This window comes from Blennius ocellaris (assembly GCF_963422515.1).
Source record: "Blennius ocellaris genome assembly, chromosome: 21".
Taxonomy (NCBI): domain Eukaryota; kingdom Metazoa; phylum Chordata; class Actinopteri; order Blenniiformes; family Blenniidae; genus Blennius; species Blennius ocellaris.
Genome location: NC_137670.1, coordinates 6665534 through 6733474, shown reverse-complemented (window position 1 = coordinate 6733474; position 67941 = coordinate 6665534). Strand labels below are relative to the sequence as shown.

At 44.1% G+C, this 67941-nt stretch overlaps 5 protein-coding genes across 6 annotated transcripts; 1 reads left to right on the top strand and 4 right to left on the bottom strand.

The window, feature by feature from the left end:
• Positions 1-12756: 12756 nt before the first annotated feature.
• Positions 12757-16123, bottom strand: LOC308145311 (charged multivesicular body protein 6-like). Its single transcript, XM_080516699.1, has 8 exons — positions 15938-16123; positions 14977-15086; positions 14793-14880; positions 14629-14715; positions 14480-14545; positions 14292-14372; positions 14129-14201; positions 12757-13605 (listed from the first exon to the last, which is right to left on the bottom strand). The coding sequence occupies exons 1-8, from the start codon at positions 15998-16000 to the stop codon at positions 13556-13558; spliced, it is 618 nt and encodes a 205-aa protein (XP_080372825.1). The 5' UTR covers positions 16001-16123; the 3' UTR covers positions 12757-13555.
• Positions 16124-16693: 570 nt separating this feature from the next.
• abca5 (ATP-binding cassette, sub-family A (ABC1), member 5) lies at positions 16694-37060 on the bottom strand. The gene is made up of 38 exons (XM_080516603.1): positions 36926-37060; positions 35498-35667; positions 34399-34585; positions 33988-34161; positions 33804-33901; positions 33486-33712; positions 32631-32772; positions 32361-32549; positions 32018-32165; positions 31648-31825; positions 31155-31213; positions 30315-30601; positions 29529-29648; positions 29316-29454; positions 28990-29080; positions 28722-28861; positions 28369-28488; positions 27700-27901; positions 26562-26728; positions 25922-26049; positions 25647-25784; positions 25406-25519; positions 24323-24493; positions 24118-24231; positions 23904-24041; positions 23743-23811; positions 23562-23653; positions 22648-22771; positions 22454-22571; positions 21658-21749; positions 21305-21480; positions 21091-21166; positions 20867-20961; positions 20515-20634; positions 20283-20435; positions 20125-20204; positions 19985-20040; positions 16694-19526 (listed from the first exon to the last, which is right to left on the bottom strand). The coding sequence occupies exons 1-38, from the start codon at positions 36936-36938 to the stop codon at positions 19383-19385; spliced, it is 5049 nt and encodes a 1682-aa protein (XP_080372729.1). The 5' UTR covers positions 36939-37060; the 3' UTR covers positions 16694-19382.
• A 219-nt stretch (positions 37061-37279) lies between these two features.
• Positions 37280-42701, bottom strand: asb3 (ankyrin repeat and SOCS box containing 3). The gene is made up of 10 exons (XM_080517519.1): positions 42647-42701; positions 42259-42466; positions 41227-41394; positions 41002-41114; positions 40338-40470; positions 40031-40208; positions 39206-39424; positions 38679-38981; positions 38188-38321; positions 37280-38011 (listed from the first exon to the last, which is right to left on the bottom strand). Exons 2-10 carry the CDS (start codon positions 42458-42460, stop codon positions 37788-37790), a joined length of 1674 nt encoding a protein of 557 aa, XP_080373645.1. The 5' UTR covers positions 42461-42466; positions 42647-42701; the 3' UTR covers positions 37280-37787.
• A 63-nt stretch (positions 42702-42764) lies between these two features.
• On the top strand, positions 42765-50729 carry cUnh10orf88 (chromosome Un C10orf88 homolog). The gene is made up of 9 exons (XM_080517520.1): positions 42765-42908; positions 43738-43876; positions 44238-44435; positions 45248-45317; positions 45613-45804; positions 45889-45999; positions 46103-46190; positions 46948-47131; positions 50054-50729. Exons 2-9 carry the CDS (start codon positions 43749-43751, stop codon positions 50262-50264), a joined length of 1182 nt encoding a protein of 393 aa, XP_080373646.1. The 5' UTR covers positions 42765-42908; positions 43738-43748; the 3' UTR covers positions 50265-50729.
• Positions 50730-52067: 1338 nt separating this feature from the next.
• Positions 52068-67062, bottom strand: htra1b (HtrA serine peptidase 1b). Of its 2 annotated transcripts, XM_080516676.1 has the most exons (10): positions 66481-67062; positions 61704-61803; positions 61469-61583; positions 61235-61324; positions 56098-56292; positions 55981-56013; positions 55462-55576; positions 55012-55069; positions 53568-53663; positions 52068-52482 (listed from the first exon to the last, which is right to left on the bottom strand). In XM_080516676.1, exons 1-10 carry the CDS (start codon positions 66935-66937, stop codon positions 52314-52316), a joined length of 1428 nt encoding a protein of 475 aa, XP_080372802.1. In that variant the 5' UTR covers positions 66938-67062; the 3' UTR covers positions 52068-52313. The 2 variants fall into 2 exon arrangements, with proteins under 2 accessions (XP_080372802.1, XP_080372801.1); XM_080516675.1 differs by having other exon boundaries at positions 55981-56292.
• Positions 67063-67941: the final 879 nt, after the last annotated feature.

Sequence of the window (67941 nt, the reverse complement as noted above, 5' to 3'; positions counted from 1 at the left end):
ACATCCAGATTATAGAAAATTTTTTTAGTCAACTTTAATCACAATAACTTAATAACTAAATCTATAAGTCATTAAAAGGTTATTGCTTGAGGTCAAAGGTCAGTAGTGGCTGCCTCCATATACGACATAGTTTTGTAGTATTTCACCAGTTCACCCACACATGACCTCTTCCATCTGATGAATGACGTGTTGGCTTGTCGGACTCTGTCGTGTTTCTTTCTCAAGCCTGTTCTGTGCCAAAGGAAGCAGCAAAATAATCAATCAATGGACGGCTTTGTAATTCTTCCTCACCTGGCCCTCGCGCCCAGCGAGCAGCCCGAGCGTGTGGCGCTGTGGGGATTACCACGTTCGGCTGAATGCACTCCTGAACAAACACGCAGATGGTGTTTGTTCAGAAACCACAACAACCTGGGGACACACACTTTGTACACACGCACACACACACACAGTCAGTGGGGAGCCCGCACACGTCGCCCTGCAGCATCCAAACACTCACCAACTACCACAGGGGAGGTTTTTTTTTTTTTTTCCCCCCACCTGTCGGTCAAAAAGTGCTTCTTTCTGATTTGAGTCTGCGCTCATGCAGACGTGCAGCCGGTCATCACTGACAAACAAGCTGAACGCACAGTCGTGAGACACCACTGCCTACACACACACACACACACACACACTCACACACACACACATACACATGCACATGCACACACACGCACGCTTCCACTTGTGTGAGTCATCTGAAAAATTACATTGAGCTTCTCTTGTTTCACCAGCAGGTTACAGCTTCGGTCCGCCCACTGGTTTCACTCTGCCAGCGAACTGTCAAAGAAACACTCCCCCCCCCCCCCCTCCCAAAAAAAAAAAAACTAACGCGAGCACAACACAGTCGTCATGAATTCACATTTACATTCCTCCTCCGAGGCCCGAGCAGAGAAACAGGAGATGATAATGTCAAACTACAGGAATAGGTTCAGGGCATAAAATTTGAGCAATACCGTGTTAGGACTTTTGGTGGCAGTAATGAGTCACATGACAATGTTTTCAAGTGAGATCCGAAAATTGTCATTGTACTTCGGGCATCCGTTCACACAGAAACGGTGCTCAGAGCCACTGAAAAAACAACTTTTTGAAAACGGCCACCAAGATGAAGCAGAAAATCTGGGAAATGAATGAGAGCAACCCTCATTCTGCTGCTCATACCGCAAAGGGTTAAAAATCTGGTTTTCTCTGCATCATTGGACAACGCCGCTGTAGCTGCCATTGGTTCAAGGTTATCGTCTGCTCAAAAGATGACAGGCCTGATATTCTCAGACAGGTTTCTGTGCATATCTATACACGACTTAAGACGAAGCATGACGTGGATCAACACTTAATGCAGATTACAGATGGAAATCAAATTTTTTTTTTTTTGTTTGCAATAAAGCAAGGTCAAAATGTCGCATATGGGCTGAGCCGCCTCGCGCAGCACTCCGCGTTTGACACTTTATTGCGATATTATGTTTTGCAATTGATGTTCCTAATGTTCCCATCTCAATGCTGATGATTTAAGCTGCTGACATTTATCGTGGCTGCCTGGTCGCCTCAGTGGAGCAGCAGAGTGTTATCTAATGGGAGCTGGCACCTCCAGGTCTTTTCATCTTCCACGCTTTTAATGAATTAATAAAGACCTGTTAGTTTCTCTAAACACCGCACACACACAGATGCAGACACACACGCAGACACACATTCACATGCACTCACATTGGGGGTCCTGCAGCTCTGCTGAGGACAGGAAGCAATCCCGGTGCTGCATTTTTAAAACACAACCCCCAAGCAAAGGGCCTCCTCACTTCAGCTTAGCTCCAGAATAATCGTTCATATGCCACTATTTGTTCAAAAACACCAAAATACCGATAGATATTCAACAGCAGTAGCATGGTTCATAAGTTCATAGCCTAAAGCAAAAAAAAAAAAAAAACTGTATTGAGAAATACTGACCACCAGCAATGATTTTTATCAAGAAATTGTAAGCAGTGGCTAAAAATGACCTCATTATGAAATGAATCCACTAATTTTCCACCATGAAACATCGTCCAAATAGATGTTTTTGCCAAATCAGTGCTGTTCAAGTTTAAAATGTGGATCTGGAAACAGGAAAACTTTCATGTGCTTTTGATTTTGCCCATGAACTGAAACACTTCAATCCTTTATTTGTTTCAGTCTTTGTAATTTTAACTTCGAAGTCATGACAGTAGAATTTTAATAATGAATGAAACTTTGACACGTGTGTGTTTTGAAAGTAGAAATGATGAAACATTTGGGCTTTCCAGTGATTTTCAACTGTTTGGAGAAGCAGACTTTAATTGTACCTCTTAAATTTGACTTTGATCATTTAAAAAGGTACATTTTCCAACATTCTTCTCAAAACATTCATTAATTTTAATACATTTTTGTTTCTTCGTTGTGAATTTGGACTATTAACCTTGTTAAAAAGGAATTACGTATATATTTTCAGATGGATTTGCTCTCTTAAGAGTGTTTTTAATCCAGCAATTTTAAATCCTACAAAAGGGATACATTTTAATTCAAATCAGGTCCATCACAGAATAGAGCACCACCCACATCTTCACCTCCCTCCCTCCCTCCTCCTCCTCCTCCTCCTCCTCCTCCTCCAATCAGGATGAGCAGTTACAAGTTTCCTCACATAAAGAAAAGCTGAAATTGCTGAAATCAACCTCGCCTGGAGAGCAGTGAAACTCAAGAGTAACACCTTTATACACACCCCTCCCTGCCTCCCTCCGCTGAGGAGGAGCTTTTGTTTGTGGACGTAACAAAAGCAGGATCCGAGTGTTTGTCACTTTACGGCTCTCGCGTTTCAGTTGCAGGATGGTCCCAGGTTGATCGGCAACACCTTTACAGAGTTCTCACATGAACTGACTTTATGACAATTGAGCTGCAAGCATTGGAAGTCAAGAACCTCGACTTTTCATTTTTACCCACTTTAGCAGTTCAAGAGGGATAAACAGAACTTCAGGGGCCAAAAAGTAAAATTAAATAGCTACATTTGAAGGATAAACTTTTTTTTTTTTTTTAAATCACATTTTTTAAATAATTTGTACTTTTCAGTGGTTTTTAACTGGAAGCTTTCAGGCCAAACACTGAACCGAAGAGCTTTAGAATCACTGATCTTGAGAAGAGGTGTCAAACATCAGGCCAGTGGGACAAAACCGGCCAGAGAGAGGCTCCAATCCAGCCAAACCACCGAGCAAAATGTAAAAATGTCAAAGCAGAAAAGGGTGTATCTGGACTCTATTCATTGGAATAAGCAGATAAAGCTTCCCCAACAAAACAACTGCCCAAACTGAAAGCACCAAAGCGATGGGTGGATGTGTTTCCCAAGCAGTACGTTCAGATGTTTGCTCTCCTCCTCAGAGTCTCTTGCTGATGGCTTCAGTCAGCCGGGTGATGTCTGGATCCACTGCCACCCCCCCCACCCCCCACCCCCCCTGGCTGGACTCACCCTGCCGCTGACAGCTCCTGCTCAGAGAGGCGTTGAACTGAACAGCCCCGGGGGCGAACTGTCAGCTCGCAGGTTTGCACTGGAACTCACTCTATGGACTCACTTGTGAAGAAGTAAAACTGACAAAAGGTGGGGGGGGGGGAGTCCAGGGCATTTTAAACCACAGCATTTTAAACACTTTTAGTGATTCGTTTAGATATTTTATACACAAATTTAATCGTACAATACGTTTTCCTGTTCCTTCCAAACGAATCACAATACAAACCAAACACTGAGATTGGAGAATCTAACTTCCTCATGAAGGAAACTTCAAGAAAACTTCAAAAAAGTCGGTTTACCTTCTGGAAGAAGTTCGATACGGAGCAAACTTGATGACCGACACTCTTCACTGTTGATGTGTTTGGCTCTCTTGGCGCCTCGACCCGATCAGTGGAAATATCAAACACCATGCCTCAGCATACACCCAGTAGGCCACACCACGCACTTCACTCAGCAGAAGATGCAGTATATAGTAGGCAAGGAGTATCGTCCCAGAAATTCAGTGAGATTTATGTAAACGTAGAGAAGTGGGTGCTGCTCCAACACAAGGGAAATGAACCAGTCGCTTAAATCGGGTGTTTCGGAGGTGTTTTCCAACAGATTTTACATAAAAATGGCATAATTGTTTTACACTTTACATGAAATGTCTAAATAACTTTTCATCAGTGTGACTTTTTAAAGGTTTATTTTTAAGTTTAACGCCATAAACCTCAGTCAATTGTACTCTGGTACGTTTTGTGTGCAAATGATACATGGTAAAGTAACACAAATATTCTTAATTATGGACATTTGAATATAAATTTCAAGCCCAAAACATCTAATCAACTGAAATTTTTAATATCCAAGTATCTCTATGAGAGTATTGTAACTATTCCGAACTTGGTTTTTCAATTGACAAATATGTCTCCTTAAAGCCATAATGGGGTACTTTTTCATTATTATAGATATAGGAGGGCAGAGATGCTCATAAACGTGTCTAATGAGAAATTTATCAAATTTTTTCCCATCTTCTAGACGTATGCATTTGCTTGTTTTGGAGTTATCTTTACACTATGAAATGTTCAACATCTATAGTTTTAGTACATTCAATCTGTTTTCACGCTTTCCACTTCAGAATATGGGTAAAAGATGGAAAATGAGATGAGAAATGCCTTCAGTGAGCCATGGTCGAGATGCGTTCTTGATACAGTTTGGTTGAAATCAGGCAGAACGTCTGTAATGTAAAGAGTTCTTAGAGCCAGAAGAAACTAGAAGAAGGTACAAATCTGTTTTTGGTCAGTTGGACACATCACACGGTTTATTTTCCACATCTATACATGTCTATATTTCTTCACTCTCTGGATTGAAATAGTCATGTTAAGGTGATTTTTTTGTTTGTTTGTTTGTTTCGGACCTGTGAAGAATCCGATTTAATTAGTTGTAATTAATGTTTCCTGGATGAGTCGGATGACTGGAGGTGATGGTAAACTTCCCCCGTGCTCTCCCCTCCGGTCCCCCGGCCTCTGATCAACCCGTCCCCCGGTGCAGCAGCAGGTGTCTCCCCCCCCACCCCCTTTGCGCCGCTGCGCTGCGTCTTGACGCGCGCTCTGCGGCTGGGACTCGAACTACAGACCCGTGCCCCCGGCGGATCCTCTTACCTTGTAGACATTCTCCGTTATACGGTGCACCTCGTCGGTCCGGGACATCCTTGCAGCGGCGTCAGTCAGAACCATAGACCGCGGGGAGGAGGAGGAGGATGATGGAAGGGGGGTTTCCTTCCTGGTTGCGGAGCGCGAGACGATGCGTCCGGACGCGGCGTGCTGAAAGTGTCGTGTCCGCCGCGCGCCGTGGGAACGGCAGCTTTTATAGGAGTCCTCCGCTGCCCACACCGGCTCCCCCGCGCGGACCGCCTCCGTCCGCCTCTGAAGGAGCGCAGAGGCGGACTCGCCGGAGAGGGGGGCGGTGCCGCGCCGCCCGCTCTGCGCGCTGCCGCCGAGAAACAGCACCGCCCGCGTCGGGACTCGGGAGCCGCGCAGAACGGCGAGGAGGAGACGCGCGATCCAGGCGTCAGTGCCCCGCTGTGTGCGGCTGAATCGACCCTATGAAGTATATAGAATATCAACCGTTTGACAGAAATCACTGACTCCAGAGGCACAGCGAGTCTTCGCTGGAGAATCAGGGTCTACAGGGAGAACAGGGAAACTCTCAAACACAGAAAAGTCCCAAATGATGAATGGATGGATGGATGGATGGATAGATAGATAGATAGATAGACGAACAGATGGATGAATTAATAGACTGGAGAAAATAGACACACAGACAAACTGACTTTTGAACGGATGGAGAGAAGAGAAAGATGGAGAGAAAGACTGGATGGAACTGTGAATTTCATCCCTCTGGCTCGTCATGGCAGCTGCCTGTTTTCCCCCCAACTCATGTTTTCATTCTCCACTTGTCTCCCTAAATTGAAGCTTTCAGTCCGTTTATGTGAACATCTCCGTTTCCCACTGCTGGATATTTGAAAAACAAAGAGAAAGTGTTGGGTCACACATTGCGCATCATGAAGCCAGTTCTCTTTCTTTTGTTTTTCCATTTTGTTTGTTTGTCTTCTTTTTGGACGGAGAGAGCTTCTATTGGCGTGAGATACTCAGACTTGTGTTCAAACATCAGTTCTGCTTCGTGTTCCTCAACCGGCCAATATTTTTTGATTATTATTATTATTGTTCTGAGAAACTAACACTGAGTAATCCCAACTAACAGCATGCGAGAGAGTGTGATGCTGGTGTACCTCGGTGCTTCGCACTGAGCCCAGAGATGCGACATTTAAAGAAGCCATGCGGCCTCTGGTCCAGTAATTCAAGAGTCTCCACACAAAGACTGAAGCTGCTGATACAGTCTGATTGTATGAAACCAAACTCCTCATCACCTTCATCTTTTCAATGACTTTTAAAAGGTTTAGTCTGGTTTATTTGAAGCTTTTAAATAGAGTTGAGAGACAGTGATTTGTTGTTTAGTTGAAGTTAAAGTTTAGTGGGATGAAGATATGACGATATAATCTGGATGTTAGTGGGTTGAAGATGTGACATAATCTGGATGTTAACAGAAGGAAGATGCGATATAATCTGGATGTTAGTGGGATGTGATATAATCTGGATGTTAACAGAAGGAAGATGCGATATAATCTGGATGTTAGTGGGATGAAGATGCGATATAATCTGGATGTTAGTGGGAGGAAGATGCTCTATAATCTGGATACTAGTGGGAGGAAGATGCGATATAATCTGGACGTTAATGGGAGGAAGATACTCTATAATCTGGATGTTAATGGGAGAAAGATGCGATATAATCTGGATGTTAGTGGGATGAAGATGCGATATAATCTGAAGGTTAGTTGAAGTTAGGCTGTTGACGTTATATCAGCTTTTCTTGAAGGAAACAGATTCATGAACTATTGGCGGCAGGAAAGAACAAAACGAGGCTCTCCTCTTCTTCCTCTTCCTCGTATTCCAGCAAACGGGAATGTAAAGAGTTAATAACTAAATTCTCTACAGTCATCCGTTAGCGGCTCATCGTTGCTGCTAAAAGTGGAGCGATGACAATAGGTTATTATAGAAGACTGTTGTCCACATATGTGCGCCGGCGCTATATTTGGGAGCCTTCTGGCTGAGTGGGCTCTGCTCCGTATGAGTGGGACGGCGGCCTGCTGGATTTCTAAGCCTTCGTGTAGTGGGAGAGGGAATCCCACTCATCTTAGCGCCTCACGACGTGAAGGGGATCCATGACGAGGAGCGCAGCGTGGTGAAAGAGCACGGTTACAATCCGTTTTCTCCTCCTGACGGAGATGGAACCAGATCTTTCGGGTGGCTCGGGAAGGCGAAGCGACACCTGATTGTGTTTTAAAACGTCACGTGTGATTAAAGTGAGAGCTGAGGAGGAGGAGGAGGTCTGTGACAATTGATCGGGTTTGTTTAGACTTCACACTTCCACCGATTGATTCCCTCCCATGTGAGGGTTGAATCCCCACCATCGGCTTCAGGAATCGAAGGTGAGCGTTCAGCCTGTTTGCTTTCTGCCCAGCCCCTATTCAAGAATAATTATACACGAATGAATGAAGGTATTGATTATCTATCATGGATAGGGACATGAGCTATTATATGACTTTATTCATGTCTGAATACAAAAATTGTGAGCACTGCAACATGGAAGATATCCCACTGGAAGTAGCATTCGCATTAGCCTGCATCCATAGTGGCAGTGATTAGCATTGGCATGCTAAAATAGATGGCGTTGACAGTTTCTGAAGCGCTAATGCCCACATTATAGAGCATGTTCCTCTCACTAACTGATGTAACTTTACATTACATCCAGATTATAGAGCATTAAAGATGTCATCTACATATTCAAGGACATCTGGTCAGACGTCGTTTCAGGTTTTAACTGTGGGAACAGAAATTACATACATTTCTATATACTTTCCATTACAACACTTTTTTACATTACATTACAGGTTGACTAGAGAGAAATTCAAACATATTTGACTTCTATTGTTCTCCTTTGCGTGAAGACAAAAGAGAAACGTTTGAGATTTTTTGACATTTGTTGGTATATTGTGCTTCTGTGTTACTGGTTTGTCCTTTTTGTGATGAAACCTGTGATCATCAGGCAATGATTGGCTTCACGTGTTGCTCTGGTAAACCAGAGGGGTAGAAAAAGGGGCTGTCGTGTTTCTTTGGGGGCTTCTGGAGTAAAATAGTTTGGATAAAAACCCTCATTGAAGACTTATAAAAAGAAAAGAAAATGGGTGTTCATGCAGTGGGGGTGTAGACTGGTGGGCAGGACTCTGAAGAAAAGGCTCAGGGTGGGCCGTGCACGCGCGCGCACACACACACACACACACACACACACACACACACACACACACACACACACACACACACACACACACACACACACACACACACACACACACACACACACACACACACACACGCACACACATACCTGAAGCATCTACTCAGCAGCATTTGATCTCCTTTATGTGGAGCCTACTCACAATCGTCCGCTCCGGCTCAGATCCACGTCTGTGATTCATCGGCGTGGCGCCCACTCCCACACACACACACACACACACATAGACACACACACACACACACACACACACACACACACACACACACACACACACACACACACACACACACACACACAGAGTGTTGTAGTGCAGTCAGCAGCAGTCCATTCAGAAGCAGGGCACTGCTGTGAAGTGGATTTAAGTAACTCCACAAAGACAATTCAGGCTATTTCAGGTTTGTCAAAAGCGCCGGAAACCAACGGCGATACACAGTTTCTGTTCGGGGAAAGTAATAAGTAATTCAAGGTTTTATATATATATAGGGGCACTTCACCTCCTCCTGTTGCTCCCGTCGTCTTCTTTGGACCGAGCGTTGAAAACAACCTTGGAACGGCCACATGTCAACAACAAGCCATGATGGTTTGGTATTCCTGTCTGATACATAAACACACAAAACATAAATCTATAAATATACGACAACGGTGAATTTAAAAATAACGAAAGCACAAGATCTTTAAGGGCCTGCAGTTTGAGCTTCCATTGAAATTCAGCAACTTAACCAATTAGCCTCCGTCCACTTTTCTCCCGCAGTACCAGTCTGGGCTGCAAGGTGGTGTATTGAGTCAATCAAAGAAACAGAAAAAAAAGTTACAAAAATACTGTTGGAGATTTCAGAGTTCACTATACTGATCGAAAAAGACAAACCTTTTATATTTTGTGGAATCGCAACTAACCTTTTGCTTATTTTTTTCCAACTTTTCTGTCAATATTTGCACATTTTTAATATTTGTCACGTTCTGTATCAAATGTTTTCCAGTGGATGGAACAAGAACAGTAAAAATGACGTTGAGCCCGTGTTGAATGTGATGGTGCGACTGGGAGAAGAGCGGAGCAGGCAGCATCGATTCTTGTTTTATCCAATTGCACGAAAAGCCGCAGAATAAAAACATAAAACAACAGAAAGTAATGTCTATCTTAGTAGGAGCTATTTTATTGTGCTTTTTCACTTAATAAGAGTAATCACACATGAATCAAAATAGCGATTATCAGCAATGATTAGTTTGACAAATAAAAGAAAGGAGACTCAGGAAAGGAAGTCGAGCAAATAATTACTTTAATTAGGAATGAATACAAAGAAAATACCGTAATCAAGTCACCTGTGCACGTCAATATAATTTCATATCATTATGTCATTAAATACTTGTTTTAAGTTTCTCGGGTTTCCTTAATTACTTGTCACTTTTATTAGAAGGTCCCTTTTTCTTGCCTTACTCTTTCCTTTTTTTTGCTTACATAAGCATCTTTATTGATTGGTTCTCTTGTTTTTTCCACCTCCTTTACTGTTACTCCAAGCATGTCCATGTTCTCCACCACTAAATCTGCTCCAAGGTCTTCTTCCATCTCCTTCATCCACTCTTCTCTGCCTCCCGTCTTTTAGTCTTCAGATCATCTTCTGAAATCTTCACCTCCTCCATCTGCTTTGCACTAAATGATTGAACTCTTTCACTTTCTCTATGGACTTTCACTTCTCCAGGTTCTCGTCTACCTTCTTTAGATGTTTTTGTCTTTTAATCTTTTTTTTTTTTTTTATAAAGCTTGTGTATACATGTTCGTGCTCGGCAGTGAAATATAAGGCCTGGGCTGAATATATTCGATATAATGACGACCAAGTGACCGAACTCACCGATTCAGCTTCAGCCTACCTGAGAGGGATAAACAGAACTTCAGGGGCCCGAAACTTGATCCCTGTAGGATGCCATAAAATTAAACTACTCCATTTGAAGCACAATAAGCATCTTTCAAAACACATTTTTGACATAATGTGTACTTTTCAGTGGCTCAAACCCTGAATCAAAAAAGCTTGGGAACCATTGATCTGAACCAGGGGTGGCAAACGTACGACCAGCGGGTCGAGACCAGTCCGCGAGAGGCTCCAATCCGGCCAGTCCACCAAGAAAATGGTCAAATATGTCAACAAAACAATGAGACCCAAGCTGAGACATCAGTGATGCTGCAATAAAAGCCAGCATGCTAACATTAGGCTCAAAGTTTGTAAAATCAGGCAGAATGCAAGTTTTTCTGGAGGGATATTTCACTATTTTGTGCCAGAAGGTTTCATTAAAGTTGTCTTTATGTTAAGATTATTGAGTTTTGTGAACTTATAGATTTGTGAACATCTATAATCTGAACCACAAGAAAGAGAAGTTTAAATTTAGGTCTATTTTACCATTCCGGCCCATTCAAGGTGAAATTCGGCTGTTTGTGGTCCGTAAACTAAAATGTGTTTGACACTGGTGTGTTGGGAGTCACTTTCAGCACGGCAGTTTTGTTTGGATATTTTCTTTCAGTATTTCAAGCGTAGGCTTCAGTTTATGAAGTCCGTCCATCTTTATTCATCTGAATTCTTTTTCACCGGCTTTCTATTCTTTCCTCTCCCTGACTGAAGAGCCGCAGCGGCAGACATGCCGCTGATTGTCACCTCACCATGAACCACGCGCCCACTCGCACTGAGTCACCTCCTCCTCCTCCTCCTCCTCCTCCTCCTCCTCATCCTCCTCATCTTCCTCATCCTCCTCCACTTCCTCCCCCAGAGGCCTGCTGCCACCTTGTGGTCACAAACGGCTCAACACCCGGAGAAACAGAAAACACTTTCATTTTTTGTGTGGTATTTGTAGAAACAATTTGTGGAGTCTGTGAGCAACCGGGTGGATGAAAACGACGTCTGCAGCTTCCAAAGTTGTCTGTGTGCGGAGATTAACCGACTTACAGATTAGATGGAGGGATCGTCACACGTACAGCAGCACTAAGCTCCATGGATATAGGCCACAGATGGAAAAACTCCACAAAGGTGACGACCCTCTCACAGGAGGCGGGTTTGAGAGTACTGCCTTGAAGAGATTAACGTTTCGGACGAGGCGGAGATGCCCACGTATGATGTGATTAGCCCTTTGTCCAATGACACCGCTCTGATCCACAGGGGGAATACAGAATTAGGTCAGTCCGTCTCAGAGATAATGAATATTGTGCGAAACGAGAAGTTTTAGGATCCGGAAGATGTTCCAGAGTCAAGCTGAGGCCTGAAGATGTAGGTTCATCCAAAAATTCAAGAAAATGACCGTTTGGCAATTAAAGTGCAGTTGTTGTTGTCGTTTTTTTCTCCTGGAAACTTTTCAGGGTTGAGAAAGTCCAAAGGTTAAACCTGGAAAAAGATCTGGCAGAAACCACAACTTTTACCTATAGTTTTAATCTAAATTGAATATGTGGGATTATAATGCACCAAAGTTATAGAGCCAGAGCCAGATCGCCCAAATAAACAAAAAAACAGATCTAATTGGGAATGCCGTTCAAGACGTTGCCCAGCGTTCCAGTTGTCCTCGGAATATTTGGAGTCAATAAGGTCGAGCACCTGAAAACTTTTTAATGTTTTTACAGCCTTGGGACATTCATTCTCACCATTTCGAAGACTGTTAGACGCAGTAAATCTCTCGCATTTTGTTGAATGACTGTGTTGTGATCATCTGGAACGCTCCAACTGGTAGTTTTTGTCATTCCAAGTTACAGAAGAAAAGTCAGTTCATCACATCTTTGGGAAAAGCAGTTTTTGAGGCATTGTCAGTAGATTCAGAATGTTCCTGTTGTTCACACAAGTTGGAATTTTGAGTGTTTCCCCCCTCCAATTAAAGCTCTAAAAGGTCAATTCCATGTTTTTTACCATCAACCGATTCCAGTTTACAACGTGACTGCTACAGTAACACGGTATCACAAAAAGCGCGAGCAGCTTCCATGTTGTTTATCTTACAACACAAACAATACAAAAGAGACTTCGTGGTCATTTTAAAGGCTCCGTTCACTCTTTGTAAGATAGTTTAACGTTCTTGTTCAATGTGATCCAGTTGGAAGTCGGAATTAGGAGAGGAAGTCCTTGATGCCCCCTAATGGCTTTATTAAGGGATGACCATATTTGGTCATTTGCATTAGCTGTTTTTTGTTGTTTTTTTTAAATGAAGGAAGGAAGTGGGGAAAAGGGTCCTATGTGGACATTTTGCTTCCATCATTTTACACGTGAAATACAAAAGAGTGAAAGTTCAAGTTCTTTTTAAATAAAAAAAAAAAAGTCTGGGTAGAAAGTTTTACGCTAACTGATGTATTCTGATGATGTACCACGAGGGGGCAATTTAATCAAACGTTTTAATTTTCACTTTATGCTTTGGGATGAAAACAAACAAACAAAAAAAAACTTCATAAAAAGCAGAAAAAACAGACTTCGGTTCAGTTTTCATCACGTGACGTTTCTGAGCAGTGGTTTTCAAAGTGTGGAGTGGGGAGGCCTCGGGGGGGCGCCACAGCGCCGGTTCAAGGAGGGGGGAGTTTTCAGAGGCAAAATCTTGGATAATAAGATTAAGACTAAGATTAATTACGGAAACTGAGAAGCTTTAATGCGCAGTTAGTCATGGCAGAGACTGACTGGAAAAAAAGATGTGTTTTATTGCCGACTGAGCCAAAACACACGTCTATTATAATGTGACGAATACTGAGAGGCTGCGGGGGTCGTGGTGGTGGTGGTGGGGGGGGGGGTTGGTAGTGTTCCCACACTTTGAAAACCGTTCCTTAAAATGTTGACATTCAGACATACATTTCTGAAAATCCCATCACAAGGCATAAGTGTGCAATATAAGCCCAGTAGTTTGGTTTAATCTGACCGAGTTCATGAAGCAAAGATAATCTCATTGATTAAAATGAGTTACGTATACAAGCACTTTATGTGTGTGTGTGTGTGTGTGTGTGTGTGTGTGTGTGTGTGTGTGTGTGTGTGTGTGTGTGTGTGTGTGTGTGTGTGTGTGTGTATGTGTGTGTAAGTGTGTGTGTGTAAGTGTGAGAAACGGCTGGAGTGACAGACAAAACTAGTTTCAGGCACGGTGATCTGATCCCACGGATCAGAGTTTCAGGTCCGGACGGCCGCCGGGCGTTGGTCAGGCCGCCAGCATCTGAGGCTCCGCCTTCTTCCTGGGACGCTCGCGCTCTGAAACCGACAGCAATGAAGTGAATAGCTCGTTGGCTTTGAAGACTCGTTTCGACACTTCCAGCAACTGGGTTTTCCAGATTCCGAACATTCCCATTTCCCAGTTGAAGACAGCAGGAATTTCCACTTGTCTGTGGGAAGGCTCCATGAAGCCGACAGGCGTGACACCAGATTGGGAAAGTTTCAAACTGAGAAGTGAGAAACTTTGAATTGTATGTGACTAATTTTTTTTTCTCTGTTGATAGACGTGAGGATGATGATGATGATGATGATGATGTCTGCACAAAACAAATTTGCTGCTAAATGACAAAAAAAAAAACAGGGAAATGGGACTTTTCCAACTGGAAACTTACCAGTTCCATGAAGGCATTATATTTGAAGGATTTCAGGATACATATATGAAACAAACCTGAAGATACACATTCATATAAAAATCCCCCAAATGCGTGACTCCTTCCAAGTGGGATTAATCGTTTGGATTAACTAGTTAATCTCATCCGAAGAAGTTTCCCGACTCGATTACCTGGTTTCTCCTCGGTGGCTGGTGGGACTTCGGGCAGCTCGTCTGAAGGAACCTCGGGAAGCTCCACGTCTCCCTGCAAGAGTCAGAGAGTCCGGATGAGGACGAGGAGCAGAGAGCTGCTGCCACGTCCGCCTGGATTACAGCGGATTAGGAGTCCACCGACCTGAGTTATGGCCTCCAGCTCAGCCAGCACCGCATCTTCATCCTCCTGAGACAAGGAGCCGGCCAACATCTCGTCGATTTGCTGAAGGGAAACGACATTAAAGAGTAAATCGCTGCGTCGGGTTTTGAAAGTGGAGAAAATAATATCGTTATTACTCAGATGTTAATCTGAGCTGTTCATGAACGAACCCTTTGGTACTCGATGGCGTCCTGCGTTTCATCCATGATCCGCTCCACCTCCTCGATGGACATGACCTGCAGAGAGAAACAGTCAGTCGGCGCTGGAGACGCTGCGTCGGGCAGCACGGACAGAAGACACGCGTGTCCAAGCCTCTAACCTCGTGCATCTTCTTCAGACAATCGTTTCCAACTTTCAGCCCGTCGATGACTTTCTTCTCGATCTGCGCGAACTCCAGGTCTTGAACCTGAAAGCAGATCATCGATGAGGGTTTGTGTTTTCTACTTGGAGGCGTTCTTCCTCGGAGGGTCTCCACTGGCTCACCAGACGCTCCAGATTACTGATCTGGTTCTCCGTCTTGTCCAGGAGCTGATCCTGGTAGCGCTTCTTCTTCAGCAGGAGCAGAGCTTTCCTGTTCACACACCGGATAAAAAAACACACACACTGTGATCAATCAGTCATGGTGGAAGAGCTGTGACACACACACACACAGAGTTGTGATACACACTCTTTCTTGCCATCCTTCAGCAGCTGTTTGGCTAAGCGTCGCTCCTTCTCCAGCTGCAGGTTGATCCTCTTCTGATACTGTCGCAGTTTATCTCGCTGCTGCTTCAGTTGCTGCAAACACGCACACACACACACACACATTATTTATACTGTAGTCAATCATAAACTCTTTGTTTTAACCATTGTATGTTACATTACATAGTCAAATTCCCTCTATAAGATATCTACATTTAAAAAATCATTAACAAGACAAAAAGAAAGTACGTTGTTACATACCTAATAAAATACAAGAGATGAACAATATTACTTTATCGCAGTCATGTGACTGCTACGATCATTCCCTTTTTAAAAAATAGGGCAGCTTCTGCTTTTCAGTATAAATACAGATAAATATGTAATAAACTTTCACCTGAATGAAAGTATAAACCCCTGATATATAAATACCTGAATGAAAGTATAAAATATAATTACAATGATATGTTTGTAATTAGTTTCTTCCTCCCTTCTTATGATTTCAAAACTAAAGTACAATATATAATAATCCTTTGTCAGAATGAGTACTTGTACACCCACACTTCGCATACTGCAACTTCATAATGACGCGCAAAATACTTTGAATTACTGCTCAAGTACAGTATTTTGAAGTGTTGTAGTTAGTTACTTCCGATCTGGTATTCACTGTGACAAAGAAGTTAACTTTGGCCAAAACTGTCAGATTTAGCTCCACGGATATTATATGTTTACAGAGTTTTGTTTTTGTTACCTTGGCTTCATTATCAAAAACAAAGATGCCGATTTAAAGGTCAGCCCATGTAATGTAACAGTAGATAAAATTATGTTGTATAAAATATGTGTGATGGTTTTTCGGGCCTCTTAAGTGTTAAATGATGAGATTTCCCGGAGGAGTCCGGCACAGAGCAGTTAGCATGCTACCGCTAGCTTCCGGGCGAGGCTCTTCCTACCAGAACGGCTTTGTCTTGTTCCGTCACTCGCGTTTGTTTCTTTTTCCCAAACAGGTTTCCCATCCTGACACAGCATGCCAGCACCAAGGCGCCACCGGTGAGGACTGACAGATGTTTATTTTAAACTTCTGAGGAAGAACTCTGCAGCTCCATTACTGTCAACACACACAATGCTCCACAGATTCTTCTTCTTCTTGTCTCGATTTCCCGGGAGGTTAAAAACAGCCTCCGGGTGCACAGCGCCCTCTACCGGACAATAACTGCATCAGAAATAAATAAGGTTTTTTATAAAGTGAATTGAGTTTTTTCTACACTTTAAACTTGATTTGTGATGATTATGACCTCGGGTTGATAAAAACAAACATTTGACTAAATCTTCTGACATTGAGAAAATGTATGTCGAGATTTCATGATTAAATGAAATTAAAACTACTAATAAAAAAGCTAAGTTAGTTGTGTGATAAATCCTGAGGTCCAGAAGCGTGAATGTATAACTTCACCTGACCCCAGAAAGAATAGTTTTGATTACTGTGGCTACCAACTGTTATCCGAAAACAGTAAATAGAATATAAATACTTTATTAATTCCAGAGGGAAGTTCCTTAAACAATGAATCCAAAATATTTTGAAGCATTTAGGACTTTAACTGTCTGCTAATAAATTAAAGTGTCTTCTACGACTTGTCTTCAACCGAGTTTCAGGTTCTTCAGTCCTATAAAGTCGGAGGATAAACGGGACCAAAAAAAAGTGACATGGATGAACATTTATTAATGAAAAGGTCACAAATAGACCACAGACTTCATGAATGACAAAGAGAGGCGACACAAGAGGAAACTACAGCTCAACCAGTCCTTCCAAACTCAAATCAGTGCACAAAGATTGCATAATATAAAGAAAGGTTATCAAAGTTCCCAGAAATAGTTCCAATTTACTCCAACCAGGAAAATAAGAAATGAGACCCACTCCACTGTCAAATCACATAGAAATACTGGTTTCTCCTCCACAGAGCTTCAGGTGATGTTGGTTTTTCCTCCCGACTCCTTGTGGCGCTCCATGGAGGAAACTGGTCAGTTTGACTGTGCAAACCAGCTGAGGGTGATTCTGGACGGCTACATGTCACTGAGAGGTGATGTCATAATGTATCTGAGGAGTGTGTGTGTGTGTGTTACTGAAACCCAAACAAGAACGTATGATAAAGCACATGTGGCTGCTTCTGGGGAAATGTATTTTTTTTTTTTTAAAGCAAGTTGTAGCTGCATCTTTCCTGTTTTACTCCTTGTCACGATTTAGCAAACGAGGCTACATGTGTCAAAAAAAAAAAAAAAGAAAATCCAAAGCAAAACACAGCAGGATTTTTCATTTTCACAGTCAAAAATGACACGGAACTCCGGGAAACAGTCTTTCAAGGCAACGTCCAGTTTCTCTGTAAATAAAGTGTACTGAGTGTATTCAAGCCTCCAAAAAAACATTTCGCAATACTTCTTTAAACTGGCTCGTCCTCAAGCATTAGTGAACGACGACACCGCAGGCAACAAAAGGTCCAATAAAATGAGGACGAAGTCGAAGCGACTGCATGAAACCGTCTCTGTAAACGTCCTGATCCACGACGAGTGGATCTCTTTGATTCACTTTAAACCTCAAACGCAAACAGTTCAAACCTCAATAAAACCAGAGTTGCAGGAATCCAGATGTTTGTAGGGTTTTTGTTGTTGTTTTTTTTCCAACCAGGAAGTTAATATGAAGATGTGTTTCGTAATAAAGACACGAGTCGAGATGACAGTAGAGATCAAAGTGTATGAGATCTGAAGAAGTGCATTAAAAGTTACACGAAAAAAAAAAAGAAAAGAAACTTTTCAGGGAGTTTGATTCAAATCTGGTGCCACGTTTAAAACAATCCCAAGAGCTTTTAGCTCCGTTTACATGACAACATTTTTAAGTGAAAAGGGAAAACATACGTTGCGTTCTAGGTGTTTGTTTACATGACGACGGTGCTCGGAGTTTTTGTCGGAGTCATGTAAACGGAGCCTTACAATTGTCTGAGAGATTGGAGGCGAGCAAAAGAAAAAAAAAGAAAAAACGAAACACCAGCAGCTCAACTGCTTCGGCAGTGAACCTGGTTGATGCTGGCGGATGAACCGACAACCTTCATGCAGCAGAAACACAATTTATCAACAAAACACAATTGTCAGTTCCCTTTAAGCCAACATCCGCTCACCTGAATGTCATGGAGATAATTACAATTTGTCGGGTCGCTGACGGGCCGGAACAAACGTTTTTGCAGGTCCATTTGTTTTTGCAACTTTCGCGCAGGGCAAAGAAAACTCGCAACACATTTAAATCTCAGCAGGAAAGGTCCAAAATGCAAGAGCAGAGGTTTAGACGGGTGGGTTTTCTTTGCCCCGAGTTCAGACTTCACTGAAACCCATCATGTAACAAAAAAAACCCCAAAAAATAAAAAAAAACTCACCGCAGGAATCATCCAGCTCTGGTTCGTTACAGCGCCACCTGCAGGTACAAACACGAGAAAATGCAGAAACAGCCCGCAGCTTAAACACACGTTATATCCAACACGAGAAACACACACTTGCAGACACACACACACACACACACACACACACACACACACACAACGTGATTAAAAGTGGCACCAAAGTGGACGACGGGCAGCTCCTCACCAAGTCGTACATTCAGATAAAAAAAGAGTCCTGGACGGAGGCTCCTCCCACGTCTCTGTGTGCTACATGTACACTGGTGTGCATAATCTACACTACATTCCTGCAGGGAGGGGAGGGGGGGGGGGCACCCTTCACTCCCCCCCCTCCCCACCCCTCCCCCCCCTCGTCTGAGACGCTTCGGTGTGGACGTAAAAGATGTGCATGCTGGTGTCAAAAAGAAAAACAACAAAATGAGAAGGAACCGTCTTCCCCCATGCCGGAGGAGGAACGAGTGTCTTTTTTTCTTCTTCTTTTCTTTTTTTTTTTTTTAAAAAAAGGTCCAAAGCGTGAGTAGAGAGGTCAGTCGTGTCCAACACGTCAACACACAGAGGGACGGCGCGGTCGCCCTGCGAGACGGCTTTTGGTTCGAGCCCAAGTCCTGGTAGTGCTTCTTCTTCTTCTTCTTTTTTTTTTTCTGTCCTTCTCCTCCTTTCACACACGAACGCAGACACAGTAATGCCTTCCAGATGATGGGAAGGATCACAAAGCTTAAATATCATATATTAATCTTTTTTTTCTTTTTTTTTCGACTCCCTTCGACTACAAAAAAACAAAAACAAACCCTTCTGGAAAGAGGAGGAAGTCCCCGCTCCCTTCAGTCAGTAAAGAAGGAGCACCAGTGGACGAGGGTCACACGACATGCAAGCCTCGGAAACCGCTCACACGCACACACAAGTGTACCCAGGCTCAGGCGTGTGCGGCGGGGGTGAGGGGGTGGGGGGGTGGATGGAGTCAGAGCTGGTGCACGACGCTGCTGTCAGGGTGGGGGTGAGCGGCCGAGGCGTCCTGCCGCAGCCGCTGCCACTGGAAGGTGGTGCTGAGCGAGCCCACCTCGTCCTCCTCGCTCTCCTGCTCCTTCGCAAACTCCATGAACACCTGAGGAGCGAGGGAGGGAGGGAGCGAGGGAGAGGTCACAACCCGGCGCCGCAAGACAAAGAGGGCAACAATAACTCAGAAGAATATGGATTAAAAAAGAAAACGGGGTCAAAAGTTAGAGAAAATAAAAATGGGAAAAAAAAGGACCAAAAATACATGTAAAACTTTAAAGAAACATATAATAAAGTATAAATGAACAAAATAGGAAGTAAATGGAGAAATAAAATAGGGACTAAAATGAGCCCCAAGACAATGTGGAAAAAAGTGGCAAATTAAAAATCTTAAATTGAAATTTCTGCATTTGTATAATTCATGAACTCATTTAATACCGTGGTTTTTCCATTCTGGCCCCTCTGATTTAATCGTTTACATTCCTGTTGCTCAATATGTTGAAATTAAGACGCCAGGTTTCAACAGCTTGTGTGTAAAAGTCCAGAAAAGGTTCCCTGAGCACCCACCTGCTCCAGCGTGGACTGAGAGAAGTTGTACTCTTCAAAGTTAAAGGTTTGCCTGGCTGAGGGCACAGAGAGAGACAAACACAAGAGTTCAGCCGCTTTGTCGTATCGGCGGGTCGGACTGCGACGAGGCTGAGACTCACCGCTCTCCAAGTGAGAGAAAGCTTTGGCCAGCGACTTCACGTCCTCCATGGGGATTTTATAAACCATCAGAGTGGCGAAGCTGCAGAGAGACGAGTCAAAGGCTCAAGAAGAAGAACCGACTGCGGGGGGGGGGGGCGGCTCCGGCATGCGGCCTCACCTCTCCTGCCGGGCGGCGTGAGGGAAGATCCTCAGGATCTCCTTGTGCAGCAGCGCCACCTGCTGGAGCCCCGTCAGCTCCTCCCTCAGCTTCACCTCCAGGCTGTAGCCTCGGCCGTACTTCCCCTTCAGGTGCTGGATGGAGCCGATGCACCTGGAGGGAGGAGACGTGGGCGGATTAACGGCGAGGAGTCTGAACCGGCGGGGGCTACAGAGCGGGCCTGAGAGCCCACCTCAGCTGTCCGGACACCATGATGGCCACGCGGTCGCACACGGCCTCCGCCTCCTCCATGTAGTGCGTGGTGAGGACGGCGCCCCGCTGGCGGTTCTTGAACGCAGCGCGAATAGCCCTCCTGCGGGAGAAATTGATTCACATGATCTCAATGCCTCTTAGACCACATTTAAACTGCAAACCTTGATGCCTAAATCAAATTTACTGTGTGGTTTCTGATAGAACACAAGCTGATCCACGCAGCTTCTAATAAAAAAGAAATAAAAATTCTACCTTTGAATTGTATCCTGATGCATATCAATATTTTTCCGGATGTAAATTGTGATGAGATTTTTCCCGTGATGTGAACTCACCACATGCGCTGTTTGGATTTCGGATCCATTCCCGACGACGGCTCGTCCAACAAGACGATCTGAGGATTCCCGATCATACTCAGGGCAAAGCACAGCTGCAAACGACAAACAGAACATGTAAACAACCAAATAAAGACTCGACTGCAAAGCTTATTCATACGGTACTTTGCACTGCAACTTCCAACGAGCGTCCAGATTACAGAGCATCTTCCTCCCTCGCTCACCTTGCGCTTGAGTCCCGCAGACAGACTCTTGGCCTGTTTGTTCACGTGGTCTTTCAGCTCCAGGGCGTTCACCACGCTGAAAACCACACACATCAGTCGCAAAATCAGAAATAATTCAATCGAAATGAACGAGATGAGAGGAGAAGCGCGGCACAGAAAAGGGACGACTCTCATGTTTGTCTCCAGGCCCTTCGGACGGCGTCCGTCCCCTCACCGCTTGATGATGTCGGGTACATCCTGTCCCTTCAGCCCTTTGATGGCGGCGTAGATCTCCAGGTGCTCCTGCAGCGTGATGCGGGGCCACAGCGGGTTCACCTGAGGACAGTAGCCCACGTGCTCCAGGGGATTGTCCACCGGGCGAAACTCGGTGCTGTAGTCTCCCATCAGCACCTGGACCGGAACAAAGTACAGAATCTGACTCACAGGAAACTAATCTACCGCTTTTTTGTGTTGTTTATCAGTGTAATGGTTAGCGTGAATGTTGTCGATTCAATCATACAAACAGAGGCTAAAGAAAGAAACACAGTACAGTGTGGAGGAGGTGAAGCTCCTTCTCAAGTCTCGTACCTGTCCAGCAGTGGGGTCTGTGTCCCCGGCCAACATGTGCATCACGGTGCTTTTCCCTGCGCCGTTCGGACCCAGCAGCCCCAGAACTTCACCTGAGGAGACAGCAGGTGAGCTTTCAAGTGTCCCCCCCCGTGGATTTCGGTTCAAATCTTCCACTTCCACTCATCATTGACGAGATTGTTCTGTTAATTATCAAAATCAAGTTGTTGTTTGCTTTTTTTTGTTGTTGTTGGGTTTTTTCTTCTTCCTGTTTTTGTTTTGTTCTGTTTTTCTCTCTTTTTTTTCTTTCTTTGTTTTGTGTCCTTTTGTTTTTGCTTTTGTTATAATTGTTGTGATTATTTTGGTTTTTGCTCTGTTGTTGCTCAGGCTGGTTTAATCTCATGGCAGTTGGAAAATATATAGATCACTGTGATTACTGTATTATTAAAAAGAAAAAAAAAATGTATGTAGCACTAACAAGGGTATTGTTTGTATCTCCCCACCCAGTCTATCTCTGTCTTCCCTCTCCTCTCTTCTCTTCTCCTCTCCTCTCCTCTATCCTTTCACCCCAACCGCTCCGCAGAATTCCGCCACCTCTGAGTCTGGTTTCTGCAAAGGTTTCTCCCTGTTGGGGGAGTTTTTCCTTTCCACAGTCGCAAACACACCTGCTTGCTCATGTGGATATGTTGGGTTTTTCTATTTTCTCTATAAAAGCAAATTGGAATGACTGTAATGTATTTAAAAAGGTCTCTTTTTTTAAAGAAAAAAAAAAAAAAGGATTTCGGTTAAAATGCAACGGACCGAGGGGAAGCCTCACCTTTACGGACGCAGAAGGAGACGTTCTTCGTGGCCACTTTGCTCTTCTTGCTGAAGGAGAAACCTTCTCTTCTGCCCTTGTACTGCTTCTTCAAGTTACTCACGACCACCACGGCTTTCTGGTCACACACGGCGAGGAAAGGTTTGAGGCCGCGCTCGCCGAGACGAGACGTTCTCACCGAGACGTTCCCTCACCTCCTCGCAGGACTGGCAGCTGAGCGCCTCCTTCACCCGGGCCTTCTCCATCTGGACGTCCTCGTCCTCATTCAGCCCCTCCTCCGGGTTCCTCTCGGTTTGGGGCTTCGCTTTGGATGAGATCCTGCAGTGGTTTTAAGGAAAAAACATCATTGTTCAAAAATAACTCCTCACTGGTACCATGAAGATGTGGACAAAATAACTTTTTTTGCTTTCGTTAATACTCAAAGATTGACAATCAGGTGTGTCAACTCTACACCGAACCACAAGAGGTTTGAATTTAAAGAATATTATGGCACTACTTAAAAGATAAGGTCCACTCAAGATGAAATTGGGCTGTATATGTAAAACAAATAGTATGTAAATCAGTTGTATATCAGTTCATTTCAGCCACAACAAAGAAAAACTTTAAAGTCTAAAAGGTTATACGACACTATTTTACCACTTCGGCCCACTCAAGATGAAATTGGCTTGCTTCTGGCTCTGATTATAAAAAAACTTGGATTATATTAATCAGGCACACATTTCAAGAAAACACTTTATATCTAAATCTTAGATTAAATGAGAAAGAAAGATATGTTGGAGTGGATTCCACAGATTCAGAGAGAAAGCAGTCAAAGCTGAAACAAGAATTAGTGAATACGAGTATGAAAATAATTGGGGAAACATTGAATATGAGCTAAAAATCCAACCCTGCCTCTCCTAAGCAAAGGTTAGATTTGAATATACAAGTGTAACTAGATGGGGTGGAAGTCGTCTTGTACGCACACAAAAAAGAGAGGTAGTCTAATCTGAAATAATAACTTTCAGGACCCAAATAAGTAAAAAAAAAAAAAAAAAAACTATGCTTGACTGAAAACGTGATCCAGAGTTCTAAAGAAAAATGAAGTTCAGAGTTGAAATCTGCTGCTCACCTGCAGAACTGGTCGGTTTTCATGGTCCTCCCTCCGTAATGGATCTCCAGCCAGCGGAGCAGGAAGAGCAGCAGGATGCACTGCAGGTAAGGCTGAGACACACAGACCACACAACAAACTCACACGTCTCCCGTCCTGCAGCCCACATTTAAGATCAAATGATTCTGGATGCAATACGTACGGCGACGACTGAAATCAGGAGGTTCTTCCATAAGAAGTTGTCCTCGTAGAGCGAAGGAAGGAAAGTCACCTGGAACGGGAGGCGAGGACAGAAGCGAGTCGGACATTTTGTTTCCGTCGGTGCAGATTTTTTAGCGGAGGGATGGAGTCGCCAGTCCTCACCTTGGTGATGCAGTTGAGGCAGCCCATGAGCGGGTACAGAGGGTTGAAGAAGCACAGGACGTTGTGCAGGTTCCTGGTCAGTCCGGGGTTGTCGTTGACGAACGACAGCTGGACCACCGTGGCCGACACCACGCACACCTGACACACGGGCCAACGTTAGGTCAGTCTCGCGGGATTAAGAGGAGGGGGAGGAGCCAGTGTGGCGTTTTCTCACCATCATCGAGATGACGGAGAAGAAGTCCCTGTTACTCTGGACTCGGGTGAAGCCGAAAGAAAACACGTAGGTGAAGAGGATCATGGCGGGGCCGAAGCCGACCGTGCAGAGGACCTAAGATAGGACAGGGGTGGGGGGGGGGTTTGGGTCAGCCTGAGAAAGTGCTGGATGATTGCGGGCGGGGGACGTGGCGAGCTGTACGGACCACCGCCGTGAGGTTGTTGGAGGTGAGCAGGTTCCCGGTGTGGAAGGAGAAGAGGATGATCGTCATGCAGGAAAGGATGAGGTAGTAGAAGGGGATGTCCACCGCTGCCTGGCCGCACCAGTACGCCGACGGCACCAGGCCGGAGATGCGCAGCGTGGAGCGACACTTGATCTGAAGAGGGGAGGGAAAAAAAAAAAAAAACACAAAAGAGAATTAAATCTCTTTTCACTGTTTCGTTTACAACTTTAGTTTTTGATCCGCGACAGAGAAATCACAAGGCTGTGTGGCATTGTGACCTGCCATTTTTAACCTCGGGGGAGGGGAAGGGGGGGGTCCAAAGAAATTATATGATTTTATTCGGCCTGAAACCAACAAATAAATCAAACTGTATCGGCCTCCAGTGCTGATCCCCATGGAATACTACAAAATGAAATAAATGCATTTAAAGCCTACTATTTATGTTCACATATTCTGACCTACTTTGCTTCATTTCATTAGTTGCCTGGTTTCTCTGGTCCAGAAATCACAGAGAGAGTCTTAAAATACTTTTGTATGAAGGTGTGTTTGTTTTCACTGTAAAGTATCAAGCATATTTTAATTTGGGGATGAAATACGGCCTAATTTCATCTCGAGTGGACCCAACCTTTTGAACAGTGTCAAATTAATCTTTAAACCTTTAAAACTTTTTCTTGTAATGAGAGCCCACACGTGATTAAAATGTAGATAATTTTTCACAAAACAAAAGAATTATAAGCATCAGCAAAAAATCACTCTCAACATCAGGCCAATGTTAATCGAACATGGTGGAGCGAAATACAGCGAAATGTCCAAAAGCAAAGATGCAGTTCGCTTTCATGGCAGCATCACAGATATCTCAGCTCGGGGCTCAGTGGTGTGTTGTGTCTGCTATTCTTAAGAAATTTGTTTTTTTTTTGTTTTTTTTTTAAATCTGTTTCACTGAATTTTTGACAATTTGCCTGGTTATTTGGTTGAATTGGAGCCTCTTGTGGGCCGTTTGACATCCCTGCTGCAATGCTTTGATCAGTCAGAGATCAAAGAGGGTGAGAGCAGTGTGTTCTTCACCTCTCGGTCTCGAGTGTGGTCCATCGCAAAATAAGCAGGCATGCCGGCGGCCAGCATCCCCAGGATGATGGCCTCGATGTACACCAGTGCGTAGGACGTGGCGTCTGGGATTTGCTGGTGAAGGACACAAAGAGAAATGGTTTTTTGTGTGTGTGTACACTTCTTTATTTCCGCAGCTTATATATTCACGTCGATTCATTTGCATTACTTTGCTGCGAAAAAACCACGGTCGGGTACTCACGTAATCAAATGGTTTAGTCCACGTTCGGATCTGCCCCGTGCCGTTCAGCCCCCGCAGGAGAGCATTGCTCAGGACGTTTACCGCCATGGGCAGCGAGTGAACTGTGGTGCTGTTGAACGCAACACTGTACCTGAAGCCCTGCGAGGCAGAGAGTGTCACAACACTCAGTTAAAAAAAGCTCCAGCCTGCTCAAACAAAGGGCATTTCTTCCAAATCAATCTAATCTATGCTTGGATTTCATCAGGTATTTGTCAACAGATTCAATCCGTGCCGACCTTGCTGGATCCCGTGACGTTGATGGCGGCGCTGTGAGGAGCTGCAGACATGTAGTCGCTGTGTTTCATCACTTCCACTTTGATATCCTGAGATTCCAGATTGTGGATGAAATCAGAAATGTCTGAGCCTGCAGGACGCGGAGAAAAGTTAAGCGGAGGAGAGCATGTTCGATGTAATATTATTGATTGTTTTTTTTTTTTTAAAGTGGGAGACTGACAGAAAAAAAACAAATGAAATGAAATTGCCAATAGAGAAAATAAAAAAATAAAAAAAACATATATAATCACATCAAATTAGAATAAAATAATAAATATAAAAAATAAATTTAAAAAAATCATCATACAATCATATTGTAGTGAATAATATCACGGTGATGATTTAAATAGGTTATAAAGGTTTTTTTTAATGCATTTGCATTTGTTTGTGATTTATGAGTCTCTGAATTGCCGAGTTTCTTCCTCTGAACGGTTCAGGTTTTTTGGGTGGCTTTAAAACTATGCTTTCATACCTCAATTCAACCTTTAGTTGAATAAACTGCATCAATCATTTGGTTGTTGGCTTAAAATGAGTTTAAATCTTAAGGTGGAGAGAGAATAACCGGTCAGAACACAGACGTGTGGGGTGACGGAGTGAGCTCACCTGAAGAGTTCTGGACCAGCAGGCTGGTGGCGTATCTCTGGGGCGCCTGGTTCCTTCTCAGCAGGTAGATGGGCAAAAACTGTCGATCCGGTGAGTGAATCTGGATGTTTCCTGTAGCCAGAGACAAGACGAGCACCGCCGCCACAAACACCAGGAACAGGGCCAGACTGCAGGAGGAGCGAGGGAGACAGACGCCAACAAGTTAAGTTTGTCTCAAGCTCTATTTGCACGGGATTGGCATTCCCGAGGGACCAATAGTGATTTGTAATGATTGCGGAGGACGTCTGTGATCTTAATCCCATGCGAATGCGCCATGTCTGTAATTTGTAAAGTAAAAATTGCACTGTCGTCCTATGATAATAGTAGGCCAGTGCGAGTCTGCATCTCAATGACTGGGGGTGTTTTTGTTAATTAGATTGTTTGTTTGTTTTTAATCGCACAACTAAGGTGGTCAGCAGGCGTGCTTGATCCTTGGATGGCGCCGAACTCCCTGCCTGTGCAGGCCGGACAAACACTGTGGGCCCCGCCGCCTGCCACCCGCCCAGGGGAGGACGGCCTGGCGCGGGTCCTGTGTCCGGCCCAGGCTGTCTCCACAGCGTGTCCTCCGGGCTCCCCGCCAAGCCCGGAAACCCTTTTTCCTGTTGAATTATGGAAGCTGCGGTGGAAATTACTGTCAGCGTTTTACAGGAGGAGCCCGATACAAAACAGGCCTATGGACCATTGAAGACAGATTATTTTTTCTTCGGCCTCTTTCAGCATAATACAAGCGCCCTGACGGCCCGTTATCCATTCTCTTATTTTTGAGTGATTGTTCAATCAAAATGAAATTAATCAGCAACACTTTGATTAATATGATTAAAAATATTAATCATTTCACAGCACAACTTTTTAATTGCCGATTTTAGATATGAAGGAAAACGGATAATTGTGGCACACGGTAAGTTTTCTGCAGTGATAGAATGGTTCATCGTTTGCTAAAGTGAATTCAAACAGAGACTTTACAAGAAAACTACCAACTCCAGGTCTCATGGAAGCACAAACAGGTTTTTCCTGCTCAGATCTCCAGTTTGTGCGACGGCCTCCAGCTAATTCTCCAGCTTCCTGTTGCGTGATCGGCTCCCCGTCGCCGTACACTCACGTGTAAATGAAGGCCTTCCTCTCGCGCCGCATGTTGAGCATGTGCAGCCAGGCCACCGTGCTGAACTGCTGCCTCCACAGGGCGTGACCCGACACCACGTCCGACTTGTTGTCGGAGAAGGTGAGCAGCCGCTGGTCCGTGTCGTCCAGGGAGGCGCAGTCGCCCGCCTCCTCCGCCTGCTCCTGGTTGAACACGCTGTAGTCTGTGGACGACAGGATAATCGACGTTCTGCGAATGAGCTGTGATCTAACGTACATCTTCATGTTAACGTCCACGGCCTTTCAAGGCATGCAGTCGAATTCGATCAATTTATGGCATAAATATTACATGCTAAAACAGTTAACAAGTTTTCAAGTTTTTCTGATGTGAGGTGACCGAGTGACGCCAAAGGGCCTTGAAATCATATGAAATAACTTTATGTCCATGCAGGTTAACACAAACAACACCAAAATACAAGAGGAAGCCCAAGATGAAGAGGAAGAAACAGCAAACACTGAAGAAAAATACTACGCAAAAATGACGAAGAGTAAAGAGGGAAAAACAAAAAGACTAAAAGAAAAGAGATTAAAAAAAACTAATGGAAACTAAAAAGTGAAAAGAAGAAGAAGAAGAAGAAAAAAAAGCAATAAAATGATTGTTTCTCTCGAAGAGTTTTGCTGGATTTCTCACCAGCTTGATCAACTTCAGCCTCGGCTTCCAAGCGGAGGAAAACGTCCTCCAGCGTCGTCATGGAAACGCCGTAGTTGACGACACCCAGGTTTGGCTGAGAGTCGAGTTCAGAGAACAAGCCTGTGTGAGGAAACGTGAAGACGTGAGAGTGTGAGATGAGAGATGATGAGCATTCAGATTGGTCAAGAGCAAAGTGCAGCAGACGGCAAGAAGAGGTCAGAGGAGCAAAACAGCACCCCTCAAATCGCCCGGCAGGGAAATGATCACTGGATGAACTAGTTGCCGAACCAACACTTGAAGAACTCGAGAATGAGAAGATGAGAGAGTGAGAGGTTGAGAGAGAAAAATCTGACCGGGGAAGGTGTCCATGCTTTCAAAAGGCAGAGTGAAGGTGAGCTCGGCTTCGTGTTGTCGAGATAACTTTGCTTTGGGAACATGCAGCTTGACCAGCGAGGAGATCTTCTCGGCGTCACACCGTTCACTTATGGACATCCTGCAGAGGAGCACACGCACATCTAACACTAGTTACACACACACACGCACACGCACGCACGCAGTTAAAACACACACAAACTATAGCGTGAGCCACAATCGCAGACTGCTGAATAGAGATGGACTTGCCTGAGATGATATCCAACACCGCATTTAATTTTGAGGTACAGCGAGGAGCCGACACACTTGAGCTGCCCCTGAGAGATCACGGCTTTACGATCTAAGGGAACAAGAACACCGGATTTTGAGGACAAAACAAAAATGGATTCTGAAGGGGTTAAAAAAAACAACTTGATTTTACAAAGCCATTTTCTTGTGTATGATTCTTCTGTGTTTTTCTGCAGAATTGGCAATTGGTTTGTTTGGCACTGATGAAAGTTTGCATTTCTTGAACATACTGTAGTGACCTCTATAGTGTCAAGTGTGTGTGTGTGTGTGTGTGTGTGTGTGTATACCAGCGAGGATGTCGGCCTCGTCCATGTAGTGTGTGCTGAGCACGGTGACTCTGCCTGCACGGCGGTTCTTGAGCAGAGACCACACCTGGTGCCGGGAGCAGGGGTCCATGCCGGCTGTGGGCTCGTCCAGCAGGAGAATCTGACGGAGAAAAAGACGTTTCGACGTGCTCTGACCACCTCAGACTGACGGGAGGGGGGGCACTCCGGGCGTACCTTTGGGTCTCCCAGAATGGCGATGCCCACGGAGAGCTTCCTCTTCTGGCCCCCGCTCAGATTCTTGGCCTGAGCCGTCATGATCTTCTCCAGGTCCAGATCCTTCAGCACTTTGGAAACCTGCCAGAGGAACACAAAGGAACAAACACGGACAACAGAGGTGGAGTTTAAGGGCTTTCAAAGTTCCTGGTTCAATATTATACCTGGTTAAGACACTGGAAATAAAGGTCACTCAAAAAACAAGCAAAAAACAAATGACACAAGATACTTATTGCTTGTAATATGTAACACAATCTGCCAGTGAAAGAAGCACAAATTATCTTGAAAAGACTTCTGGAAATAAGATACTAAGCCTTACAAGATAAGAGAGATTTTGATTTTTGCTGGGAAAACTAATTCTTACAAATTGACTGTTACAATTGTGACAGAGAAAGAATTGCAACTCTTATTATTATTTTTATTATCAGCTGCTTGACACCTTGTTTTCCCCCTCATGGGGATGAATAAAGTATCTTCTTACTTCTACTGTGAAAACCAATGTCTCTATAAATTGTAGCAAAAAAAACATTCAGTGGAACATTGTAGCCTTTTGATCAGTTCTCCAATATCCACGAAAAACTAAAGCAACCAAGTAACAAGTAATGTTCCCACCAGAAGCTAATATCTCCAATTTAAACAGATGTGAAGCAGATAAAGGTATTTTTTTTCGTGAATTCTGACATATTAGGACCCACAATTTAACTCTTATTTTCCCAGAGACAAAGTAAAAAAAAAAAATAATAATACCTCGGTGTCAATGTCCGCAGGCTGGATCCCTTTAATGGCGGCAAATATCTGGAGGTGCTCCTCCACCGTCAGCACGTCAAAGATGATGTTGAACTGCGGGCAGATTCCCACCAGCTGCTTCATCTCGGACGCGTCGGCGATCTCCGACACGGGCGTCCCGTAAATGGTGGCCGAGCCCTGGGTGGGGGGGCAGATGCCGCACAGGATGTTCATGAGCGTGGACTTCCCGGCCCCGCTGTGTCCCAGCAGAGCCGTGATCTGACCCTCGTAGATGTCGAAGGTCAAGCCTGCGAGGGGGGCGGAGGAACAGAAGGTGTGAAGGAAGCAAAATGCAAACACACCGCGGGGTTAAAAACACCCCTGATCTTTGCACTTGATACCAGTTTATAATGACAAATTCTAATATTTTCTTCAACAATGAATATTGTGACGCCCCACGGTTTGTCAAATGTGGATAATTCCAGATTGAGACGGTAAAGACATAAAGCGTTGTGTCAATATACTAATCACTTCTTTAGCATTTCTGCAGCACGACGGCCCAATCTGTACACAAACATAGTTTGAAAGTTTTACTCGAAAGTTGGAGTAAAACCACAAAGAAAAAAAAAAAGGCAGAAATACTAATTCTGTAGTCTTTGTATTAACGCTCTGCAGAGTCTGAATTGAATTCCCAACTGCCTCATGGAACAATTATGTAACTACATGACATGAGCAACATGATCGTCGGTTGTTATAACGTGAAACTGTCTTGTAATAGGTCATTATTTTGGTTGTTTTCTTGTCTGTAGTTAGTCGATTTGAAATGCATACAGAGTTGCTGTGTTTTAGTAGCAGACTGACCTCGGAGAGCCTCCACCACGTTGTCCTTGTCTTTGTAAACCTTCCTGATGTTGTTGATGCTGTCGGAGGAAGAAGAAACCAGGAGACAGAATGAAGAGCAGATCAATGAGTTTTGGCTCTGGTCAGAACATCCAGTCACTTTAAATCAGTGCAAACAGTCTGATGATGATTTCTACAGCGGCTCAAACATTCTCCTATCTATAAAACAACACACTCCTAAAAGAGAGAGAGAAACCGAAAGTGAGTTACTGTTAGTTTGTTCGGCAACCCAAGAAAAATCTGTCTTCAACCCGCTTTGAGACTAAATCCACAGTTCGGATATGTAGTTGTAAACGTTCATGTCCCTCACAGAAAATTTGATAAAAATAAATAAAATCCTGATTTACAAATTAATTACAAAAATTCTTCAAAATCCAAAACACATCTGACTCATCCAAAACTCAGATGCTCTATCAGACTTGTGACACATTCACACAGCGAGCTAGACTGTTACCGGATCGCCTCTTTGCCTCTGAACTCGGGGGAAACGGGCTCCACGGATTCGTCCGCGCCCGGAGCGCCGTTCGCCTCGGTGTCGTACACCGAGCTCACTTCCACGTAACGCCTCCTGCGCTTGGACCAATAGGACGGCTTCAGGAAGTACACCAGGGACCGCCTCATCCCAAACTCCCCTGCCACAGAAGGGGCGGAACACAGAGGGGAACGTTATCAGGTCTGGACCAAGAAACTATCAGCAAAACGGCGAAAATGAAGGGTAATCTAAAACGCATTGATGAAAATATTTGTCAGAACGGCAAGTAAATTAAATATAACAAGCCCGAGTTAAAACAATAACAATTTAGGGAAGATTTGTTGTCGCGCACCTGGCAGGACCTGGTCCAGGTAGACCGCCAGCAGAAGGTAGAGGATGCAGTCCAGGACCAGCATGAGCAGGGGGACGTACAGAGGGTGAGGCCCGTTGGCTAGAGAGGAGAAGACGGCGCCGTACCCCTGTGCTTCCAGATACACCACCTGAACACAAAATGGTGCACTTGAAAGATGAAATTCTTCCCCCTCATCTGCTTCACAATGGTTCATTCCGTAGTTCAGGCCTGTCTGCGGATGGAGCCGCCTCACGAACATGGGAAAATTCTTCTGCGTGACTATTTTAGACAAAATCACTTGACGTCATAAGCGTATCTTAGCGTGGGTTTTGGCGGTGGCGACCTGAGCGATGCCGATGGAGAAGGCGCTGGGGGAGAGCAGGCAGAGCAGCCACACCAGCGGCTGGGGGAAGTCCTTCATGAGCACGGTGAAGAGCGACAGGCAGCCGAACACCACCGTCAGCATGGAGCCCACCGTGCTGGCAAACTTGGGCTTCTTGAAGAGCGGCGTCAGCATGAAGGAGAAGAAGATCTGAGGAGGTGGAGAAGCGTGGTCAGAGCAGGTTCACAACGAAGGGACGGAACCTTCTTCTTCTCCGAGGGAAGCGCTCACAGATGAAATCCCGTAGAGGAAGATGAGGAAGAAGACGACGAGGAAGTCGCTGTTTGGAAACAGGGCCGTGTAGGTGGCGATGATGGCCATCAGGAAGGACATGGTGGTCACCAGGGCGGCGTACAGGAGGCCCCACGACAACCTGCAGCACAGGGGACGACACACAGATGTTACAGTGGCATTCCTGCTTTAAACAAGAAAAAAAAAAAGCATTATTTCATGTAAAAGTGAGAGAATAATGATGTTAACTATCACCTCTTAAACTCCTCCCTCATACAAAATCTAAATGAAATCCAGCGCACCATCTCTTAAATGCTCACGAAAAAAAAATTACAATTATAAACTAAAAGAATGAAACTTGCCAGCTCAGCTTTTTTTTCTAGGAAAGCTGAAAAAGAGGAAAGACAAAAAAGAAAGAGAAAAAAGTAGAAGGAAAAAGAAAATGGGGAAAAAAATAGAAGAATAAAAAAAAAAAAAAAGAAACAAAATAAGGGAAAAAAGAAGATAAAAAAAAAAGTAGGGAAAAATGAAAAAGTACATCTAAAAATACTTTAACTAGTGGGAACTGCACAGTGGCTATAAATAGCTCAAGTGGCTAAAACAGCCAAAAATATATAAAAATGGCTTAAAAAAATCTTAAAATGTAAAAAAAATATATTAACTGTTGCTATGACATTTCATGAAATCAACCTTGTTTAATTACGTAACAAACATTCAAAACGAATGATAAGAAAACTACTTGTTAGCCTTTATTGTAAGCTTTTTTTGTGAATTACATCAATAATCTAATAAAATTGAACACGTCCTGGTCCAGATGTTTTCATCAGCCCACGCTAGGGTGAGCAAGCCCCTCACCAGAAGGCGGAGTCGTAGAGTCCCATCATGGTCATGGTGTCTTTCAGCCGGTGCTCCTTCTCGGCCGCCACGTTTACGATGAGGAAGGTGACGAAGGGCGTGAAGGCCAGGACCAGGTAGATGGAGATGAGGGCGTGGGGGAACTTCTGCACCTCCACCGAGCCGGGCTGGCCCATCATCACCACGTTCAGGTCCATCTCGCTCCACACCGAGCGCTTCGTCTGCATCTGGACGCAAACGGACGTCGTTTTCAGAACGTTTGCCTTCGGTCATTTGGCTTCGGGAGGGAGGACCGTCGAGGACGTAGCGTTGGCTCACCTGGATTATGGCCGCATCGATCAGAGACTGGAGGCGGATGAAGCCGGAGTACCAGTAATTCGCCGCCCTGCAGTTCACCGAGCTGGTGAAGCAGTTTGCTGGAAGAGAACAAGCGGCGGAATGACAACATCAACCACATGATCCTGTCGGCTGATGTTGCCGTCGTTCGTCCTTGCAGCTTTACCGATGGACTCCGTGTAATCGCTGGGCAGCGGCAGCTGGTTGTAAGGGAAGCGGAGTCTGTAGGACGTGGCCGAGCTGTCCAGGAACACCACGCCCACGTAGCCGGACGGGTCGTACAGGCTGGCGTTCTCCAGGTCCTCCTCGCTGGCAAACATCTCCAGGTGATCCTGCATGTCTGCGAGGACGACGAGGCTTTCGTTACACAGGTTTCACAGTGAGAACACTGAAGGAACTATAATCAAAAATAATCAAAGAAGTAAGAGGTAGACAGTCTGGTCCCATCAGAAGAACCGAATTGTTTTTAGCCGCTATCTGGAGCTACATTTAACTCATACACACATTTAGCCACAGGCTAACTGGCGCAGATAAATGATTGCTCTCGGATCATTTCAAGGACGGTTGTCAGACTCACGCATCTCCTGTGCGACCTCCTCCATGATGTGGTTGGTGACGTTGGTGATGGGCGTGTAGCCCAGGCCTTTGAAGAAGTGGCTGTCGTGCTCCAGCTCCGTGGTGCTGATGCCTCCATAATAGACGTGAGGATTGAGGGTGCTGATGAGGATCAGCAGACCCAACAGGAGAAGAGGTAAGATCAGTTCCTGGGGGGGGGGGGGGGGGGGGGACAGAGGGACATAATCATGACACGTCCAGTGCGTTTGGCGTCTCTGTTCACGTCCATTTGATGCGAGCGTGACCGTGAGAGGCAGATGGAACAATGACCCACTGCAGCAGAGAAAATAACAGACTCCACTCATTCATGTGGATCCAGAAGCTTTTAAGCTCAATCAACCATGTCATTTAATTGTCAAATTGTCAGTCAGAAAACTAATAGATCAGAAAGTGAGGTGTGAATAAAGCCGCGTAGCATTTAAGCATCAGGTTTGGATGTTGAAGAAATAAACTATAGCTTTGATAATAATAATACCTTTAGCGCTTCATTTATTTATTTATTTATTTATGTTGTTCTGGTACAAGGTGTTGATAGTTTTTTCTACTACACGAGAGCTGTTCAAGAAGACATGGGAGGTCCCACAGTGCCCCCCCCCCCACCCCTCACCCCTCGAAGAAAACACACACCGGGACATGAAAAATGCATCAGGGCCACTTCAAGCGAAATGAAAAATTCATGTTCTGACAGAGAGGAAATTGAAAGGATAACAAGGAGAAGCTGTCTCACTTATTTCATTTGACAATCCGATTGAATTTGGAGGAAATCCACCCTGCAGTTAAAGGAAGGGATTATTTAATCTGATCAGAGCTGCCGTCTTGCTCAATAAGCATAAAGCATAAAGCGGCATCCAATTTTCATCGCTCTTTCTTCTGACACGGAGCTAGAATTCAGATTATGGAGCATCTTCCTCCCACTAACTGAAGTAACTTCCACAACGAATCACTCCTCATTCGATGAGACTTTTAAAGGAAGAGAAGGACGAGCAGCTTGAATCAAACAACAACAATACACTGAGGTAGACGACTAATGAAACCACGGCGGCCTGCTGAGAGGCGAGTACCTGCAGGCTCTGCTGCTTGGTCCTCCACTTGATGAGCAGATTCTTGTAGAGGAGACGTTTGGTCTGGTGCCACACTCCAGCATCTCGTCTGTACGTGGGCTGCATGTTCCCAGCATTCCTCATGTGGATGATGTACGGACGAGAGGTCGTCTCACTGATCCGGGCCTCAGCTGGGAGGTCGACAAAAGCACACGCACACATTTATAATCTGGGTCATTTAAACAGCGTTTAAGGTCATTGCTGTTTGCTTTTAATTTTAAATGGAAAATGGTTGTTTGAGATAAAGGGGCTGCGAATATAAGTTATTTGACTTCCGTCTCTTTTTGATTCGGGACTTTGGAATGAAGAAATAAAATGAACAAATTTCAGTCCTGTTTGAGGTGATTTAAGTCCAATTTAAGGGCATTTCAACCAGAGTTAAATGCATTTCAGTCCTGTTTACGGTCATTTAAGGTCATTTCTGTCCCATTCTATATCATTTCAGTCCCGTTCCATATAATTTCAAGTCATTTTAGGTCATTTAAATCCTGTTTCAGGCCATTTACAGTCATTTACGTCCCGTATAAGGAAATTTCAATCCTATTGAAATGCATTTCAGTCCCGTTTAAGGTCATTCTGGGTCCTTTCAGTCGGGCTTAGGGTGAATTCAGTGCCATTCCTGGCCATTTCAGGTCATTTAAATCCAATTTAAAGTCATTTTGGGTCCAACTTTGGATCATTTCAGTCCCGTTTAAGGTAATTTAAGTCACAATTATATCACTAGCATGAAAAACTATCATTAAAAGGAGCTCATAATAGCTTTGGTCTGTTTTTTTTTTTTTCTTCAAGATTTTATGGATGTAAACCTACATTTTCTATGACTATATGATTTAATATCGCGACTATTTTACATCCAATCTAACACACAATGATGATGGTGATTATGCTTTATAGTTAGTTGGAAGACGTCAACGAGCTGGTATGAATCTTTAGTTGGGTGATATTAGCTTGAATGGTTTGAATGGTTAGTTAGAGGACGATAACCAGCTGGTTTGAATGGTTAATTAGAGGACGATAACCAGCTGGTTTGAATGGTTTGTTAGAGGATGATAACCAGCTGGTTTGATGACCCGAGTCAGGTTCTGCAGGGTTAACTAGCCATTAGCCTTCGAACCTGCGCTAACCTGCTCACACGCTCCCAGGCGGACAGCCATCCTCTCTCTACCCGCTGTCTGCACATTTTTAACGCGTCTTCTGACTGAATACCTCTCCGTCCACACGCAACGAATTGAATGCGATTAAAACCTCTGTGTTTTCTGAGCTATTTGCGTGTGCGTACAACCAGTCACCAAGCTAACAGGCTACATCAACACAAACCTTCATTCTTTCTGTGGAGGGGACACAAACCACACAAATGCAACAAGCAACGGGGAAATGTAGCGTACTCACGTATGAAATACATTAAGGCATATCCTTCTTTTGCGTGTGACTCGACGGCGTTACATTACAGACGTGTTTTTAGTATAAATAAACCTTTTTTTGGAAGGAGCTCCCCCGTGTTGTCCCTGCGACGCTACTTCCTCCTGTCAAACACGGTTCCCACAAAAACGTGACGTCAACCAATCAGAACTGAGCGCACGATGATTGACAGCGATTTAGACCAATCACAGAGCAGTTGAGGCTTTTATTATTCCCATAACATACAGATAATAACAAATATCAAACAGTAATTTTGAACACATTAATTTACTCAAAATATTCTCAATTTGAGCAATAAATCTATTGGACGTGCCATAGCAGGGATAACAAACAAGAGAAAAATGATACAGAATATAAATAAACTTCCATCCAATAAAAAGTGACAAGAAAAGGCATTAATATTTTGCATCTTTTCACACAACTGTAGATTTGATGTGTATGTAACTAAAGAAGTCAATTGGACATCAACATATCACTAATAACCAATACCACAAAAAGCTCTATTAAATCTCCCGATTTGATGTGAAATAAATGGAAGTGCATGTGTGAAAATGTTAAACATCAGCTGATTTAAACCAACATTTTACTTCTACAAAAAGACCTCTGACTCACTGAAGTTATACAGCAAAGCTGTTTTATCTATTTTTTACCATTCAAGTCATTTTGAAAATGAATCTGGTGTTGAAATGAAATGAAATTTTAAAGAAATGTGTCCGAAGTGCCATGTGGCTCTATAGCTGGTCTTCAGTTTATTTGCCCATCAATGTGGGCGGATCTATATTTGACACAGTCAAAGTAAACGAAGCTGAACCCCTGAACCCCACTGGAACATCTACAGAACGTGTCTGTGCTGGTGAGCGCTCTGCCGGGGCTCGATGACAGCCGGTGGACGTGGGTGTGTGTAGGACGCCTCGGGGATGTCTCTGAATGTCAGGAAGTGATGGAGCGGCGACGGGACAGGAAGCTGCCGAACCACATCAGTCCTCATCAGTCGGTCTGGACCCAGCCAGTCCCGGAGCTGCAGCCGGCAGAGGTGGCTGAGGCGGGGGGCGGAGTCTGTGGGGAGGAGCAGAGAGGAGGTGTAACATACACACACACTGCGGGAATCGATTAAAAAAAGTAAAAGAAAAAATAAAGAGCACTATGATGTGTGTGTGTGTGTGTGTGTGTGTGTGTGTGTGTGTGCGTGTGTGCGTGTGTGCGTGTGTGCGTGTGTGTGTGTGCGGGCCTACCGAAGTGTGGGCACGGATCCCACGTCTTATCTGACCGCCTTCGATCCAGAACAAGTTTCAGAGCCGGAGGCAAGGTCCACCAGTTCACAAACTCCAGCAGGTAATTCAACACACCGCCATCAGCCTGCTCCAACCTGGAGGACACAGCAGTATGCTGGTAACCATGGCAACTACCAATGGAAGGACTACCTAGTACATACACTCGAATAAAACAACTGCACAAAATGTAGGAATTCACATGTACAAGTTGCAAAAGCCCCTTTCTTGTTTACGTGTGAGGATGAAGTAGTATTGATGGTTGTTGACATGTTTAGATGGAGTTTACTTACATGTTTCGATGGAGCCGTGTTGGCTTACATGCAGAAATGGAGTTGTTTACATGTGAGGATACGGCAGTATTGACGGTTGTTCACATGTTTGGACAGAGTCGATTACACGTGAGGATGGATCAATATTGAAGGTCATTGAAATGTTTGTAAGGAGTTGTTTACATGTGAGGATGGAGAAGCAGCGTGGGCTCCAGTCCGGCCTGCAGCAGCAGAGGAAGCCAGCAGGCAGCAAGCTGCGGCTGACTCAGAGCCACACAGATCATCTCTCTCAGCTCGCGCAGCGTCACGGCGCTTCCCCCGTGGCGAGCGGCTCCGGGAGGGTCAGAGGTCAGAGTGCGCGGCGGGGGGATCCATCTGTAGCGGAGCAGCAGCTGCAGCAGGCCCGTCTGGTCGGTGGAGAAGACGTGAAGCCAGTCCTCCTCTCTCAGACGGGCTCCTGCAGCCACCAGCAGCCTCGTCGACTCACTGAAAGAGAGTCACGCCATCATCAGATGATCAGCCACAACATTAACACTATATGGAACCCGAGCGTGTGCAGCAGTCCACAACATTGAGGACTAAATATATGACACATATGAATCGGAGCCATGATAGCCAGAGAATCAGTGGCCTCATTTCACCCATCGGTGGTTCTAATGCGGCTAATGTGGCTGATGGCTGTAAAGTGGGAAATCCGCTTCCTTGCACACCTGTAGGGCTTCCTGGCGGGTCGACACAGCGCCAAGGAGAGCGGCGAGCGCAGATCCAGCGTCTGTGTGCAGTCCTGAGCGTCCGGGCTGAAGCCTTCCTCCAGCAACAGCTGCACACTCTCACTTCTGTCGCTGTGCACGGCCACATACAGCGGACTGACCATCGCGGCGCCGCGATCGCACGCACGGTCCGTGACGGCGATCAGCCTCCGGAGGATGCTGCAATCACACGGATACAAGGAGGATCTGAGTGGGGATCCAAGCACTGCAGCATTTTCACGTTGTTCAACACATTATAATTTTGAGGCCAGAATGAGTGGGCTGCATAGTGGTATTAATAGTGCCATAATAACCTTTAAATGTTGAATTTTTCTTTGTTGTGGCACTGAGTATGTCTAATAAAGTCTATGTGTTCCCAAAACCAAACTATCAGTGCTAAAAACTGATTAAATTTCAACATAAAGATTTTTTTATGGTGCAAAATGCAGTGAAATGTCCAGAAAAAAACTCTCTTATAACTGTTTTCATTTACGGTGACAGCATAGCTTATAACCATTTGCTTTGTGGCCCAGATTGAGCCAGTTTTGGCCCACATGGCCTCATGTTTGACACCTTTGGTCTATAAAATGACTATTAGGAAGGTAATTAAAGACAGACTATTTAGACTTAATGAGTTCAAAATAAGCAAAATGTCATTCTTTTTGCAGTAAACAAATGTGCATATTTTAAAGTTTAGTACAAAACAGTCACTTGGGAGAGATTGCACTGATGTGAATGGACGATGTCACTGCCAAAAGTGAAACGAGAAACATCCTCGGTGCGTACCCGGTGTGGCCGAACTCCGCGGCAGCGTGGATGGGAAGCTGAGGCCAGTCCTGACTGCAGGCCGTGTTGGGATCCGCGCCGTGATCCAGCAGGAGGGCGACGCAGGCCTCGTGGCCCTCCTGAGAGGCGATGAGCAGCGGCGTGGCCAGGTCGGCCGAGCGGGTGTTCACGTCAGCGCCTGGAGAGAAGAAAAAGCGCCGGGGAGGATGTGTCATATTCTGATTTTATTTCAACTTCCCTTAGATGAAGGGTTCTATTCTTAGACTTCATCCAATATATGTCTGTCAACATTCTAAGCGTGATTTACCAGCATCGACGAGTATTTCCAGACATTCCTTCTGTCCGTACTGTGCAGCCAGAAAGAGCGGAGAAATCTGATGGTCGTCCACAGATTCAAGGTCGCAAACATCGATCAGAAGACGGACAATTTCACTGTGACCCTGAAAGACGAGAGAGAGAGAGAGAGAGAGAGAGAGAGAGAGAGAGAGAGAGAGAGAGAGAGAGAGAGGAACAGAGTGTGAGTGAGAGAAAACAAGAGAAGAGTGCAAAACAGACGAGAGTGCGAAGTTATTTTAGTGGGAAAAAAGTAATTAGTTACTTGATAAAGTTCTTGTGTTAATAATGTTCACATGTCAGTCTTATTGTTCCGTTAGCTAAACTGTGTGGGTCGGTTTAATGATGATCAGTTAGTCGGGGAAGATGCTCTATAACCTGGATGTTAATACCACATAAAGCAGGACACCTTTTATTTTACTGAGCTAAGTTAGTTCACGATTAATGAGATTCTCCTTTTCAACAGGATTTTATAGAAATGGTAAAAAAAAGTTACGCTTTATCAATCATTTTGATATGCTCGGGCAACAGACACATTTTTGCCATTTTTACCTCTTAATAAATAGTTGATACCACAATACCATGAAAAGTAGTGCCATTACATTTGTGTCTGTGTGTTTGTTGTCCTGCTTCCATACCTTGTAGACAGCTTGGTGAAGGCAGGTCCAGCAGGACGCGGTGTGCGCTCGGTTGACCTCCGCTCCTTTACTGACCAGCAGCTCCACGACCTCTCTGTGCCCGTTGTCCACAGCTGCAGGAGAAACAAACACAAAGCTCAGCTTCCAGAGCCAGACTAGTTAAAAAAATAAAAAAAAAAAAAAAAAAAAAAAAAGTCCAGGGAATCGGTTGTATGAGAGCCGTACCTGCATACAGAGGACAGGACAGGTCGTTGGTGAGCTGGTTGATGTCTGAATGTGCTTTGAGGAGGAGTCGGACCACCGGCAGGTGTCCACGCTGCGCTGCCAGGTAACATGCAGACTCCCCCTCGTGTGTCAGGGAGTTCACGTAGTCATAGTTGTCACCGGAGGATGCTGCTCACATACACACAAAGGCAAAGTCAACCAAGAGCGGTTTGCAGCATTCGCTCTGCAGCCACGTGGCTCTTCAGCGATCCTGTAGCGGCTCCCTGACATTCTCAAAAAGTTATTTGTAAATAAACATTTCGCTGGCAACCAGTCTGTCACAAGGCTGTTTCACTAAATAAAGTCAAACAGCCAGAATAGCTTCAATAGTCAAAACAAAAAAGGATAAACTACCTAAAACTACTCAAACAATAATAAAGGAAAAAAAAGAGGAATAAATCGTTAAACTAAAATGATTAACATTGCAAGGACTATGTTTCGGGGGAAATAAAAGAAGAAAAATATAACAGGTAAAAAAAATTGCAAGTACAATAGAGCTTAAAGTTAATGGTTGGTAAGAGCCGTTGCCTCTTGGTTGGAATGTTGCAGGTTCAAGTCTAAATCTGCTCACATATTGAAGTGTCCTTGAACAAGACACTGAATCTTAAAATGGATGGACTAAGTGCCTTGCAGGCAAGCAGCTTGGAAATTGCTTTAGTAATGAAATCCATTTTACAAGCAGATTCCCCCCCCCCTTTTTTTTTTAGAAATCATAATCATTTTGGCATTTTCCCCCCGTTTTATTTATTTTGCCATTTTTTAAAAGCCTTTTCTTTATCCAAGAGATAAAAGTCATTTTGCAAATGACTGGTGTGTAAATAAAATATAATTTAGTGAAAGCTTCAGGGATCTACATCTGCGGTTTTCTCATGTGGATATCGCAAGTAGCTCGTTTCTTTTTCTGTCAGAAAACTACTAAAATGGTGGGGGTTTTTCTCTATGATCTTGCGTCCACCTCCTCCTGTGTGGTGATGTTATGAGTGGATCTCTCACCGCGTGCAGCGGTCAGGATCTCCCGCACACAATCCCTGCTTCCCGCCGCCGCCGCCTCATGGAGCGGGCTCCAGCCGCGGTTATCCCGGGACTCCACGCTGCAGCCGCTCCGGATGAGCCTCCGCACACGCCTCCCACAGCCGGACCGGGCGGCGGCCGCCACGCTGGACACCGTGTCCCCGTAACACTCCGTGAAGTCCATCGCAAGCTGCAGAAACGGGAAGGGGCACGAGATTGTTGACGATGGATGGATTCAGACTCGGGTGTTTCGGAACCATAGTTACATGTACAACACGGTTTAATCAATCAAACCTTATTGGATACAAAACTACACATAGTATATTTGTATAAAATGACACAATAAGAACTATTAAAGGAGCATTTTTACCCAAACTTGTGGCGATTCGGAGCTTATGTTGACAACCTCGAGTCGCCATTTGATGACGTCATGACGTCACACCAAAACAACACACGCTCGATCGCGCTTTTGGATTAGCCAAAAGGATTTTTTTTTTTCAAATCACATTTTTAAACCATTTACAGCTCAAAGTCGTCATTCTGTGGACATTTTTAGAAACGTCCGCGGAAATGCAAAGCGGGAGGTTTTGAAACGAGTTCATCGACGCTTGTAACGGAGGTGGATTTTTAAGGTAAATGAGCTTTTTATTGCTTAACATTAGCCAGCTGTGTAGCGGTTTGTTTTTCATGCAGCAAAAAGGTTCTTCTTGCGTTTTGATTGCGTTTCACCGCATTATCGGAACGATTGTGGTCAATACATCCACGAATCATCCCGCTGTCACGTGAATCTCCACTGACGCCTCAGCCAACACGCATCTGTGAGCCCCTCATGGTTTATTGCGAGGCTCCCTGGTTACCAAGTGCCTAAACACTAACAATCTACCTGAGATCCAAATTAACAAACCGAATAATGGGCTCCATATGGGTTCACTTGTGAGGGCTTCCTTTATGAGTCCTCGTCAGGTGGATGAGGGGAGGTTTTACCACATCGATTGACTGAATGTGTCAAATATAACAAAAACATAATCAAACCCATATGATATGGGCTCACCTTTGTAATCATAAAAGTTAGAGATTTGGGGAAATACAATCATTACCATGAAGGCTGATACATAGGTTCAAAGTAGTGCACAAAAGGGTTTTACTCACGTGGTTTAAATATGGGGTAAATGCACAATAGGCCCATTGGATCAAACTATCTGTTCACTTTATAAGAATAATAAGTTTGATTGATGTACGCCTGTGGGTGTGCTCAGGTGTTATGAAGTGCTTCAACTCGTCTGGATTGCAGATGTGTTCTCGTCAATGGATCTGACCAGTACCAGACACTACCAGATCCTTGTAGTGTGACATTCAGCAGAACAGTCTGGCACTGTGGATGTGTGCATCACCAGTTGCTGTCTGACACTGTCCTTCATGTGTATTGAGTCGCCTTGTGCTGTGCGTCCTCTCTCGTTGAAGGTTGCAGCATCATGGTGGATGTGGCTGTGAGGAGCGACGCCGCCTGGGTCTGTCGTGCTGAGGGCCGCAGCCTGAACAAGGTTCTGCTCGTCCGTAACGAGGAAGAACTCAGTCAGTCAGACACTGAAGAGATTAGCGGGTGAGAGACTCAAATGTTTACACTGAATTCAATATATCTGATGCTATTCAATTCAATTTATATGGCACGAGTTACAACATCTTTATGTTTGTGAGTATAAAATACTGGAATAAAAAGACAACTCCACTTCACAGCAACACAAATCTATTTATCGATGAAACCACATGATACTGATCAACTTGTCAAATTAGAAGCTCATCTTAAATAAAAGCTTGGATGAGCAGTAATTTTCTGCTTCCAAACTCGATAAAACAGGAGTTATGATGGCACTTTGACCTCCAGTACCACTGTGACGAATCTGCGAGTTACTTTGGACCAGGACTGCTTCTTTCTTGACACTGTTGATGTGTGACTCTCACAGCGGCGGCGCAGTGCTGTTGGAGCAGGTGGAGGGAGGAGCTCCCTGCCTCCTCACGCTTGGTTGCGGCCCAGACCCGTCCGCCGCCATCAGCCGCCTGCTGGTCACCAGCGAGGCTCGCACTATGGAGGTGTACGACCAGATGGGAGAGTACTGTGGGACGGTGCGGGGGGTGAAGGACGACGGCGTCCAGCCAGACAGGTACTGCACGTACACTGAGGCTGAATGAAGAGGGAGCTGCACAGTTCAATGTCTTCTATCGACTCACAAATGCACACCAGTGAAGAAAACATCCGTCTGTTTTTGAGGGAAAACTTAGTGTCAGGACATTGAGGATTGCGTTCATTTTAAGCTCAGTTTTCTCAAATTACTGTTTTGTCAATCAAACAACAGAATATAATTCTTAAAACATTTTCTAACTGTTGTTTTCAATTACAATTGATGTTTATTGGTATTTAAATGAAAGAAACTGATCCCACTCTTTGATACCATTAACTTCATGAATGAAGGTTGGGATAATTGGGCACTTTTCATCATGACTCACTACTGCCACTTCATGTGCCTCAGTGGTATTACACTAAAGTGTCACTTTCGACGAAACGTTATTTTTAGCAATTTTTTTTCAGATTTCAACCATTGTCTGTTTTCACTCCGATTGTATTTCCACTTTATATGCAGCATTTTGACTGTATTTTTAATATTATACCGTATTGCTCGAAACAGCTTTTGCTATATATTTCGACTTAGCGTTCCATATTTTGAACTTACTCTTTAATATTTAGACTTCATCATGTTCTGATTGAACCCCAACAGCCTGTTCAGTTTTGTACATGCCTTCAGATTAAATAAAGACAAGAGAGGCTGCAGCTCATTGGAATTACTCCTGTAATTAAAAATGATTAACAGGTTCTACCGCAGCTCTCTACTGCCATCTAAAGGATAAAAGTGGAGTCGCATAAGTTTGACATAGTGCACCTTTGAAGCGGTGGTTCTGTCCTTTTTGTGGCTCACAGTGCAGACAGAGGGCCTTTCTACAGGAAGCAGCTGGTCCTGGAGCATCCATCCTCCTCGTGTGAAGTGAAGGTGAGAGTGAACGCAGACCGTCTTTACCGATGCCCGACAGCTTTGCCACAGTTGTTACCCAGTGTAGAACTACTGATATAAATGCATCACTAAATATAATAATAAGTTGTTATAACAATGAGGCGTTTGTTCAACCTGCGAGTCCACACTGGGGGTGATAATCATGTAGTGGGTATTTAGTGAGGTTTTGAGCGGACGTGCTGAGCAAAGCTCGTAGTTTTAATAGCTGGAACTGGTGGAATTGGTTACCATATTAGAGATTGTTGTACATTTTTGTGTGTCTTGTGTCGGTCAGTTGCTGTCTCTGGCCGGCCGGAGCAGTGTCCTGGTGTGTCGGGTGGTGGTGGTCCTCCAGCCACTGCGGCCCCCTGCAGCCCGCGGCCCTGGGATCGACATGCAGCAGGTCCAGAGTCTGATGGAGGAGATGGGAACCAGTCTGTCACCCGGAGCCCAGAACCTGATGGACATGGTGCAGGTCCAGCAGAAGGTCGGAGTGTGAATTGAACGGGGGAGGACACGGTCTGACGTCCAGCATGCGGCTCTAAGCGGTCGTGTGATTTGTTTACTACAGAACCAGAGCAGCTCTCTGGGCGGGTTCCTGCCTCTCCTGATGGGCGGTGGAGCGTTCTCTGCCCTGACCAGAGGGGCCGGTGGCGGCCACCTCCTGTCTGCAGACTCAACGGTACGGTACAGTACAGTCTGTGCTCCACCATGCTCCTCACCCACACCCAGGGGCGACCCCAGGCTCTGTTTCTGCTCCTCAAGACTCTGTTTCTGCTCCTCAGGTTCAGTGTGGAGGTTCTTCTGAGAGCTCCTGCTCCTCCACCACTTCCTCCCCGGACCAGCCAATGTCTGACGTCAGCTCAACCACCGGTAAACATCGTCTTCATATCTTCTCCCTGGAGCCGTGATTTGTCGTGCGGGATGTGTTTCCTCTGGCTTCACGGGAGTCAGGGGGATAACTTTTCACTGATTGTTTTCACCTTTTAAAAAATGGCTAAAATAACTGAAATAGAACATTTTTGAAGACATTTTAAACAGTTCACTGCGATTTAATTTACTTGCTTACCTGAAAATCTTCTAATCTGACTTGATGTGAGAGAAAGTTGGTTAAATTGTGAACTAAAATCATCTGAGTGCTTTTTTCCGATAAATGTCACAGAAAGATAAAGATCAATACTCAAATAACCTGGAAATGAAACTGGTTCAAATTGGTAAAAATGGCTAATAAACAGATAAAGAGAATCAAACTACTGAAGTAGTTAAAATAGCGGCTTAAAAAACAATAAAACAGCTAAAACATATTAAACAAGTGGAGAACGAAACAATTTGGAACAATAGTTAATTACAGTTTGCTAAACAGGGTTTAAAAGATTGAACACATTTTACAGCTTCAGATTAATAATTTTGAAAAAAAAATCTCTTTCGTCTATACTTTCAGATATCTTCAGAATTTTTGTGAATATAGCTGAGATGATATCTATATATGGTATTTGAATTTAATTCGGTTACACATGACCTCTGACGTCTCATCCTTCCTGTTTTTTATCTGAAACGTGATTTTTAAATGCTGATTTTAACGAGTCTCCTTTGAGCATTTGAAACGTTTCTTCCCCTCCACGTCCTCCAGGCAGCAGTGAGGTGGAGGGTCCGGTGGGCCACGCCCAGCTGGCAGACATGATGTCCCACTTCCTGAGGGGGAACAGCGGGGCGGAGCTTCTGCCCGTGCTGCAGAACGTGTGCGGTCAGGTGACCCAGCTGAGGCTGGATGAGGCGGCGGCTGAGAGGGAGAAGACCTTCAGGACCGGTTCCTGGTGAGTGTGGCCACAACAAAAGCTTTGATGTCTTCAAGGTACACAGAGTGAGATCTCAAGTCTTGCCCAGCCGGTATTTAAACCTACACCCATGTTAAACGCTGGTTTAGGATGATGCGTTCTGTGATGTAATGAATTAACCGTCTCCTGATAGATCTGACCTGGTTTCAGGCGATTAGGACACTTTAGTCCGGTCCGATCTCTGGCTGCTCGTTATACTGATGAGACGAGCATTTTAACATCAGAATAAAAACGATCATTAAATGTTATCATGAAATAAGAAACGGGGACAATTGTTTTTCTTCTATATATTGGCAGTTATTGTAACAGTAACTACTGTTTAATACCACTAAGGAAAGAAATGGAAGAAACTTATGTAATTCTAATAGAAATATGATGTCAACATTGTATGGTGTAAATTTTAAATAATATTCTGTATATAAATGATATAAAAAGCAACGTACAGCAAAAGTAATGAAATAAATGCAGTAGGTATATTACATATGTCTTTAAATAAAGCTCTAATGTGTCATTTCCACATTAAGTTTCCATACAGACACAGGCTGCATTGATACCAAAAAAAAAAAAAGTATCATAATGGATATATTCTTGTAATACTTCTATTTACCACTAGATGGAGCTGTCGTCACTGTGTCGTTCAGTCTGTAGACGAGGCGATAAATACAATGATGGGTCGCTTGGCTGCTGGAAACAATCTGATGAACAGAGTACTGTAAGAAATAGTTATAGAGGTTAGAAATGTGCTCCAGCGTCACACCTATCCCTCATGGACCGAGCCGACACGGCACCAGAGCAGGAAACACACTGAGAGGTCATATTTTCTTCAGCTTCACAAATGCCTACGTGTATTTTGTGATGCGGGAACAGTGAGCGTTTGTCGTTGAGCGTCGCTCGAGGGGTTCAAACAGAGGCGGCTTTCTTCCGTGGAACAATGGTTGTGTTATGGTGCTGATGGAGAACACAAACGCAGGGACATCAACAGCGCTAACAGAGCTGCTTGTTTCATATTAGCCAACTTAAAGGGTTCAAATCCATCTGTGGTTCTCAATCTGTGGTTTAAGAGCGACTTAAGAGATCAAAGAAAACCTTTGTAGGATCTAGAACAGAGCTAAGTGGGTCCACCTGTGATGTTTCCAGAGGAGAGAGTCCACAGTCTTTCTTAATCCTCAGACGGATCCAGACAAAGTGTTCTGTCTGTCTCCCGCCTTCATTAATGTGACTTGGTTCATCTCCATTGAGATTACGGACACATCGCAAACAGTAATATCACTGCGAACCTGTGGGGGCAGTGTTGAGCTGTATAACACATGAGTCACTATAAAAAAGGAACCAAGAAGACCAACAGAATTAACAATCCCTTCGAGGGAAGACAATGTGTGAATGCAAACTAAAGTAAATGTCCACACGAGAACCCAACAAGTTTTTTTTTGGTTTTGCTGGAGGAAACTTGCAGATGCAGATGTAGAACATGCAAACTCCATAGAGAAACTCCCCAGGATTGCCGCTGCCGCCCGTGGCGTGCCGCAGACCACACGAATGATGTGGAGTGATTGTGCGGACTCCGAACAGTCGGACTCTTTGTCCGAACCAAGTGGTGGGCGTGCAGAGAGCTTCATCTCAGTCCGACTCGACTCCGAGGAGCACAGACGGTATGTCTTCCTCACTGCGCCCGCCGCTACTAAACATTTTAACTCTTAAATATATGACTCCCACGTCACACGGAGTCTCGTTATGTTTGTTGTTGGTGGAAACCGTTAAAAGAGCTGCTGTCTCTCTTTGCTAGCATGAGCAGAGCGTCATGTGCGTGACTGTTGAGTGGTTGGAATCTTATCATCGAGCGAACATCTAGATTACACAGCATCGGTGAAGGGACAAGGACAAAGTTCCTCCAATGGTTCCTGGTACCTGGGGAAAGTTCCTGATACCTGGGGCGAGTTTTTGTTTTGTTCCTGGAACTTTGGCGAAGTCCATGCAGTTGAAATTCATCTTTCATAATGATTTTTTTGCTCACTGTCAGCACTGAACACTAAAATCACAGGATGTGCACATATTTGAAGAATGACTCGGCTCTTTCTGTCAGACTGCTCCGGGGCGGCCGACGCTGCGTTGCATTATGGTCCACGTCTTCCATCTGCGGTTTCCGAGGTCTTTGTTTGCCTTCCACTGCAATCTGCAATGAGTTTCACTGAATTTTGAACCAAACTCAGGAATAAATGCAGTGACTCAGTAAGCGGCGCTTGATGAAGCGGAGCGGAATTTCCCCCGCGGCGGTGCGGCGGTACCGCTGAGCAGGCAGGAATCAAAACGCCGGGGACAGACCGCTGGACACCAGCCACTGACACTGATCACATCGAGGTGAGATTGAAGGTCATTGGAGGATTTGTCCGCTTCCTCCAGGGAAAAAAAAACAAAGTCACGCTGCAGGAATCTGCTCTGAAACCACAAAGGCAAACAGATGGAGGCAGAAGAACAGAGTGGAAATATTTTGCGGAGTGAGATTTGTGAAGCATCTCTGGTTTGGAAGAGTCTCCCAGGTGGTTAGACTGAGGCAGAGTCCCATTGAGACCGACTGCGGCTTTTTCGGGGCGAAAGAAGACCGTCAAGGGTTTGAGTTGTTGGTTGTTGTTTTTTTTTCCTTTCAGTCACCACACTACCTGAGGACGTTGCTTTCAGATGATCGTGCTGATTCCGGCAGTGTGGAAAGAAGCTAGAATAACATTACCAGCAAACACGTGAAGAGAAAAGTGTCCGTTTTCGAAAAAAAAAAAAAAACTGTAAAGAAGAATTTACACATCACCAAGAAATTCATGTATTTGTATTAACTCTGTAGCCGCCATCAGCAATCTTTTATTTATTTATTTTAAGTCCCAGCCCGCTGACTGAGTGAGCTTCTCCCCGCAGGGAGCTGGACTCGGCGATGGAGCGCCGCCTGGAGGAGATGGAGAAGAGGCTGAAGCAGCACCTGGACCGCCGGCTGGACGCTCTGGAGCAGAAGCTGGACAAAGCCCTGCTGCTCGTCCTGAACAACGGCGGCTCGGCCGGAGGGGCGGCGTGCACCGGGCCACCGGGGGAGATCGCCGTGACGACGGCGGCAGCGGCGGCGGCGCAATAACCCTCGGGCACGGAAGCGTCATTTTAAAACGCCTAACTCCAGACAGAAAGGCATCCCTGTGGGACTAAAAGTTTACTAAAACCTGCAGGCCAGCAGCGTAAAGTGATGCTGTAAAACCACTAAACACACTTTCCTCCACCAGCAGATCACTCCCAACCGTGTGTTTATCTTAATATGAGATTGTTCTGGGGATCCACACTGCACTGCATCAGAGCTGAGCATGTAACCATCACTGTCATTCTGAAACAAGGATTTTTTTTCAGTCTGAAAACGGGGGGGGGGAACCAAAGCAGGAAACGTCCTCACTTCCCAAATCCCACGATGTTGGAAAATTGGTTTAACCAGACACTTAAATGTGTCATCATTCCTCCTAATTACGACACTGTAGTGTTCTAAATAATGTATATGTGTGTAAAACTATAAAAAATGACTGTTTTGACCTGTGATGTTAAACTGTACTGATGCCAACAGCAAATAAAAATATATTTATTCAAATAATTCAGTGAATTGTTGCAGTTGTGACACAGAGGAAAGGTGACATGTTACAGGAAGTTGTTTTAAAGTCAATATTCACTTGTCTTGAGAGAAAAAAGTAAAGGGTGTGTTTTCCAGATTTGATGGACTTTTCCAGTAGCTAATTGCTGTGTGGCGAGCTGAACAAACAAACATGAATAGGAGAGGGGCGGAGCTTAGGAAGGTAACTGAACACTTGTATTAGATGCAGACTTAGGACACGCCCACAAATGTAAACTTATGTCATTGGACAGTTTATTTTTTTATTATTAATTCATTCCAGACATGTCAAAAACATACAAACTACAGACACAAAAGAAAAATAAACCTATTTGCACTCATTTGAATCTATGTAGCTATATATACTAAACCATAAATAATTAAATCTACATTTTATAGTAAAGTAGAAAAGCTTGTGTAAAAATGCTCTTATTAGTTTTGGCTTTCACTAAAATCCTCTACACATCAGTAGATAAATAATCAGCCAACAGGCACGAGATAAAAGCTGCAAAAATGTGTTGAGATGCAATAATTCAACAAGAAGTTGTACAGTGCTTGTTGATGGTAGTCGGCTGCTTTGTTTATTTTGGATCCTGATCAGACTATGTGAGTCAGAACGTCTCTAAAAATGCTGATTTATGGATGCTTGGTGAGAACAGTCGTTCAAGGAAAGTGTTGCTCAACAGTCCCCCCCAGTTCGACTGAAGTTTCCCAGCAGGTCTTCCAATGAGTGAGTCATTAAACGGGTCAGAACTGAACCACCGAGGTTACAGGGAGTCCTCCACACAGCGCGGGACACCACAGGCCCGACAACGGTACTCCAATCAGCAGCAAGACAGACATGAGCTGATCCACTAAAATTGTATTTCTTGTGAAAATCTTTTTTTTGTTCAAGCCATTAGATAAATATATCTCTGCTTAAATTCCACTAGATTTTTCCTTCCATGATTATAGGTCACGGCACTCATGACTGCACGTGAAACTTCAAAGCGAATAATGATGACAATAGTTTGCTGTTCCAAGGTGATGAAACAAGACATGTTTTTAAAAATAATTTTATTCCCTGTTTTAAAAACATTGAATTCATACGCAACAAAACAACAACACTATTACAAAATATTCAATCAGAACATACAGTACACAGTGAACGCTAACCTGCAGTAACCTCCGGGTGGCATCAGGTGGCGTGAGTCGAGTATAAAAGGTCTGTGATGATGAAGACGATGAAGACGATGAAGATTAGCAGGAAGAATTTGACAGCTTGAAGCTGCCGTTCCCAGCTTGAAGATGTGCGTTATAAAACGGAAGACCAATGGTAATAATACATTTCAGGTGTCGCCGCACACCCACACCCACACACACACACACACACACACACACACACACACACACACACACACACACACACACACACACACACACGCACACGCCTCCTACAGGTTAATTTTCTGATTGAGGAGTCCATGACTGGTTGAAAAAAACTCTGCGAGCCAGCTCGGGATTGGTTGACAGGTCGAAGGTGCTCGTGGCGAGGGTTTAAGGGTCGATCTCGTCGGGGACGATGGTGAGGATGACGTCTTCGTTGCCTCGTCTCACCACTGTCCGCAGCGTCTCGTCTTGCTTGATGGCGGCGCTGACGTCGCTGGCCGAGGTGACTCGCTCGCCGTTGATGCTGATGATGACGTCACTTTCCTTTAGCCCGGCGCTGTCAGAAAGAAATGAAGATTTATGATGAACAACCAGGCTTGTGATGTGAGACGACTCCTTTATCTTTTTTAAATGTTTATCGTGTCCTTCTAACTCAATGAAAGCCACTTGGACTTTGGGCCTGTTGGTTTGGGGGGGGGGGGTTCTGGGATGAATGTTTGGGTGGTTGATCGGATAAGTGATCAACTGGTTAAGTGAGTAACTGGTTGGCTGATTATTATGCTTTTTTGGTTGGTTGGTTGGTTGGTTGGTTGGTTGGTTGGTTGGTGAGTTAGATGTCTTAACTGGTTGATTGGTTGTTTGGTTGGTTGGTTGGTGGGTTGGTGTGTTAGATGTCTTAACTGATTGATTGGTCAGTTGGTTGGTTTGTATGTTAGATGTCTTAACAAGTTGATTGGCGGTTGGTTGATTGGCTGATTGGTTGGATGGTTGGTTGGTTGTTGTTTTTTTCTCTATTCTACTTGTGGTTCACAACTTGGGGTCCAGGATTTCTTTGGGAGAAGCACTCGAGAATACAGAGGCATCCTGGGTTTTACCTGCTTTAAGTTCCAAAGGGACTTTTTACAAGTCCAAAATAAAACACTTTACACAGCAGGCCTGGCAAACTGACAAGGTGAACCTGAAGGCCCTCTCCCTGCTCCTTTAAAACACCTCCGAGTCTCTACACCTGAACGGCAGCCAGAGACAAGAGTGAGGCAGTTTGTCCTCGCTTGCCGGACGAGCCGAGCCACGTGGGTGGGAAACGTCTGGACTTGTGTTTCGCCTGCCAGCTCTCAGGACGCTTTCCAGGAGGAACACAGCAGCTTTCAGGGCAGCTGTGAGGATGCGACTCCTGACACACTGGAACTAACTCCACCTGCTGCGGTCGCAAGGCGGGACGCTGCGGTGGGCTTTGAAAAGAGGTCGTACCCGACTCCTTCCTTTTCACATTAAACATCCTGCACAGGGGCGAGTCTGCACACGTCTTCCATCACCTGACGTTTGACCATCTTCGGCACAAAACTACACCTAACTTCTTTCACCTTCTCGTGTAAATAATAACCCCGCACTGGGGTAATAGTAGAAGGGGGTGACGACACTCACGCCTCGGCTGGGGTCCGACTGATGACCTCGATGACGTACGCCCCCGAGGTGATGTCCGGGAAGTCCGACTGCCTCTCCTTCAGCTCCTTGGCCAGCCTGGAGGCGAAATGATAACAGGATCAAAGAATGGAACACTTTAAAAGAGAAGTCGATAAAAGAAAACTACAGTCTTGAAGTGTGTCAAGCAGTAAGAACCGACGTTAGCATGCTAACCAGCTAGCTCCTGGTTCATTAGTCGTGTAAACGCAGCGTTGAGTTTGTCCTGCAGGTTGAACAGTAAATATTACAGAAGCTCTTTGTATTCACTAACCCTCACGAGCCAGACTCACTGCTGCCACCTAATGCACACCACTGGGATTAGTCAATAGGCATGTTGCCGATATAAATATTTCAAGTCTAATCATCACATTTTGAAATGTATATTTGAACAATTTTTAAATTACAACTTTCTCTTCTACATTTGGACTTTTTCCCCCCACATTTCTTAAATTCAATGTAAAACCTTGTAGTAATTGTCACCATTGTGTCTCTTTTGTGACAGGTTTTAAAATAAATGTTCTTCAATATATTTGCTTCCTACAAATTAATGTTTTATATTATTGGAAGTGTTAATATGAAATGGGAAATATGAAATGGGAAATGACTAAAACTCGTACACCCTGAAATAAATGATGCAGCTCATGAAAACCACAAAAATCCAAGTAGTTTTAATACACGTGTTGCATATTTTCATTGTATTCTTTAAATATGTTTTTTATTCTTTGCATTTTGTCTTGGTTTCTGCATACTTTCTGATTTCCCCCCCCAATAGTTGATGTTATATTTTCAACATCCCTGGAACAATATATTTCACAACCCTTTTCACCCTATTATGGACATTTTAACTTGAATTTGGAAAATTCTTCTTTTTCACACCAAACATTTGAGCCTGGACACATTATGCAATATATAAAAACACACACAGAGGACCTAAACCTCATCTGCATTAAATTTTAATTCAAATCATGTCATGTTATTTCTGGGCTAAACTTGATATATATTATTACAAAGCTGAACTGTTTAAAGATAAGTTTATATTCTCACAGCTAAATTTGATTGATAAATGGAAAAGAAATTTTAAATGATGCTGTCTTTGTATAAAAAAAAGTCATTAATAATGTTAGGTACAGTTACAAGCAGCTGGAAACAAGATTAATCTGATATAATTCAATCAACATTATTACAAAGTGTTCCACAAAGTGAATCCAACTGTAATGGGTGATGTAAGTCGTGCTGTCTGGTGTGTCTTGCTGTGTTGGGACTCTGCAGAGGCGGTTGAGTCATAAATGAGGTCACGGTTTCTAATAAGTCCACCACCCCTCTGTTTGACTGAGACGCACCGGGGGGATTAGACCCACCACCTCGCCTCATTGCATCAGTCCACCGCTGTTCAATAAAGACTTACGACAGAGTGAGACTCATCATCCGGACTCCGATATATTTCTTCTTGTGAGACGTTTTACCTGGAAAACATCAACAAACAATCACAGTTCGTCATGGCCACTGGGAGAGGCTCTAAAATCAGGATGTTAGCACTTGAATAAACAATTCATGAACAAAAGGTCATGGGAAAAGCAGATACTAAGCAGCAACTACCAACATACAGACAGCTCTTAGATATGAAAACTCACCGCTATTTAGGCAGGCTAATGCTAATCACTGCTACTGCAGGTACAGGCTAATGCCACTTTCTTGGTACAGGAAAACTGAAAATGGTGAAGCTAAAAAGGCAAAAAGACAGTTTTTTCTGAAAAATGCTAAAGCTAAAAGCAGGCTCAATGGCTCGGCCAAAGAGAGAGAAAGCAGTTACTGGCGTGGCGGTGGAAAGTGTTGCTGTGGATCAGCAGGGACGAACCTTTGGCCTGTCGGTCGTGAGACTCGGCCAAGAACTGTCGGATCTTGTCTGACGGAATGGCGAAGGAGATTCCTGCTGTGACTTTGAGTGTGTTGATGCCGATAACCTCTCCGTCCTGCAGCACACGCACACACACACACACACACACACACTCATGTAAATCCCTCATAGTAAAACTCAAATTTCCCATGAAACTCATTAAACGCTGTTTTGTAACAGTGAAACACGCTCATAATCAGAGACGGCTGGAACCGGGGAACTCCTGCCAAGTGTTACCGAAACTCTCTATTTACCTTCCCTAATAGGGACTTCATGGTTCTTGGTATCTGTTTATATGAGATTACGTATATCTGTGTTCTGTAATACAAGGGAGTGACCTCCGTGATACAACACAGTGTTTGTGTTTCATGAAGGGAAAAGCCTCCTTCAGCTCGTTTTACTGTAAAAAGCCAGAAAACACAAGAGATCTGTGCTTTAATGCACCAAAAGACTGCTGCTTTTTAAACTTTTTTTACTCACCAGATTCACGAGTGGCCCTCCTGAGTTGCCGTACTGTAAGAAGAAAATGTAAATAAGTGGAAGGAGGGAGGTTTTTTCCACTTTTTTTTGAGACTTTGGAAACTGCAGAAAACGCACGTTGATGATGGCGTCGGTCTGGATGTAGTCCATGTCCGAGTTGCGGAGGCCCAGCTCCTTGCCCCCCCTCTGGGTGGTGCTGACGATGCCGGTGGTGACGGTGTTCTGCAGGGAGAACGGGCTGCCGATGGCGACCACGAACTCACCGGGCCGCAGGTCCGCGGAGCGTCCGAGCAGCAGCACTGGCAGCTTCATCTGGGACGACGAGAACGACGAGGAAAAGACGCCAATGAGAAAAATTCCCTGCAACGGTCCTGAACTCATCGCCGTTGGTAAAGATGGAGATAGATAGATATACATAAAACGTCTGCGTGCCCAATATCCCACAATTGTTACGAAAACAATCCAATGATATTTCTATACGACAGCCACTCATCAATCAGGTCACAATCCCACAACAAAGTTCCACGCATGTTGGACACATAACATCAGTGGATTTGCAGGAAAGTTTAAAAAGAACATGAGTGGAATTTTCTTTTCTCTGTGTCGTAGAATAAAAAGTGAAAATCTGACCACGAACGCACCAGTGACCTCAGGATGAAGCAAAAACAAACAAAAAAAAAATCGAACTTCCTTCCATATTTTTCAGCTCATCAGCAGGAAGTTTAAAAAACAAAAAACAAAAATTTTCTACAAGTAATTTAAATATAATTCACATTTTAACTGGTGCAGTTAATCAAAGCGTGAAATTAAAGTGATTTTTCGGATGAATTATAGAAGAGAAATTATGTACTATGACTGAAGACACACACACACACACACACACACACACACAGGTAAACACCAGTTTACTCTGTCAGACGTGGTTTCCTGCAAAGCGCTGAGTCAGCTGTTTACCCCTCAACCAGTCGCCCCTGAGATATTTTCTTTTCCACCTCGCTCTCTGCCCTCAAAATAAACCAGTGTGTGCCCGAGTTTCTGAAAACATCCACACAAACTTTATGTTTCCAAAGAAGGAGAAACGTTGCCACGTTTATAGCTAATACCTTGTTTAAATTGACTTTAATGGGATTTTATTACTGGCTCACGCTCTCCTAATGACTTCTTTCCCCCTCCCTCCCTCCCTCTCTCGCTCTCTCTCAGGCTGCAGACGGCTGTATTCCCCCTCATAGCTTGTTTCCCTCAGCAGACACTCAGAGGGACTCGAACCAGGAACCACGGCTTCATAGGCAGTTAGTGAAAAACAAGTGCACGACAATGGACCATGAAAAGCCTGTGAACACATAATAACTTTGCGAGTGACTGCAAATAAAAATTAACTTGTTAACTAGTAGTAATTGATTACAGCCACTATATGTTTTTTATTTATTTATTTAAATAGTGGTGGAGCTAGAATGACTGCATATAAAAAGAATTATTAAAGCGTAACTTGTTATTGTGGTGAAGTTAGTCCTGTGTTAGTAATGTGAGTGTAAACTGAAGTTCCGTCACTTAGTGGGAGGGAGATGCTCTATAATGTGGCTGTCACATTAGTAGTTGTAGTGAGCTGAGAGAGTGAAAGAGAAAGAAACACAAAAGTCACCAGGTTGTTAACATTTTCTACGAGCAAATGTTAAAGTTATCAGACGAGTTTCACGTGCCAGAGTTTGAAGGTCACTTCAGATTCCTACGACTCGTCCGACTGACCTACTTTGTGACGAGGATCAGAAAAACTGACACAGAGACGATGTTCCTGTTGCAGATTCCATCGAAGACACCGCGAGCATGACAACATGTCTGTCAGCCCGTGTGTGTGTGTATGTGTGTGTGTGTGTGTGTGTGTGTGTGTGTGTGTGTGTGTGTGTGTGTGTGTGTGTGTGTGTGTGTGTGTGTGTGTGTGTGTGTGTGTGTGTGTGTGTGTGTGTGTGTGTGTGTGTGTGTGTGTGTGTGTGTGTGTGTGTGTGTGCGTGTGTGTGTGTGTGTGCGTGTTTCCACGCAGCTGACAGACACATGTGCAGCTAATTTCCTCAGTTAAGTAAGGAGCCTGCAGGCTTTGACCCACTTTAGGACAGTTTTGCAATGCAGATGAACAGACGGGAGGGAGGTGAGGCGGAGGGCAGCGAGGGGCAGAAGAAATGAGGCAGAAACAGTGGAGCGGCAGATGTGACACGTGTGGACGTGTTTCACGTCTCGCTGCAGACGATGGGGAGGATGTTTCCAGGACAAAACGGCGGAGAACGAGCTGAAACTGGGTTTTTTTCCCCCTCCTCACTACATTTCCTGCTTTAATACATTCAGACATCATCGACACATAGACATACACATTATAGGTAAATATTAGACAACTAGACAAATAGACATATATTAGTAGCCCTAGTGGAGTATAAATAGATGCCTAATTGACTGTTGGAGCTGATGTAGCAAGGAGGCAGCCATCTTGGATGGGTCCCCGCTTCTCTTTTCATGCATTCGCTTCCTTTAATGAAGGTCTTTCTTAACAAAACTAAAACAATCAGAACTCGCTGAATTTACAGCTCATTGTCGCAAAGTGTGGCTTCTTACAGACCACATACATGTAGTTATCACCCAGGATGATTTTGTACATTAAAAAAATAGGGCCTTTCGTAATAAATACCTCAGAGAACTGTTCTGATTTGGATAGAGGTGGAGAAGATGGAAGGATGCCGTGATGTTTGTGGCCCTTGAATTGCCTCGATACTTTTTAAACTGTTTACTTACATGTGTCTTTGTGAATGTTTCGCTCTCTCAAAGCTGTCTGCTCATGAGTTTAAACCACCTGCATTTCCTGAAAGTAGCTATTTAAACTGTGTCACGCACTCAAACACAACTCCAAGCCTCCGCATCGCCCACCCTTCCCCGGGGCCTGTGGTTTTCTGGGTGAGATCACAGAGCCCGAGGGGCCACGCTCGGTTGTAATTGAAGAGACGCCGGCACAGCAGAGCGGCAACGACCACAACAAGGAACAAAGAGCTGTTTATCCCCCCCCCCCCCCCCCCCCCCCCCCCGATCAGCTCCTCCTCACCCTCTCCTTCTCATTATCTCGCCGACGACCTCCTGCCCCTCACTTCTGTCCACTCACCGCAAAAAAGAAACATTTCTACTGGAGACACCCTGGAGTCCATGTCCATACCAACAAAACAGTCGACCCAGCGATAATTTATTCCACAAAACCAGGCTTCCGCATTGTTTTCACTGTTTTCCTGTGCTCGTCTCCTCTGTCAAACCAACAGGTCATCATCAATGCTCAAGAAACCCATTCTAGAATTTCCATTACAAATGTTTATTTCTTGCACATTTTCTACAAAACCTGCTTTGTAAAAATACAATAAATTACCATCTCACACCACAATGTATTGTTATGTAATTAAATAGTTTATATTTTTGCAAAACCAATCAATTTCTCCATCAAGACAACGATGGCCTGTTACGGTAAATATATTCATAGAACCAGTTTTTTTTGTTTTGTTTTCTTATTCAAGGTGTCAAACACATTAAAAGTTATTCTCTGTTGTTGTTAGGTAATTGCTTTACTTCCTGGTGAATAGTGTAGAAAATGTCCAGTGGCTAAAATGTTCCACTGACCCGATTTTAGCTGGAATTTACCGTCAGGAGGCGCAAAGCTTGAATTGTTCACAGCTATTCCAGAGATATTTAGAAGAGAACACTTTTTTTTTTCCTATTGAACTTGGCTCGTGTGCATGCTCGCTTCATACGACCTTCATTGAAACATTTATTCACCCAATTTGTGAATTTTCAGAGTCTTAAAAGAAAAAAAGCAATTATATGCTTCTAATATTTAATTTTTTAAAATTAAGTGAAACTTCATAAAAGTACAATCTAAACAGGCTGAAAATCTCACGGAGTGTTTCAAAAACGTTCAGGATCTTGTTTTCTCATTTTTATGGCCACCTGATGCCAATGTACTGCAAAGCCTGTTTTTACCAGAGAAGTAACGTTATGTAATTATTATTATTAACTTATTGAATCATGATTAGTTTTAAAGAAACAGGAAAAAGCTGGAAGTGACCGTGTATGAAAATCGTAACGATAATAAAAGCTTAAAAGTGTCAGAAAATGTTCCATTTTCTTTTATAATGAAATGATCGCAGATCTGTTTGAAATGAGCTGCAATGCAGAACAGTAATAATATTCACCAGAAATAAAAAATAACAGATCCATCTATATCTGGCATTTTCACATTCACTCTAAAAAGCTTCTCAAGATGGACAAATCTTCTTGTTTTTAATATTGTGGCAATGAAATCCAGATGAGATGTTGTGCAACGTTGTCTGTTTCTTCGTGCAGCTGCACTTCATTCCCGTCTGTTTTCTCTTCATTTCAAATTATCTCGTGAACCTCCCACTTGATTATGTTACACCGAGTCACAAACACATTTATTCTGGAAGGATTGGAAACGGAGAGACACAAACTGTCCTGTGACATCGGAGAGTCAAAGACACCTTCTCTCAGTTTACACATAAAAACTGCTCCTTTTTATTATTATTTTTTAGAAACTCTTGCAGCTTGAAAACATTTATTGGCACAATGAAAGGAGGCGGCAGCAACTGTCTTAATCTCAAAAATGTTTTTTTTCCAGTGCAAAAGTGGGAAACCGGCCATTCAGACACCCAGCCATCGACAGACCAGAACAAAAAGAACATAAATAACTTATTTAACTCATATTGAATCACTTTTTGTGTCCCTGAACCAGCTGAGTCAGAAAAAGGCTTCAGATTTTCTTCAAAAAACACAGAAAGTCAACTTTTCCCTTATCCTTAATTTCCCTCACTTTAACCATATATGTGTGTATAAACCACACACACACACACACAGACACACACACACACACACCCACACATGGTCATTCACGTGTCTCAATAGTGTAAATTCAAAATCCCTTTAAATAAATAACATATGTTAGAAAATATATGTTATACAATAAAAATTGACTGTATGAATAAAAGGCTGTTTCTTCCAATCTTACTAAATTCTATTTCCATAAAGACTTTGTTGTTGCAAAGCTTCAACAATCTGTTAAATTCGACAGAAACACAGTTTTATGTCTTATTTCTCTCTTTAAAAAGCAAACCCTCACTCTGCACGCATTCAGAGGCGTGAACAGAGTCATTCCGTTTGTCTTAAAGCAGATTTATCAGAAGTTGGGCTGAATATTGGGACAAAGAAGCCAGAAACTCACTGGGGTGTCGATCTTGATCAGCGCGATGTCGGCCTTCTCGTCCACGTCTTTGATTTTGGCGTCGTACGTGGCTCCGCTCTTGAGCTCCACCTGATGGACACAAGAGACCTGCTATAAACTCCCAAGAAGGAAGAAAAACAAGCGCGACGCCACCATTTCAGCTTAAAAGTGCCCTTTTACTGTACGCGAGTGTAAATTTCATCGTATGTTTCGACATAAACGTGTGCGCCAGACCTTCACTCGGTGCTTGTTGGCCACCACGTGGGCGTTGGTGACGATCAGTCCGTCCTCGGACACCACGAAGCCCGAGCCGCTCGCCACCGCCACCTCGCGCTTGGAGAAGACCATCCTGAGGGAGCAAAGAGGACATTTACTGGTTTCGGACCTGAAAAACGTGAATCCACACACTTCTGCCGGAGTGTTTCGCCACGTGTTCGCTGCAGTTTTTTTTTTTTTTTTCTTTTCTTACTTGCGGTAAAGTTCAATATGAACCACAGCGGGAGCGATTTTCTCCACCACGTCCGCGATGAAGTTGTACTTGAAACGAAGGCTGTCGGGGTTCTGCTGACCTGCAGGAGGAAAACGCACTGTCAGTAAACAAACACACATACTCGCTCACAAAATATTGTCATATTTAAAAAAATAAAATAAAATGACAACAAAACATACAAAAAGTCAAAATTTTATATTTGAGAAAATATTTAACTTTAAAGAAAAATGTATTTGTTTTTAAGTCAAATAAAACTATTGTCTTAAAGAAGAATGTAAGCTTTGGTGTAGTGTCACATTTGTCCATTAGGTGGCACTATTGAATCTTGCTCAAATTTTTGTTAACGATATATGAAGGAATCCTCTTATTTACTAACTCAATAAAAACTTACTATATAAAATACCGGAGTGGCTCACGACACCATCTTGTGGCAGACGGTGGTATTACATCTTAGGGAAACTCAAGTGCGTTAGCCAGCTTATAATTTAGAGATTTTTGGGGGAATAAATTTGAGTATAAAAAGTAATTAATGTGAAACAGTGTTTTAACTTTTAGCAAAAAAAACGTTAAAGCAGAAAAAAACATTTAAAAAAAATCAGTCTAAACGTTGTCATTTTTATATTTCTTTTTTTACATTTAGTTATTAATTTTTACAGATCATCTTAAATAAGTGAGATTATCAGCTGAGCTTCTTGTTTTTACATACTGCAAGAAAGTGTTTTGGGGGAAAACAACACCTTTAAAACATTTTTACGAGTAAAAATTCTGAACAATAGAAGATATTGAGCAGTGGTGCCAGTGCTGCATTGAGAATAAATCTCATCTCACAGCTTCTCAAACTGAAACTTTAAAGTCAACGTTTTAATCGTTTTTGCAGAAAATGTGGAAAAAGTGTCACTTTCGCTCACTGGGAAGTGTTCTCTTCTTCATACTGAATCATATTAAGTTAAATAGGATTAAACTGCAGGACTGAAGGACAGCAGTCTGAAACCTGATGACGTACTTGAAATAAAATCCTGAGGACATATTTGAACTTGAATCAGGCAGCTGCCGGGGCTCCATTCATCACCCATTAGAGCATTTTTCCTTCGATAGACAGCGAGCGGAGGACCGGTGAGGACACGTCTGTGTTTGTCCTCCAGTCACAGATGGGATCAAACCCTCGAAATACTTCTCTTCTCGCCACAGCCATCAAACCACGTCGCTATCAACTCATCTGCAAATACCGAGCCATCGGATAAACACCGCGAACGCACGTGTAAGAGCTCGTCCTCCGGCCGGGCAGATTTAAGTGTGTATGTTTTTTGGGTTTTTTTTGAGGGATGACATCATAGTTTCAGTCCACTTGAGCTCATTTTATATTTAGCTTTACTAAACCATAGAGCACCGGGTGTTTACTGGGCACTTTGTTGATGCTGTTCCTTCTCCATGTCTTGAGTTCATAAATCTCAAGAACACCCAGATTATAGAGCATCTTCCTCCCACGAACTGGTTTAATCTCCAGTCTGAGCTGCTGGTCGTTGCAGTCGTTGACCGTCTGGAGGACACTACCGCGTCTGTCTGCGTCTTTGGCTGCAGGATCTGCGGTTCGGCAGCTGCTGCAGCTTTGAATTGGACTGAATGAAGTCAGTCAGAGCGGCGGCGGGGGGGGGGAACCTGCCGACCCCGAACCGCCGCCTGCAGGTGTCTGCACACGGTGAGGCGGGTGGAACGGCGGCAGGTACATCAGTAACCCCGCTCGCACGTCGTGACCTTGAATGCACCAGCAGCCTTTGAGGACAAGCGGTGTCGGGTGACGGTTCGAATCGATGAAACAGACAGAATTCCTCCATTTTTTTCTGCCTCGACAATCAACCGCTCCTGAGAACAAAGATCTGTGGTTTGCGCTGTCGCCTCACGACACACAACCCCGGTTCGATTCCAGGCCAGGAACCCGATGACGCCGCGTTCGTCAGAGGATAATTTGAGGAAAATTCCTGCAGCTCCCGAAACTCTAATGACCCCGCAACCTTATTTTGTTTTCACAGTTTCCAAGTCTGTCAATCACACAACCAGCTCGCAAGTCTGCACAGGAAGAAGCCGGGGAAAAAGAAAAAAAATCTCACACACACACACACACACACACAGGGGAAAAAACACATTATGTTCTCCTTAAATCTGGGTTAAATAAGAGTTTGACCCACATATACGTCTGTTAGGAAGTTACACAACTGAAACAATGAGCTCCAGGAGATGAGTCACCATGGGGCGAACATGGACCCACATCTTCCAGACTCCTGTCCTCAAATCCAAAGCTTCAAGAGCGCGTTTTATGGAAAGTTTGGAAGTTAATGGATCAAAGATGGAGCGAGGGAAAGATTCAGGGATTAAGATGTGATGAAGGATCTGACAGACGAAGAGAGGAGGATGAAAGAACGTCAATGACTCAAAGTTTTCTTCCTTGAACAAGGATGTGCTGACTTTACGTGAATGATTCAGTCATTAGGTTCAGCTGACATTACATTAAAACCAGTCCCAAACTAGTTCCAAATCAGTTCAAAATCCAGCTTCAACGCAGTCCAAAATCTAGTTCCAAACACTGATGGAAAATTGTTTAACCCCAGTCTCTAAACTAGTTTACAGCTGGTTGGAAAATACCAGCTTTAAACTAGTTTTAAATGAGTCCAAAAACAAGTGTTTAACCAGTCCAAAAAACTAGTTTCAAACCAGTATGACACCAGTTCAAAAACCAACTCCAAAAATCAGTTCCAAAGCTGATGAAAAACCAGCTTGAACGAGTCCAAATCCAACTCTAAACCAGGTTCCAACCAATTCAGACCAGTTTTAAACTAAACTTGAATTGGTATCAAAAATCACATTCAACCCAATTCAAAAGAATTTAGAATTTGTTTTTCTTCTAAAAACCAGCCCAGAACCAATTTGAAAGCAGTTTAAAATCAATTTACAAACCAGCTTTACACCAGAAGGTTTTTTTCAACCTAATCAGAAATACCAGCTTTGAGCCAGTTTGCAAACCCAGTTCAAACTGGGTTCATTCCAGGACAAAACTAAATGCAAACCAGTTTCAAACCAAGCTCCAAACTACTTTCAAGTCAGTAAAAGTGGTGCAACTACTCGCTTCATACCAGTTTTAAGAGTCCAAAAACCAGCTCTGAACCAGTTCAAGAGCTATACAAAGACCGATTTCATTCCAATACAAAACTAGATTCAAATCAGCCCAAAAGCTCATATCAAACTGCAAAAACGAGACCAAAAACCAAGTAAAACAGCCATTTCATAGAATTCTGAAACTAGTTTCAAATCAGTTCAAAATCAAGTTCCAAACCTTTTATAAAAAAAAAAAAAACCTGCTTAAACTCTAACTCTAGCTCGAAACCTGGTTTGAAACAGCCTCCATCCCAGTTGTAAACCTGCTTCTGGCCAGTTTTAACCTAATTTTGAACCAGTTCAAAAATCAGCTTCAAACTAGTTTAAAAAGAAATAGTTCCAACCTCTTTGAAAAAAAGATTTCAACTAATACATATTGGTTGGAACCAGTCCACAAAGTAGTTTCCAACCAGTTTCAACCCATATTTGAACCAATTCCAAAACTACTTTAAAGCGACTGAAGAGTCCATTATGTATTTTAATTGCGTCCAAAAAACAGGCTTGGAAAACAATTTGGTTGTTATATCAGATTTGAACCAGTTTTAAACTGGTTTCACACCCGTACAAAACTAATATCACACCAGAAAGCCACTTCTCACCAGTGTAAGAGCCATGTGTCCAAACATGAGGTCCAAAATGAGTATAAATGTGACCTTTTATACAACTTTTTACTATTTTACTTTTCCATTGGAAAGTCATGAACCCAGTGACCCCTCAGAGTTGTACTTGGGTTGTAACCATGATGTGTCTTATCTTTTTCCTGCACAACTCCATTGTTTTCCATGATCCCGGTGAAGCGTCATATTTTATTTTCTGGATTTGAATAATCAGAAGCTCTCAGGTCAAACTCTAAAGATACAAACAACGTCATTAAATTATTCATATTATGCTGTTTGTGTAACTTTGTTGCGCTCAGTTTCCCAAAAGTTGATGACATCCTGTGGCAATCAGTAGAATTTCAGCACAAAAAAAACGTAATCATTTACATTTTCAAACAGAAGACAAGTATTTGTCCTGTTTCTTTGTGGCTGACTTGTCTTTGATCTCTCTTTGTTAACCGATTAAAGGTATTTGGAAACATCACATTCTTTAAACGAGCGATGGGATCAATCTGATCCAATATCAGTATCCGGTCTGATATAGAGATAACTAATAGATCAGATATCTGAAGACTGACTACAGATCCAAGCGGCCAATCCAAATCTAACCGACAGTTTGACGCACCTCATGTTGATCACAATTTGATAATTACTTTACTTTTTCAACAGTTCTTTCACTTTAATTTAAGATATTTAGTTTGAACACCTTAATCCGATGCATTTTTGTGGGGATTTGCGAGGCGCATTCAGCCTGAGAGACTTCAGGACATTTCAGTGTTTATCTGCAGGTTGGGTCACTCAAGTTCACTCACATTATTGGAATGTTTCTCTTATCATCACATTTCTTCACAGTCTATCTCTCTCTCTCTCTCTCTCTCTCTCTCTCTTTTCACTGTCCCTGTCTGCACGCGTGCTTTATCTCAATCTTCTTAACACACACACACACACACACACACACACACACACACACACACACACACACACACACACACACACACACACACACACACCTTTGCCGCACACCCCTCTCTGGATGAAGATGATCGGCGGCTGATGCAGCTTCGTGGCGCGGCCGCTCACGCGCTTCAGCTCGCACACGTTGCCGTAGGAGACGCCGTCGCTGCCGCACACCGGCTCGGCGCTGGCGCACGCGCACACGCCGCCCGTGGCCCTGCGCCGCACGGTGGCGGACGCCTCCACGCCGTCGGTCACCGCGCACTCCATGCCCTCGGCGCACTCGCGGTCCCCGGCGCCGCCGCACGGCTCGCCCTCGCCGGACGCGCACACCGGACAGCAGTCGCAGCGGTCCAGCACGTCGCCGGACAGGCAGTCCGCGGGGATCGGGGCGCACTGGGACTTGTCGCACTTCTCCGGGCAGCCGATGGCGAAGCGCTTGGTTATCCGTGCGTCGGAGGAGGAGGAGGAGGCGAGCAGGGCCGTTACGCACAAGAGCAGCTGGAGACGCATGATGGGGAGTTGAAACACAAACTCCGGGAGGAAATCTGAGTTCAGGCTGAAGTTGAAGGTTTTGGTTCTTAGAGAGATTTGACGCAGGCTGACAGCAGAGCACACCTTCACTGACGCGCAGAAGGAGATCCTCCAGGCTTATAAACGCTCCGGGATCAAAACTGCTCCATTGGCGGACCTGCTGTGTGACGTCACCGACGGGATGGGATGGGTGGGGTGGGATGGGGGGGGGGGGGGGGGGGGGGGGGGGTTAACATAGTGAAGTAAATACACTAACAACTTTACTGAAGTAGAGACTAATAGACACTCAGACTGAATCCAACTATGGGTACGTTCAGTAAAAAGGAATACATATTGATTTAAATGTTCCTAATCAGCTTTTCAATTTCCTTATGCCCGATTTTAATAATCCTATAAGTTTTTAGCTATAGCCACACTCTGGAACATGAATCAAATAAACTTTGGGCGTAACATGAAATTTGTTGTGTGCAGACTGCGGGATGAAAACACAAGTTGAATCGCAGCCTACGATGTGATTTGTGCAAGAATAAAAGGTCATAAGCGAAACATGAACGGAGGCGTCGCCCTTGTGACATTTATTTTGAGAGAAATCCCCCAAAAGCCCTTCATTTACATCCCACATACTTTTTTGGACGCGTTTTGTCATTAGAGCCTGAAAGCATCAACTGGGGTTTAGCGCCAGCGTTGTGCTGATCAGTGCGTCATTTCATACTACATTTATGATCAAAACAGATTTCTGACATCGTTCTCTCCAGTTCAAAGACTTGTACCTCCAGTGTTTCTGTACATCTGAAGCTCCTGTGGACGAAACACCATGTAACTTTTTTCAAATTCATGCTTGTGAAGAGTTTGTGGACGTACTAAGCTGCCATGATTGAGTTCTGGTTGTCATGAACTGGAACTCTTCATTGTAAAACTGGATATATTTTAGATTTGAAACAGTTTGCCCCTGACCTAAAGCACAAAGGTCTTTTACCATTTCT

Coding starts and splice junctions, on each gene's coding strand:
- LOC308145311 (XM_080516699.1), bottom strand. CDS start 16,000: ATGGGAAACCTGTTTGGGAAAAAGAAACAAACGCGAGTGACGGAACAA. Junction 14,546..14,628: donor GTCTGAAGAAGATGCACGAG/GTTAGAGGCTTG, acceptor TTCTCTCTGCAG/GTCATGTCCATCGAGGAGGT. Junction 14,202..14,291: donor AGCTGGAGGCCATAACTCAG/GTCGGTGGACTC, acceptor TGACTCTTGCAG/GGAGACGTGGAGCTTCCCGA.
- abca5 (XM_080516603.1), bottom strand. Junction 32,550..32,630: donor TCCTCTACGGGATTTCATCT/GTGAGCGCTTCC, acceptor CCACCTCCTCAG/ATCTTCTTCTCCTTCATGCT. Junction 29,649..30,314: donor CTGCGGACATTGACACCGAG/GTATTATTATTT, acceptor TTCCTCTGGCAG/GTTTCCAAAGTGCTGAAGGA.
- asb3 (XM_080517519.1), bottom strand. CDS start 42,460: ATGGACTTCACGGAGTGTTACGGGGACACGGTGTCCAGCGTGGCGGCC. Junction 41,115..41,226: donor GTCCTGTCCTCTGTATGCAG/GTACGGCTCTCA, acceptor TTTCTCCTGCAG/CTGTGGACAACGGGCACAGA. Junction 38,012..38,187: donor GGATCCGTGCCCACACTTCG/GTAGGCCCGCAC, acceptor TCCTCCCCACAG/ACTCCGCCCCCCGCCTCAGC.
- cUnh10orf88 (XM_080517520.1), top strand. CDS start 43,749: ATGGTGGATGTGGCTGTGAGGAGCGACGCCGCCTGGGTCTGTCGTGCT. Junction 44,436..45,247: donor GACGGCGTCCAGCCAGACAG/GTACTGCACGTA, acceptor TGTGGCTCACAG/TGCAGACAGAGGGCCTTTCT. Junction 45,318..45,612: donor CCTCCTCGTGTGAAGTGAAG/GTGAGAGTGAAC, acceptor TGTGTCGGTCAG/TTGCTGTCTCTGGCCGGCCG.
- htra1b (XM_080516675.1), bottom strand. CDS start 66,937: ATGCGTCTCCAGCTGCTCTTGTGCGTAACGGCCCTGCTCGCCTCCTCC. Junction 56,293..61,234: donor TGATCAAGATCGACACCCCA/GTGAGTTTCTGG, acceptor TCGTCGTCCCAG/ATGAAGCTGCCAGTGCTGCT. Junction 52,483..53,567: donor AGTCGGACCCCAGCCGAGGC/GTGAGTGTCGTC, acceptor TCTTTCTGACAG/CGCCGGGCTAAAGGAAAGTG.